We start from the raw sequence: 72,089 nt of genomic DNA, 5'->3' as shown, positions 1-72,089 counted from the left end.
GCACCGGCTTGTATCCCAACTTGCTTTCACACTTATCTAAGGCAGGCTCCTTGCTCCTCCACAGGGACAGCACTTCAGAGAAAGTTGCCAGCTCCCGTTCAGCTTCCTAGAACCCAGGTCGGCCACTATCTGGGCCTGCACAGAGGAGGGAACCGTCAGGCATCCCAGGAAGCAGTCAGATTCTCATGGGAATAAAACAGAAACAGGGAACAGCAGACACTGACGGCACATTGCCAGAATGTTCATCCTGGACACGTTGTTTTCCCCTTCCAATTCTTAATCCACACACTGGGAGAGCAGGTTGCTGTAGTTACCACTTGTTTCTCTCATCTCAACCCTTTATAACAAACTGAGGCAACGAACTTGAAGACAGCAAAGCAATGTGTGCCCCTGCGAGCTGACGACAGCAATAGCAACCGATGCTTGCCAGAAACCAGGCACCACGCTGAATAAGGTGCACAGTGCAGATAAGGAAACCAAAACCAAACAGGTCCAAGATGCGTATGCAAGGACCTGAAGCAGAGAAGCTGGAAGTTAACCCGATCGGTCTGTCTCTGGGCCAAGGGCCTAACAGCTCTGCCACTTACTAGCCATGCCACCTCGCATAAGTCACTTGATTTCTGAAGGCTTCTCTTTGTTCTCTGTGTAATGGTACTGACCCCATAGGGAAGCTCAAAGCCTTACTAAATGGGCAGGAGGATGGTCCACTGTACAGTCCAAGGGATGCTATTCACCAGGAAAGATGTGCTATGCAGCAGTCCTACCTGCCAAGGTGCCTCTTGCAGTGAAAATGTTCAAGTGCTACCATCGTTATTCATTATCGTTGTATGTCAGTGTCAATAATCAGGGTCAAGAACCAAGGGGAAAGCTGCCCATCTGTGAAGGCAGGTGTCAGCTCTCCCGAGAGCTTCCCTTTGTGCCATTCGTTGCGATTCCTCCTTTCCAAAGACCTCCCTAAAGCCGTCTACCATGGAATACCTTGGCTCCTAGGGCATTTCAGGGCATTTCTTACTTTCCTACCAGATATAAGTTTCAGTCTGTACCTTAGATTCCTTCCATGTGCCATTTAGTGTCACGCACACAATAGTGGTTTTAAAATGTCCCCAAATTCTCTCACTCCTCCCTTCAAGAGGTAGAGTCTAATTCTCTTCTTGCACAAGGGCTGAACTTCATGCCTCACTTCTAACTAACAGAAAAAAGCATCAAGGATGAGGGATGAGTCCAGATTAGGTCATAGAAGGAACTGTGCTTTCCCTTTGTGCCACCTGCTCTTATTGGTGAGCTCCCTCTTCCCTGTTTCGTGGATCACTTGCTCTGGGAAAGCAAGCTGTCATGCTGCCAGGGCATTCAAGCTTCTTCGTGGAGAAGTCCACGTGCTGAGCAACAGAGTCCTCCTGCGAGTCCTCAGACTGCTGGGCCCCATCTGAGACTCCAGATGCCAGTGGAGTTGGCCAACATCTTGACTGTGACCTCATGAGAGCCGCTGGGGCAGGACCTCTGAGCAAAGCCCAAATTCATGACCCAGAGAAACTGCAATAACAAATGCTTGTTGTGCTAATTCTCCACATTTTGAGATAATTTGTTATGCAGCAATATGTAACTCAAACAGGAAACCCATGGTGCTTTACTACTCAAGATTAAACCTCTACAACAGGGAAGCCATAATTTAAGGACAGAAAGAGTCATCTGCATACTTGGGACGATAGCTCCCTGTTATTAAGTGAAAAAGGAAATCAAATGGAAGAACTGGGGATGGCCTGGCTTCGTGTATCAAAAATCACAAGGAACAAGACGTGAAAATGTAGATAGAGACCCTCAAGCTGAGTGAGCCGCGCAACACCCTACTCCCATGAGAGACACCAGAAGGGGTCCAGCTCTGTCCCCTGCTCTTCCTTTCCCAGCCAAGCACATAGCCCTCCTGAAAGCCCCTCCTGACCTCTTGCTTTTGCACTTGAAGCCTTCCTTTCCCCTTTCGTTCATTCATTTCTAATCACTGAATTAAAAAAAAAAACTTTTTAGTGTGAAATAATTTCAAACTTATAGAAAAGATGCAAGAAGTACAAGGATTTCCTGTATAGCTTTCATATACGTTCATGTTTTTCATTCTTTCTTCTTCTTCCCTATTTATATCTAATTTTATTTTTCTGAACCCAAAAGTTGAAGACATGGTAAAACTTTACTCCTAAATTCTTCATTGTGTATTTCCTAAGAATAATGACATTGAAATCAGGAAATTTAACAACCATACAACACTGCTATCCAATCTAAAGTCCAAATTTTTGCCAGTTGCTTCAGTAATTTTCTTTAATGCCTAATTTTTTCTTTCCTGGTTCAAGATCCAATCCAAGATGGTCATTCCTGTTTTCATTCATCAAATATGTCACACGCTAAGCACTGTGTAAACAGCAGGGCTCACAAAATGGGGGAAAGAAGAGACTCAACCACTGTTCTCACATAGACTCACAGTTTAACAGGAGGACAGATTAATGAAACAATCATGCTCACTGTAAGTTTGCATAATCACAAACTAAGGCATGTTCTTTAAAGAACAAAGCCTCAGGTGGGGTGAGGGCTAGGAAAAGGGGGCTCAGAAAGCTCCTCTCAGGCAGAAACACCTGCACTGAGGTCTGAAGGATGAGGCTGTGTTTCCGAGCACAGTGTGTGTGTGTGTGTGTGTGTGTGTGTACCAAAAGAACATTCCACGCAGTGAGAAGGAAGTGTCCAAAGGCTCTGTTGCAGGACAAGTAGCTTATTTGAGGACAGTGCGGCTGGAGGGCAGACCTGGGGAAGGGGAAGACAATGTGCGGTACGGAGTGGAGTTTACTCTTTATCCTAGAGCAGGAAGCCCCTTGTGGGTTCCCAGGAGAGCTGTGGAGGAATTTACATTTCCAAAAGATCTGACTGCTGTGTGGAGAAAGGTAATGAGGTCAACCATCCCTCAGCCTCAATCCAAAATCCAAAAAGCTTTTTTTAATAACTCCTTTTTAATAACTCATTTAGTGACAGAGCCTGACCTGAATAGAGATGAGGCTATATAGTCTTTATTTATCTACATAGTGTGAATACATTTTTGCCACAGGGAAAAAAATGTGTTTGACTGCTATCGTTACCCCAGCAGGTTACTACACAACAGAGCACATGCACAGGACTAACACCCTGAATCAGACTCTGTGCCAGGGTGGAGGACTGAGTTTTGTCCTACCACCACTAAATTCATGGTGAAATCCCTCCCACCAACGCAATGGCACTTAGAGTCTTGGGCTTTGGGAAGTACTTAGGACACCAGGGTAGAGCTCTCTGAGTGGGAATAGTGCCCTCAGAAGAGATCCTTGTGTGTGTTCTCTCTGCAAGGTGAGGATACAGCAAGGAAAGTAATTATTTGTCAACCAGGAAGAGGGAGGACCCTACTGAGAACCTGACCACCTGATCTCAGCCTTCATAACTGTGAGAAACAATGTTTAAACCACCCAGTCTCTGGGGTATTGTTCTATCTGCCCAAACTGACTGAGACAGTCAGTTAACAATTTATTACCTCTCAGCTAAAAACCCACCTTCATTGCCTGCCACACAAAAAATGGTTCTGGACCTTAAACCTGTTTTCCTTGCCAGCTAATCTGGTATTTGCAGTGGTCAGGGGAAGACGTGGGCAGACACTGCAGGAGGAAGGCTTTCAACCTGCTCCTGGTGTTTGGTGGATAGGAGGTGAGGGTGGCTCCATGGGCACTAGGTTCTCCATGCCCAGCTCCTCCCATCCCTCCTCTTGCACTGCCAGGCTCTGGCAGCATGTGGCAGCCAACAGCACCCAGTGCCAGCAGCTCCCACAGCGCCCACTCTTTGGATGGTTTCATAGCAAATAAATGCCTTCCATGAGGCATCTCACCATGAACCCTATCGCCCAGCTTCACTGGTGTGCAATGCAGCAGCTACTCTGCCCTCAGTAAGCACAGCTGTGCCCTCTCACAGGTCAAGACCTCAGCCCAAGGGGCTTCTTCCTTGGGCACACTCTCTCTCAGCCCTGTGGGGAGGGATTTCCCCAGGGTTGACCTCAACACAGGGGTGTGGGTGCTCCTTAGGCACTCACCTCAGCCCTATGGGTAGTGGCCACTCCTGTATCTGGTATTCCTATAAACTTTAGAGCTCCTTTTACTTCTAATTAGCCAATTTTATTACTCTAATCTCCTGTTATAGTTAGTAATTCCTTAAACTTCCTGTATTCAAATTTCTGTGTACTTTCTCTCCTGATTGAATCCTTACTAACATAGTTTTGAATCCTAAATGTGCCCAACACAGAGAGATAAGCCTAAGAGATCCCAGACCTTTGATATTAATGGCATCTATGTAGCACTTATTAAGTGCCAGGCACTAGTCCAAGTGCTTTGCATTGTGACCTTACACGATCCAAGTAACTATTCTATGAAGTAGGGACCATTAAGTGGAGGAAATGAGCAAAGAGATTACGGAATGTTCCCAAAGTCACACAGCTGGTAAAGGGCCAAGTTGAGATTCAAACCCAGGCAAACCTGTGGCCTTAAAAGCCCAGGGGTGAAGACAGGGAGCGGCAAGGAGAGAAGTGGCAGGAAGGAAGCCTGTTTGAAGGCTACAGTGTCCTATACTGTGCCCTCAGGCCACATTCACTCTGACTGCACATGAACCCTACCCTGGAACTATGTGCCTAGTGGTCCAGCTGGTCCTCAAGGGCAAAGACCATATCCTTCTGCTTAGCAGAGAGCCAGCATGGGGCACTTTCAGTATTCTGTCAAATACTGATGGATAAATGATAAGCTGAATGAAGAAGAAGTCTAGGCCCAGTGAGCCTTCCAGATCAGGTCCTAGGCTTAAGAGTATGGGGTTCTGGAGGCTTGTCTTGGGAGTCTCTCTGCCTCACCTGACCTGGATGCAAACACCTTACCGTGGCTGACAAAATGACCTCCCAGAGTCTCAACTATTGAACCCCAAGACCCTTGAGAAAGCAAATCTGATCACATGGCTTCACCATGGAACACCTCTCATGCTCCCAAGTGCTGGAGGTGGAATCCAGATCATGGGCCTGGCCCCACCTGCATTCCAGATTCTTCTAGTCCTACTCTGGCTATACTTTTTAGGGACCAGCAAACTAAACCTAGAAGCCCTAAATACCCCTTGCCATTTTCCCCACTAAGGATTTTTGACACTTCTGTCCCCTCTATCTGAAATCCCTTTGCTCCCCACTCCACCGCTACCTTCAGTGCCCGGCTACATCTTTCTCACCTGAAAAGACTGGGCCAGGATGCCCCTCAGGAAGCCCTCCCTGCCCAGCCATCTGGTTCCCTGGCTCTCTATGGGCTCACATACAGCTGGCACCTACAGCTATCAGGGAGACCTCAGAGTATTCTGGCTTGACTTGTTTGGTATATGGAGCCAACAGTTTGGGTTCAGGGCTCTGCAGGCTAGTCATAGTTCCTTTAGGAACCAGTTGTGTGACCTGGGTGAAACATTTCATCTCCTAGGGCTTTAGCACCTCATCTATTCAATGGGGATAACTATGGCCTGCATGTTACTGGGTTGCTATGAGGCCTGAGAATGATAATGTATACAGGGGCTTCAGACTGTGCCTGGCAAGAACAGCCAGCAGCAGCTGTCACTATTATAAACATCTTGAGTTCAGAGGCAGCAGATTACACATCTTGGTGGCCTTGCTACCTATTCTGGTGTCAGGACCAGCACAGGGCACAGTGATGAATAAATGAATTTATTCTCTCTCCATCTCAGTAACCTCCAAACTGGTCTCCCTATATCCAGTGACCCCTGCATCACCTCGGTTACCTTTCTAAGTCATACGCTGATCATGTCATCCTCTGTTCAAAACCCTCCATCCCTTCCCTGCCTCCTGAAATGCAGCCTCCCCAGCCCAGCAATCAACCCGCACTCACCATTCCAGCTCCTCTCCGGCAGTCTTTGGGAGTTTCAGTGGCTCTGGCTAACCTACTATTATGGGAACAAGTTCCCCTACTTTCGCTACCTTAGAGACCCAAATCCTATCATGCACACAATGCTGAAGTCTTAACTGTCCTCAGGACCACCTTAAAAGTCACCACTTGCAGAGGTCCTTTATGACCTCCACCACGCGATCTGTGACCTCCTCTTGGTACCCGACACACCTGCTGGTCCCTCTCGCAGTGCCCAGCCTATGTGATACACCACCGTGGCCCCTTTCAAACTCAAAGTTCCGAGGGCACTGACTACACAGCAGTCCCCCAAATCAATTTAACTGGAACCCAGAACAAAAACAGTTTGTTGAAATCAGTGTAGCTGGAACTCAGAACAGAATGAGAAAAAGTAAACGTAAATGTAAAAGGTATGCAGTAAAGTAAAAGGTGATGTGTTTATTCCACTGGTCTTCAAGGCTAATGGATGAGTTAAAAAAGAGAAAAAGGAGGTTGACCCATTAATCAGAAGTGTGGCTTTGAAGAATACATACGTGCAATGCAATGTGCTGATCCTCCATTGGAAGAAAGGGTCTTTTCCATGATATAGAAAGGAATGAAACTAGCCAGAAGAGAGTAAGACAATTATCACTGCCTCTGGTCCCCCAGGCATTGAAGTTTAGGGCAGCATACCTCCAATTTCCACCTCTGTCTTCACAGGGCCATCTTCCCCCTTTGGGCCTCTTTCTTATAAGGACCCTGATGAATCACACAGGATTAAGGACCCACACACTCCAGCATGACTTCATCTAAAATAATTACAACTATAATCACCCTATTTTCAAATGAGGTCACATTCTGAGGGACCTGGGCCTAGGACTTTAACATATATTCTCTTGGGACATGATTCAACCCATAAAAATCCATTTATCCACTGATGGGTGCTGTGGTGCTGTGGGACAACTGGGCCCTAGTCATCACCTTTCTCCTTAGGAGACCTGGGCTGGGAGATAGCTCAGGGGGAGAGCACTTGCCCAGCATGTGTGAGGCTCTTGGGTTAAGACCTCTTTGGACTGAAGGGCTACTCAGCTTACTTCCATCAAGTACCTGCTCCAAAAGAAGCAAGCAGGGATCCATATTTCCAGAACCAAGGGAAAAATATACAACCCCACAAAGTTATTTGCTTCATATTCTAAAGACTGTCCAAAGGGAGAGAACTCAATGGATCCTCATTCAGAGATAGCACCAATGAAGCCTTGCAGGCCATGGACAAGGGCTACAGCTCTGGCTAACAGTCCTTTGGCCAGAGGCCCTCTGATCTCAACGGAGGAGAAATTTCTCCCCATGCTGTGAGAACAGGGCCCCCTGAGGGTGAGAGGGTGCAACTTCTTCCAGCACCAAGAAGAAAACACAGGACCAGGATGGAAGAAGTACTACATGGGTGGGTCCTCAGGCACACAGGCATCATTCATTCATTCATTCAACATACACAGACAACTACTATGTGCCAGCACCGTGGATACCATAGTACTAAGACAGAGGAAGTCCTCCTGAGATTTAGTATCTACTGAAGCAGAGAATAAATGAGTAAATAAAATGCAGTGTAATTCCAGACACTGCAAGCTGCTGTGTATATAATTCACCGTTAGATATGTTGCAGAATGGTTAGGGAAGACATATTTAGAAGGCAGGTTCAAGGAAGGCATCATTGAGGAGGTGAGACTGGAGTTGAGGCCTTGAGGTGATGGGGAAGCAGTCATGCAACAATCTTTGAGAAGAACACTCTAGGCTGGACCATGTGCAAAAGTCCTGAGAGAAGAACACACATGACATGCATGAAGGCCGACATGGCTGGAGTGTGAAGAAAGAGCCGGAGAAGGGAAGAGAACGGGTCTGGAAAGGAGGCGGGGCCAGACAAGGCAAGACTTTGAATAGTATGTACTGTCATCAAAGCAGTGGCAAGCCACTGAAGAGTTTCAGAAAAGGGACAGGAACTTCTGATTTATACTTGCAAATGTGCTCTCTGGATGTGTATAAAGAATGGACTGTAATTTCAGGGAGGAAGTGGGGAGAAGAGCCAGAGGCTGTGGCAGGAATCCAGGTGAGACACCACGGGCCAGTGGGACCATTTCAGAGACGGAGTCGGATACAGCGGTTCTGCCAGATCCAGTGGAAAACTCAGGAATGCACCAAGTGTCAAGAACTGGCAGAACCATTGCAACTCACCTTCCAACCAGCACAAGGGGCACATGAGAAAACTGAGGCACTGTGGGTCAAGACACTGCCTAAGGTCACACAAGAACTTCAGGCAGCTCCCATCTAAGTTTCAGCCTCCTCCTTCAGGAAAAGACCAGAACAGTCATTGACAATCAACCAGTCTGCCCAATCCAGCCTGCTGTGTGCTTTTGCAAATAAAGTTTTATTGGAACATAGTATGTTCATCCACCTGTCTATGGCCACATTGCTCTACAACAGCAGAGTTAGGTATTTGCAGTAGAGACCATATTGTCCATATTCCTTGGATGAAAAGAGCACAAAAGATACAATTACCAGGTTTAGGAATGGAAGTTCTAGAGACGGGGGAAGCCTAGGCTCACATGGTAGCTCTCTGGGGTCCCCTGCCTCCACCGGAGTCTCATCCAAAGGGCTGTCCTGCTGAGAGAGCTCCTTCAAGCACTTGCCTCTGCCTGGGGAGATGGCAAAGAATAGCACTGTGGCACCCATGCCATTACAATTGTACAAATTAAGTTCTATAAATATTTTCAAGAGACAGAGATTAATTCTGACTGGAAAGATCAGGGAGGACTTTCTGGGAAAGGAAAGATTTGACAGGAGCCTGAAAAACTGAGCAGAAGGCACTTTAGAAATCCTTTAAGTTACCCTGAGCCATGGTAGATTACCTAGGACCCAGCTGAGCTAAAGGGAGTGAGCTCCCCATCACTGTGGGTGTTCGAGCCAAAGATGGCTGCCCATTTGGCAGGGATAAGATTGAGGGAGACTGGACAAGATGAAAGGTATAATCCCTTGAAGTTGTGGGGGTGGCAGGCCTATGGCTTCTGTGGTCACATCTTTCATCTTCTTTGCTGAGATAGACCCAAACAGCATAGACAAGTGGGGGTGGGGACAGGAAGGAGAGGCAGAGACACACAGAGGGAGAGGAGAGGGACCAGAACAGGCGAGGTGTCGAGGCCAACTCCCACCCGAAGGCAGGGAGAAGCCACACAAGCCATGGAGGGAGGAAATCCACACCCGGGCTTTGTGCCCCTCAACTACTGTAGAGAAAAAAGAGCAACCTGACAATTAGGGTTGAAACCAATCAAATGCCCCTTTAACATCTCTGGCTCGGCACGTGGCAGCCTTCTTAATGTGCCCCGTTGTTCCCTGGCAGGACTTTGGCAGTGCAGCCCTCAGTTGCCTCTTCAGCTGCCAGGGCCGAGTGGAGAGCAGCAGGATCCAGGCTGGGGAACAAGGGATGGGGAAGCACTCCCCAAGCCCATGGGGTGACTCTACTGGGGCACTTTGTCCCAACAAGCAGAAGGGCCCACCCCAGTGGGAAGACCACTCACCTGGTGCCACAGTGTCTGACACTGCTTCATGGAAGGGGTGGCAGAAGAGTTATGGGTCAGCAAAATGCTCACAGGCCAGGAGGGTATAATCCCACCTTATAGGTTGGGAAACAGAGGCCAAAAGAGGTTAAAGAACTTGGCCACAGGAGTCATCCAACATGGTGGCTAAGAGCGCATGTCTGAGAGTCAGAGATCTGAGTGGGAGTCCTATCGCTTGCTTGTTTCTTGCATAGGCCCAGGAAGTTACTTGAGTTTCCTGAGCCTTAGTTTTGCACCTGTAAAAGGACAATAATCAGTGCGCTCACCTCCTGGAGTCACAGGGCTGATGAAATGAGAGGGGCACCGTACAGGGCAGGCAGTCTGAGCTCACAAAATAAGTGATCATTGCAGTTGCTGCTGAGGAGCCAACCCAAAGTCTAGGACTCCCATACCCAGCTATGCCTCACATCCATGCCCACTGCAGGACAGGGAGACTCCTGGGACCTCTCAGGGAAGGTTCCTGGATATTGGCTAGAGTTGTAGCTCCCACACCCTGGCTGAAGGCCCTGTACTCAGAGACACAAGTGACTGTGTGCATCGGAACTGCTCTCACACAGGCACTGTTTTCCAGAAATGTCCTGGATGTCAAGGGAACACATAGCATGAGCCATTTCAACTGGGAAAGCAGCTTCACCCTTACTTTGAAGGATCCTAACACTCTTCCAGTCACAGGCATCCATATTCTGGAGTCTCCTGACATGCCAGAAAGCACAAGGAAGAAAACAAAGTAGGCTCTGTATCCACATCACTCCCAGAAAATCCACAGCAGCCCCAGACACAGTTGGAATAAGTTTTATTACTGAGGGTGGACCTTAAATTCAGATGCCTAAGGCAGGCACCATGGTACACACTTATAATTCCAGCAACTGGGGAGGATAAGACAGGAGAATCACAAGTTCGAAGCCAGCCTCAGCAATTTAGCGTGACCCTGTCTCAAAATTAAATGAAAAAAAAATACTGGGATGTAGCTTAGTGGTAGAGCACTTCTGCATTCAATTCCCTGTAGCATGAGGTGAGTGGGGGGGGGGGGTGGGAATCAGGTGCCTGAGACAGAAAGAAGCAAAATAAATGGTTTCTTGGGCCATGATAGAGAAGGAACCTAAGTGAGGAAGTTCAAGAGCCCAAGGATAATATATTTTATATTTCCAAGTAATCTTTATTTTCTTTCTGAAAAGTTCATTGGTCTTAGAGAGAGGGGGCTTAGTCTCAACACACTGGTTCTGTGACTAGTTGTGTCATTTATGCTCTTTGAACCTTAGTCTCCACATCTATAGAGTAGAGACCGTAGGCTCTGCCTTGCCTCCCCTAGAAGACAAGAGAGCCAAAAGAAGCTTGCAGACTGTGAAGCAGGGCTCCACACTCAAGTCTCCCGAGGTCAGCCCAGGTTATGTGAAGGGGGGAACACCTAGGTGTGAGACCACAGGGGTGGCAGGGGTACTGGCCAACTGCAGAGCTGGGCCAATCTAGAGCGGGCAACTACTTCCCAGACCTAGCAGATTCTTATGATAGTGGAACATTGGTCCAGCTGTAGACTGTTTTATTTTGCACATCCCCCACCCCAAATAAGATTTTTTTCCCTAAAAATATGAAATATCTCAATATTTGGGTAGTGGCAAAAGTAAAGACATCAGCCATCTATGGACCAACACTGGCTGAACCATTCAAGATGTGTCTCTGGGATACATACAAACCAGTATAAGGTGTTTTTTTTAATATAAAGGCCAAATAAACAAATAAAAACAAAACCAAAAACCATTAGGCTTTATTACCAATAAAATAACCAGGAATCCAAACCACAGACTCTGGTTCTCTAAAAACAGAATCGTTAAATTTTTGCTAAAGTTGGGTACCAAATTTAGAAACTGGTTATTTCACAAATAGACACAAACACACATACACATTTTAACTGTCAGCCGCTAACTCTGATCAATACTCAGGAGGAAACATGCAAAAAATAACAGTTTTCAGTTGAGAACATACAATGTGCTTCAGCAGCAGGAAGTCATTTTCTCACACACGCCCCTGACAGATGTTTCCAACCTGTTCCCTGAAGAATACTCCTTCCTCCAGAAGCTTTTGCTGTTCCTGGTGCTCAGCAGCGGCTCTCAGAAGAGGCTGACATTTGTGACTCACAGGGGAGACCCACACACACAACCCTGCCGAATTGGGCTCTTGGGAGACTGCCCGCATGTGGCTCCCAGGCGGCACGTGGGGACCAGCTGTAATCCCTGCCCTGGCATTACTGCCCAGGCATGTGGCTAAAGCAGAGCTTTTCAGAGCCATCGAGAGCCGAGACCCAGGTTTATGAGGTCCTTAGCGATGATCTCGTCCCACAGAAGGAAGCCTCTGGGCAGGGATGGAGTCTTTTCCACCACCTCCTAGCTCTGTAGCCCTGGATATGCCACTTCACCTCTTCACACCTCCTTCATTTCATCTTTAATTTAATAATCACCAGGACACTACAAAGTAGTGGAAACCATGCTCATTATAGGGGAAGGAACCTGAAGCCCCAGAGTCCTAGCATAGAGCTAGTGACTGGCAGAGCTGGGCATGGGTCTCAATGCCACACTCTCCCTTCTGCTCTCACCAGCTCCAGGGAGAAGTTCACAAGGTTCTGTAATGCCACCTCTTGCCAGGAGGCCCCTACCTCAGCCCTTCATCTGCTAACAGGTGCCTCACACTTGCCCCCACAGCAGGAAGGCAGAGCCCTATACCCCAGAAGGGTATCAGAAGAAATCTTAAGCTCTAGAGTCCCAGCTATACAGCTCACAGAAGAGGGATTCCAAAGTGCTCTGCCCAGTCTGGATGCCAGACTCAATCTGACCTGCTGGCATCTAATACATGCCACCACTAATAGGCACCGCAGAGCTCCCCTACACGTGCTGATTGGCAACAAAGGAAGATGCAGATAAAGGCGCTTCCCACTAATAGAGGCAGCACTCCCAAAGCACTCCTAGGGACAGTGCAGAGGGCCCCTGGGGAATAAGAGGTCTGTCTCCTGGGACGTGAGCAGAAAGAAGAGCATTCTCTGTTGGACCCTCAACCGAATTTGTTAACTATGTGATCCTTGGCCCACAACAGTTAAGTGTGTGATCCAGACCAGCCCAATCATGTTGCTTGATGTGGGCTCTGGATTCTCCATCCTTAACAGGCTCCCTGGGGATTCTGAAGCACCCTGAAGTTCAAGAAGAACAAGTCCTTAAGGGAAAACTCCTTGCCCTCTGCCGGCAGTTATTTAGTACCAACCACATCACAACTTCCTCCCTCTCTCCGACTTTCAGCTAATATGTTGGCAAACAAGAGTGACCAAGGCGGAGGTCAGTTCCTGTCTTCAGGAAGCAAAGGTTAAAAATAATTACTATGCTACATGACAGGTTTATATGAAGGGCTTTGGCCACCAGAGAGAGCAGTTACCGAGGCTGCCCAGGAGGGACGCATCAGGGCTGTCAAAGGGCAGCAGGGAGGAAGGGCATTAGGGGTCTACCTGGAGGGGCCTCTGAACTAAGTAGGGAGATGAGAAAACCGAGGCTCAGAAGAACTAAGGCCAGCTAGAGCGAGGGACTTCCTGGAGGCGGCAGGCTGTGAGCTGAATCTAGAGGATGCCGAGGTTTGGGGTCCTCTCCTAGGGCAGGAAGCAGAAAGTGCCCCCAATGACTGGTTCAGGTACCAAAGAGTCAGGAGCAGGGTAGAAAGAGAAGCCTCTGCAGGCACCGTCTCCTCCCTGTCTGCGAGGCATGTACCTGGCTCCCTCTGCTTCTGAACCCAGAGCCTTGCCAAGCACTTAACCTCAGAGAGTTCACCTTCTAGACACAGTACACAGCCCTCCCCATCCCAGCCACAGGGAAGCCAAGAAGAGTCCTCCCTGTAAGCCAGACACAGCAGCCCTGCAGCCTGGCTTGCACAGCTCTTGTTCCTACCAAGTGTCACGCTCTGGGTTTCGCCCACAGTGACTCATTTATCCTCAAAAGAAACCCCAAAGAGTTAAGATGGTTCCCATTTTACAGACTGAGAACTTCAGACAGAGGTCAAGTGACATGCTCCGGAATCAGGCAGTGTAGCTCCAAAGCTGAGCCCTACACACTGCCACATCCTATCTCCAACTAACTGGGGGGGAGGGTAAGTTGCTTTGCCAGTGGGGCCTCAGGAGGCCTGGAGCAAAGTGACTCATGCCACTGAAGAGGGTCAGTCTTGGGGCAACAGCCTCTGCCCTCTGCTCAGATATCCGAGCTCCCCTAGCAGTCTTGAGGAGTGGGTGGAGGGGAGAGGGTGAGGGACATTTCCCTTGTCCTATCAGAAATGGAGGAACAGAATGATTAAGGACTTGTGCTGGGCCTGAGACTCAAGGTGCGAAGCCAGTCCCCCAGTGCTGTGCACAAACCACCTGCATCTCCGCCATCTCTGCTCCCTCATTTTTTCCTGTTTCCAACTACAGATATTAACAAGATGGGAGAGTCACAAGCTCTGCAGAGTAAGTGTTGAGTGAGTGGGAATCGCTAGTATTACTACCAACATCTTCACCTCCTTGCCATCCACGGCCAGATCATTCTTTTTTTTTTTTTTTAAAGAGGTTCTGATCTGGTTTCCTTTAAATTATTTATTTATTTATTTATTTATTAATATTTTTTAGTTTTTGGCGGACACAACATCTTTGTTTGTATGTGGTGCTGAGGATCAAACCCGGGCCGCATGCATGCCAGGCGAGCACGCTACCACTTGAGCCACATCCCCAGCCCCCAAGATCATTCTTTGTATTTACATCATTTTATGCTGGGGCTTTCCTCACCATGAAGGCCAAAGGAGAGATGGCACTGGGAGCTCAGAATGCCCTAGGAACCTAAAGGGAGAAAAGGCGGGCCTGCTTCTTCCCCTTCCCTCTCCTATCAGCACTCAGCAGAGGGCAGCAAACAAGAACCACCGCAAGATAAGAAGAGGAGCGAGACACATGGAGAGAAGGCGACACACCCACCGCAGCTGGGGAATTGTTTAGCTTCCTCGGCTTCCACAGCATGAACACTCCACCTCCTGCAGCTAAGAGGGCCAAGCAGAAAAAAGTCAAAGCTGAAGACACAGAAGTTCTTTTTTTAGCTTGAGAGAAATTTTCAATGAATTGTCTTTCTGTGTGTATGGGGAAGGCAGCTCCGCGTGGAAAAAGGCAGGCAGTGGCTGAACCCCAAAGATACCTGCTTTTAGTCGCCACCCTTCACGGTGTGTCAGCAAGCTCCAGCACCACAGGGCTCACACAGCGGGCATATCAGCCCAGGGGTGGCAGAGCAGGTTGGAGGATCAACAATGAGTCCAGGGTGGCAAACAGGTTTTCTGTTACCAAGTCTGATTCCCAGGGAGTGACTACTCCAAAGTAGACATCCACTCCCTCTTCTGGAGAGTCTTCCTCCTCCTCCCCACAGAGTCCCCAGAGTCTCCTCTAGAGGGTCTCTCTCCATGATCTGGGTGGCCTGCCCCACTCCAACTCAAGGTGTGCTGAGTCAACCAGCACAGCCCTTCCTCCAGACAGGTGGATGTGAGTGGTTCTATGCACACTAGATCCATACTGGCCCAACAAGACCTAAGAAGATCTTGCTAGAGCTTAAAGGAAAGACATTTTTTCTCTCTTCTATAGAAGCAACCAGAGGAGACAGACTCTGTCCTCTAGGATCTAAGTATAGATATGAAATCGGAAAGAGCTGCTATCACATTTTGCTACCAAAGGGGCTCAGACAAAGCTAATATACAGAGAAAGTCAAAATAAAGAGACATGAAAGAAAAGGAGTCAAGCTCTGACAATACACAATATCGCACTGTGCCTGAACTCCATGGCAGTCACAGGAACCCGTTTATCCTCTAACTTACTTGAGTCAGCCTGCTTAATTAATTCTGTTACTTGCAACTGATACTGAATCTGAGTTGGCTCTTAGGCTCAGTTAGCTCCATGTGCCATCAATAGAAGTAATAGCACCACATGCCTCGCACATATTTAATTCCTCTACTACCCTGCTGGATCCCTGGGCTGCCTTAAAGTTTAATCCATTTTACTTACTTTAAAGTATAAAACATTTGGGAAGTAACTTTACAAAAAATGGATCTGCAAAGAAGCCAGGTAAGTTCCAGCAGATAATTGGTCTCATTAAGTACTGGCCTTCAAAATTTGGCATGATAATCTTGGCTCATGAGGGAAATAAGGATAGAAAAGGTTCAGATATTGGAATAGGGAGGAAGAAAATCTTCATGGTGAGCTCCAATGAGAACTCAGAGCGCTGTGTTCTGGGGGCATTGTTTACATGGTTTCTGTTCTGGGAACTTGTTTACATGGTTTCTCTTCTTCAGGGCCTTGGTTTTCATACATATAAAATGAGGGTTGCACTAATGACCTCTGAAGCCCCCCGCCTGCTCTAACATGTTTCACTTGTCCGGCAAACACCTCCTGACTGCCCTCCGAGGGCAATACCTCATGCTATGTTCCAGAAGAGTTCATTTCCAGGGCACAAGGCCAAGCCAGGATGTATCTCTTGTCCACAGGAGCTCAGACATGTGTGGGCTACATCCTTTCCCCACTCCAGGGGCATGAGAATAGTGGGCTCAGGAGAAGCAAGACTCCTATGCAAGTCCTTCCTTTACTTGCTCTGACACACTCATGAGCGGCTGAGGGTCAGATATATGCAAAATACAGAAGCCACTGCACACACCATCGGGAGCATTGAGCTGCTGCGGGACATGCTTCTAACTGCCAAGTTTGCCTGGAGGTGTTTTATACCGAGATGAGACCCTGATGCCATCTCTGTAAAGAGCTGACTGCAGACAAGGTACAATTAGGAAGCTGGATGGTTATCTTTTAAATGGGCCTTTGCTTTTTCTGTATTTATTCCTTTATCTGTTATCATGTCACTGGAGCCCACAGATTAAAGACTGAACATCTTTGGATGACAACCCGAGAGAAACCTTCAGAATATGAACAAATCCTTAAGTTGAAGCCTCATCACTTCCAAACCCACAGAACCCCAGGTTGTTAGAATTACAAAATCCTTAACAAAGTATCTGTTCCTTACATCACAAGTGAATTTCAATGTCATTAACTCCACTTAAGTGGCAGTGTTTAACAGTCCGAGACCAAGTCTGGGTTTCCTGGGAAAAAAAGATTGATTAGCAATGTCTGCCCTGGCCATGGAAGGAGAAGCACCATTATGATACATATGCATCTGCCTTTCCCCCTTCAGAGTCTAAACTCACTTCACAAATAAGGAATCCAAGGCCCAGAGAGGTTAAACCATTTTTCTGAGGTTACACAGTGAGTTTAGGGCAGAAGAGGGAATCAGAATTCCCAGGCCTTCCTCAGCTCCCAGGAGAGGAAGAATGTGGGAGGTAGATTAGCTCTGGTAAATCAACAGCCCTTCCCTAGTGGCATCAAATTTCACCTGGGCAAGCAGACAGAGAAGTGATTAGCAACCTAGAGGACACCAGCCCCTCTGTGGAAAGTTAAAGAAATCATTCCAAGCTACATTTCCTTGGTCCTTAACTTTCTGATGGGCAAGGTTTTGCTACCAGAAAGAGTGAACAAAACAGGGAAAGAAAGTATTGATTTCTGGATGGTCTAAGAATAAAGTTCAGCTCTGACACAGTAAGAAAAACTCCTGATGCTTGAAAATTAAAGTTATTGGTATTCCATGATCCCACCAATTTCTATTCCACAGATGCTGTTATCCAATGCAGTCATTTCCCACCAGGGATTAGGGCTCAGAAGAGGGGAGGGACTGCATCAAATTTTTCCTAACACGGTTTTTAAATAACCAGTTCCCCAGCCTGGAATCTAAAACAGACTCTAGAATTAAACCAAGATGTTAGGCAGACTGGGGCCAGGAAGAAGAAGAACCCCCAAACTAAAAGAAAGAAGGCATCAAGACTGGGTTTTCTTGCTGGGTTTTGTAGCTTTCCAAGACACCCATTGTCTGACCAAAGGAGTGCTGAAATCCTAGAAGCATTATGTATCCCTATAAATCAGATGCCCTACACAGGATGAGCTAGTGTGGCAATTATGTAGACTTACATTCTAGCAGATGACAAATGCTCTTAATTTGAAACAATTCTACAATCCACTGGTGAAATCAAGAAGTTAGAGGAGAGTTTACCCTCAAAGAAACTTCCCTCAAACCCACAAGAAACCTATTTTTCATTTGGATAAAATCCCGTCAGACTTCCCTCCAGAGCCTCTGCAGCTGTTTCCACCAGAAAGATCAACGAAGTGCTCTGGGATGGTTCTCCACAATTATAAGAGTGACAGGCTGAGCTCAGAACTGGTCAGGCCTGTCGAAAAAGCTCCATGTGCTCAAGATGCCAGATTCCCCAGACAGCAGCCTAATGTGTTACCTGCATGTTCCAAGACACTGGGATGAGGGTAGGAACAGCACCGCTGGGAGAAGTCGGCTTCATCCCCCAAGGCCAGCTGACATTCTAAGGGGGGGGGGCGCTGGGGGCCAAGCCCAGAGCTCTGCATCTGCGGGAGAATGAAACAAAAAGGGCTGTGTGGAAATTTGGCAGGGTGTTCCTGAAAGGCAGCAGATGAATGCTGAATCCTGGAGCACCTAGAGAACTTATGATTGGGGAAACAGCTCCTTTCTGCTGCTCGCTGGAAGCAAAGAAATGTTCTTCAAAGCAAGGACAATCAGCTGGCAAACCCCTCCCACACATACCAAACCCCTTCACCACCTCATCCTCCTCCTCTTCAGGCTAGACCAGGGAAAAAGAAATGAACAAGTAATGGATCTGCCCAGATGAGCCTATCTGCTTTTTTTCCATTAGAGACTCCGAGCAGCATCCAGCTGTTGCTCCCCTCTTCCTCCACCCAAAAGGTTGCCTTACTCCATCAACAGCCTCTTGCACAAGTGAGTAATTTACTTTGAAAGCTCAGGCCAAACTGGCAGTTAACCTTGACCTTCTCTCTACACATCTGGGTGTGTAGGAAATGAAAATCAGCACAACTCTGGCATCTTCAGCAAATGAAATACAAGGGCTTTCTCCAGGCAGAGACAGAATGTCAAGATCTATTTTACAAGTGGCTACTGCTCTTCCAAAGGAGAGTCTGCACTTGAGCAGGACACTCCCTCTTGGGCTAGACCTCTGTCCATAGGGAGCTCCCAGAAGTAAGGAATGTTACAAGGGGCTCCTATCTTGGGAAAAGGAAAAGAAGTGACCCACCGCACTCCTCACTGATTCATTGACTGTATCACAGAATGCTGGTACTGGACCAAGGATCGAATTTTACAGATGAAGAAGATAAAGCTCAGAGAGGGAGACTGATAGCAAGTTAATGGTAGAGCTTAGGCTAGAACCTTGGCCTCCTGACCCTGATGCTGGTACAGGTAGGAACAGAGGAAGGAGATTTCATGAAAGAAAAACTCATACAGATGCAGAATTTAAGGGACAGAGGTCCAAGTTGGCTAACAGGGTTTGAATCAGGTTTTAGGAAAAGAATTAGGCCCTTAGTTTCTAAACAGTAACATCTACCAGAAAAGTCAACCAGACCCTCCAGGATGGTTTGCAACGATTACCAGAGTGGCAGGCTGAGCTTAAGTTGATGAGCCCTGTAGCACACAGCCCTCTGTGCTCAAGATGCCAGAATGCCCAGAAAGCAGCCTGATACTGGGAAGAGAAAGGAGAGCCATCAACCTCAAAAAGTCATCCTCTTCCCTGGAGGGCAGTCAACAATCAGTCAAGACTGACCCTGATGCACAGCTTACCACTTCCCATGGGATCAGAGAAATTCCATAAAAAAATCTGAGAAGTCCCACTGTATGAAAGAGTTGAAGCATGAATATGCTTGCCAGGAGCTGGTAGGGTTGGAGTGTTGTGACAGAGCTTCTCTATCAGGAAGCTGCCAGTCTCAGTGTATGAATTCATGCACACAGCACACACATACAAGCGCACATACAAGCGTGCACGCACACACACACAGGAAGGTACATGGATGAGCTCAAAAGAAGCAGAAATTAAGATTCCAGTTTGGGCTGCAAGAAACACCACATCTAATTAGTTCAGAAGAGACATGGACAGCATCTGGAGTTCTAACCTCAGGGCAATGGGCATCAATAGCCTCTGGGATATTTTGGAGGTCCTTCCACCACAGAATCCATCTTTTAGACTCCCAGAGAGTCAAAGGTGGAAAGTTCCTTAAGGACCAGGAACTCACTCCCATGTCCAGGGAGCATACCATGATCTTTGCATCCCCCAAAATGTAGATGACCTGAAAAATTAATAGGTTAAGAGGGAGACAAACAAATGAGGAGAGTCAGGAGGCCCAGGTGTCCCTGTGAGATGGCACAATAAGAAGGGATGCATCTGAGTAGAAACACCAGGATCAGCAGGTGGCGGTGGGGGATGAGGCGAGAGAGAAGAGATTTGGACATCTTATAGAAGGACCAGCATCTCCATCCTCATCTGCAGAAGGAATCATCCTGGGATACAGGGATGCAGGTAGGCTACTCTAAGAAAAAGAATGCTGGAAAAAGGTCAAGGAATAGCGGACAGCGACAAAAAGGAGGGGGAAAGTATAACAAACTGAGCCGGCACTAAGTACAAAGGGTCCTAGGCTCTAGTTCTGGCTCTGTCTCTGACAGGAGTGAGACCTTGGACAAATCTCTGTCCTGGGAGCCTCAAATTTCCCAGTCTGAGAAATGGGAAGAGTAGAGTGTTCGGCGCTGACTTTGGGGAGACAGACAGGAGAATGTGGAGGAAGGAACCGCAGGCTACAAGTGAATTTAGGGAAAAGGTGCTCCCAACCCCATGGCCACGGTGGCACTCACCTGTCCTGCGGCTGGGGCCACCGCTGCCCCAGAACCCCAGGGGGTGCCGTCCGGCTGCTGCTCCTCGCGGTACAGAGCCCAGAGCCCCACGTTGGGCAGGAGGACCAGGGCCGCCAGCACCAGCGCCACCGCCTGCAAGAGCCGCTTCTCCTTCCGCCTCATCGGGGCCGGTCAGCCCCGCCGCGACCCGCTGGCCCCGCTGCGCCGCCCCCAGCTCCCCGCGTCCGCCCGTCCGCCCAGCGGCGGCAGCAGCTAGTCAAGCAGACGCGGCCGCGGCGCCGGCCGGGCTCCAACTCCGCGGCACTTCCTCCGCTCGCCGGCTGGGGAGACGGCCGCCGCCACAGTGCTGCCGCCGCGGGGGGATCGTCACCGCCGACGCTGTCCTCGTGCCCCGCCGAGCCGCGCGCCGCGCGCTGCCCTGTCCCTGATCCGCTGCCGGGAGTCTCGCGCCGCGAGCCTCGGCCTGCTCGCCCGCGGTCCAGTCCGCCCAGGCTCGGCAGGGTCCGGCGGCGCACCGCCTCCCCCTCTCGGGCCGCGATGGTGCGTCCCGCTCCTCGGCGCTGCCCCGCCCGCGGGAGCTTTGCTAAAATCCTGGAGTTGGGGAGTTGGGCGCTAAGTGGTGTGGGCCCGGCGCTGGTGGGCGGGGTGCGGGTCCCCGATTTCGGGGGCGCCGGGGACCCCAGCGCCCGCCTTGACGACTGCTGTTGCGGAATGCAGCCGAGACTTTGCGAGCCCCCTGGGGAGGAACGTGCATATACTGATGGGGCCCCGCCAGAGTCTCGGCATCGGTCCCGAAAACAGGCAGACCTACTTTGATCCCGGAGACTCAGTGTTTTCCGCCTTGAAATGGAGCCACAGCTATGCTCCATGAGCATCCATCCATGGGCGGGCCCTGGTTTTCTTCCTCTCCGAGACCCTCCTGTTGAGTGTGAACGCCCTCTGTCCACTGTGGAATGATGTGTCTACCCACCACCTGTCTGTTGTCTCTGATAACCGGCGTGGAGGTGACCCGAGAGACTCTGCAGGACCTTTTTCTCAAGCAACTGTAACCCCCGTGGAGTTGGAATGGCTTCCAGTCCCACGTGTGTTTCTGGACGCCCGGCGCACGGTGCCCTTTCCCAAAACCTCTTGTCGGTTTCTGATCCCATTCAGCCTCTCAGCAAGCCGTCGGCGAGCGCCGCCTGTATTTCAGACACTGTGCCAGGCTCTGGGAGGAAACGAAAGCAGTTCCCTGACGACTGGGAACTGGAATGTTAAACACATAATCGCACTAGACAAGGTAATGTGTGTATCACTGGTGAGGGCTCTGAAGGGGCTGCCTGGCGCTGTCTCATCCCTGCAGCGGGAGACTTACTCTGACCCCTGCAGCCTGTGGCTCCTCCCTGGGGCGCTTGGTACTTGTCACTTAACTGCTTTCTCCCAGATGCTGAGAAACCGAGAACTCTTGGCTTCCTTCCTCTCTGCCACCTTCATGTGCGCCCTCTTGATTCTCGGCTTTTCCTGCCCAACCTCTCCACCCCTGGATCAGCATGCTGTGAGGACTCTTGCCTCCCAGTTTTTCCAGCACAGGCTGAGTAATGAGGGTTCAGTTTTCTGACATTACAGCTCTGGTCTTGACATCTGTTGCAAAATCGTCAAGACTTGGGTCGCCTGGGCTCTGGAGTCCACACTGCTCTGGTGACCCGCTATGGCTGATCAAACCTCTCCCGCTCTCTTCCTGGTTGCTGGCTTTGTTTTTGTTCATGTGCTGTTGATCACTCAGATCCCTCCACCCAGAAAGCCCTCTCCTTCTGTTAGTGGAAATCTTGTTCATCCTTCCCGTCTAAGTTGAAGTGCCACAAAATTCCCTAAAACTCCTCCTCAGGGACTATGGACTTTCTTTGGATTTCTAGCAAAGTAATGATTATCTTTAAGTGAATTCCTAGCCCCAGGCAATGTATTAAATGCTTGATGTGCACTCTTTTAAAGCTCTGAGTTACTCTTACCATCTGTGGTGGTTGCTTTTCTTATACCCATTTGCAAATGAGGCTTTGATTAAAGAATGCAGCAGCCAGATTGATCCTGTTTGGACAAAGGTTAGATTTTTTATCATTCCTCAGTTTAAATTCCTCCAGGGGCTTCCAGCTTGCCCCTGGGTTCCCTACTTAGAACTATAAGACCCTACAAGCCTGCATATGATTAACCCTTATCCCTCACTCTCTGCATTGTGTTTCAGTCCTTATCTTCCTTACTGTTTCTAAGAGCTCTGCAAATGCATTGTGCCTCGACTCAGGACCCTTGCACTTGTTACCTCTAGAATGCCCACTCTTCTGTTTTCTAAATTCTAGCCTCATGTGCTTTTAAAATATATTTTTATTGTGCCAAAATACACACAATGGAAATTTTACCATTTTCACCATTTTAAGTATGCAGTTGAGCAGCATAAGTACATTCACATTGTTGCACAATCATTGCCACTGTCCATCTCCACAACTTTTCCCTCACTCCGGACTTAAATTCTGTGCCCATTAAACACTTAACTCCTCATTCCTCCCTCCCAAACCTCCAGCAACTGCCATTATCCTTTGCTCTATGAATTTGACTATTCTACTTATACTTTGTATAAGTGAAATCATATAATCCTCGTCATTGTGTGTCTGGCTTATTTCATTGATATTTTTACGGTTCCTTTTTGTTGTAGCATGTATGAGAATGTCATTCTTTTTTAAGTTTGAATAATATTCCATTGCATTTAGATACCACATTTTGTTTAGCCATTCATCCATTGATGAACATTTGGGTTGTTTCCGCCTTTTGGCTATTATGAATAATGTTGCAATGAATAGTCTTCTATCTTTTATACTTCAGTAGATACACAGTATTTATAAAATCAGGTAATGTTGCAAAATTCTTTTATAAGCCTCTAGAGCAGAGAGCTCAGTGCTGTCTAGAGTGATCTTTCATAAACACAAGCTCCCTCCTGCTTGGGCTCACCTATGGCTTCCCTTAACTTTAGACTTGTCTATGAGAATCCTTACTACAGTCTGCAAGATCTAAGTGATCTGACCCAACCTCAAGCTTTTGCCTTTTCTCTTTTCTTTCTATTTAGGGTAGTCTTGCCATATTCCTCAAACACACCCAGCTGCTGATCACTTTAGGGCCTTTGTCAACTTGCTCTGCCCTTCTCTGGAAATAACTCCCTTCAGACCTTTGCATGGTTCTCTCCATGCTCTCAGGAACCCAATCAGAGGTTCTGCCTCAGAGAGAACTTCCTGACCACTGGATCTAAAATATCGCCTAATGCCCTAATTGTCTCCATTTTCTTGAGTTTTCTTCAGAGCACGTCTCATTTGGGGTCTCCTGTCCTACAATGTGAGCTTCAAGAAAGCAGGAACTTAGTGCTTTTCTTGTCTTTTATGGCACTCCTATCTCTGTCAGAACAGACTTCTCTTTATTGTGAATCAGAAAATGGGTGCCCGTACTCTTTCTGAACAGAGGAATTTGCCGAAAGGTTCACCCTCTTCCTGAGCCAACGCAGCCAAGGCACAAAGATTTCAGCTCATGCCCCTGTTGTCTATACAATGCTGAAGTGTGGACCCTCCCAGGCATGGCACACAGTAGGTGCTGAATAATTACTGGTTGAGTGAAATACAGCAATTAAGATCATGATGGGAGATAAAATATTCTGTGTGGCTCTCCTTCTCACCCCATCTTGTAGCTCCATAGAGGCTTCTGCAGGAAATTGGATTTGAGCTTTTTCTCATGTCTTATAGAGTCACTTGCGGATCAAAGCTGCACACCAGCCCCGTCTGCCCCCAATGGGGACTTGAGCTTGAGAACCCAGCTTTAATCCTAGGACTCTTTGATCACTTTCTACAATGTGGGATGCACCAGGCAGGGATAGGGCTCCTGGGGCTTTATCCTACTCACAGAGACAATACCATTTCCTGGGAAAACTGATCTGCACTGACTGAAAGTAAACAAGAAATGTTACTTTCAGACTAAGCCCTCATACTAGGCCTGTTGTGGCATTAAATGATATAATGTGCATAAAGGGCTTACAGCAGATCCTGGTCAAATGTAAGCATGATTAGCTGTGGGTGCAATAAAAGCTCAGCAGCAATAGGAGCTCTGAAAAAGGATAGACATGATTTCAGCTGAGGGCAAAACCCTCTGCTATGGCCTGCATTTTTCTGATCTCATCTCCTATCCTTTCTTTCTCACTCCAAACCAGCCACAAACACTTCCTGCCCTTGAAGGCACCGTGCTCATTCCAGCCCAAGACCTTTGGTTAGCTGTTATGTCTGCCAGCTGTTTTTTTCCAAGATTCCCCCCACTCCATCCCCAATAATTGCTAGCTGTCTCTAATCCTTCAGATCCCAGTCAAATGACACCTATTCACAGAGACCTTTTTAAACACACTCTTCCATACTTTATATCTTGGTCTATTTTCTTCACAGTGCATATCCCTCTTTGCCACAGTTTCATTTATTTGCTTATTCACTTGCTTGTTACTGAGCATCTCCAAATAGAATATCAGCCACATGTGACATTTTCCTTGTGGGATTATACCCTGCCATTTCCCTGCATTGTGGAATATTAGTCCCTGAAACATGGAAAGAGATTGATACATTTTTGATGAATGATGAATCTCTCCTCGCTTTCCCCATCTTCCCATCTTTACTTCCTGTTTTATAAAAATGAGCCATATATTCTATGACTCACTCTTTGGTGTTCCATCTTGTCATCAGTAACAGGAAGGTTCAGTCGGAGGAGAAGTGACAGGTGCAGGCCCCCAATCTTCCTAATGAGTATATAAGAACTCTTCCTGCTGAATATCTTCACCTGGACTTTCTTAGGGACCCATGTTGTGACCCTATTTGTCAAGAACTGTACCCTCAGGCTGGACTGGCCAAGCTCTGAGCTGAGAGGGTATAAAAGTAGACTGGATCAGAAAGTCAGGCGAGTTGGCCTTTGTGATAGTCTGCTTCTAATACCCTTTTCTCCTTGACCAAATCCTTTAGCTGTTCTCAGCTGCAAAATGAGGATGCCTTTAATGAATGATTTCCAGGCTGGTGAGAGACACCAAAAACAAAACCCAAAAAATCATGGGTATTGGACTTCTGTATTTCCTACAAGCCCAAAGCCTTCCAGCTCCTCCTCTCTTTGGGGATCACCAAGCTCAACTGACGTGTTCTCAGAGAAGCCTGATCTCCCCAAACAGACTCCATCTTTCAGCTGTCTGACCTCCCAGTCCTGCCTTTTATTATGGTCAGAATGTTTATGGCTGTGGAGAATTACTTGATATCCATCTCTCCCTCTGGGCTGTAAGCCTCATGAAGACAGAGACCAGGGTAGTTTTCAGCATTTTTGTATTCATTTGTAATAGATTTTACTTTTTAGAGTAATTTTAGGTTCACAGCCAAACTGAGCAGAAGGTACTGAGATTTCCCATACACTCCTGCCCCCAAACATGTACAGCCTCACCTGCTATCAACAGCTCTCAACAGAATAACCTTCTTGTTAAAATTGATGATCTTACATTGATACATCATGATCACCCTAGTATGTAGTCTACATTGGAGTTCACTTTTGGTGTTAGATATTCTATGGATTTGGACCAATGTATAATGAGGTATCCACCACTACAGAATTATAAGGAGTGGTTTCCCAACCCCCAGATCCTCTGTGCTCTCCCATCTCTCCCTGCTCCCAACCCCTGGCAACCAGGGATCTTTTACTGTTTCCATAGGTTTGCCTTTTACCAAAAAAGTGTGTAGTCTTTGCAGACTGGCTTCTTTCACTTAGCAATATGCATTTAGAGTTCTTCAATATCTTTTTCAGGCTGGGTAGTTCATTTCCTTTTACGGATGAATAAAATTCTGTTGTCTAGATGTCTTGTAGCTTATCCACTCACTGACTGAAGGCCATACTAATTGCTTCCAAGCTTTGACAATTATGAATTAAGATGCTATAAACATCCATATGCAGGTTTGTGTTTAGACATAAGTTTTTGCCTCCTTTGGGTAAATACCAAGAAGCTCAATTATTGAGTGTGTTTAGTTTTTTGAGAAACAACCAAACTGTCTTCCAAAGTGGAAAATACAAAGTGCCATTTTGCATTTCCATCAGCAAAGAATGAGAATTCCTATTGCCCTACTCCTTGCTGGTACTTGGTGTCTGGGTTCTAGATTTTGACCATTTTAGCAAGTGCAGAGTGACATCTCATTGTTTTGATTTACACTGATGACATATGATATGGAACATCTTTTCAGATGTTTATTTCCCTGGGTTTTGGCTCCACAGTATCCCCTCAATGCCTAGCATAGTACCTAGACACAAGGAGGTGCTCAACAAACATTTGGAAAATAAATCAACCAATTAATCAATCAAACACTAAAGCATTCACCTCTCTAAAACCTATATTGAGTAATTTTAGAGTAATTTTAGGTTCACAGCCAAACTGAGCAGAAGGTACTAAGATGTCCCATATACTCCTGCCCCCAAACATGTACAGCCTCGCCTGCTATCAACAGCCCTCTTCCTATATTGAGGAAATTCACTAAGGCTATTGTCAGTAATGCAAATTGCTATCTCTACAACTTGGTCCTTTAACAAGGCTCAAGCTTCTAATGTACAGAAAGTGAAGAATTCTGGATCTGAAAATTCCCTACCTGTGTCTGGTCAGCCTGAATCAGTCTAGACTTTGCCCCAACTACTAATTTTACTACTACTCCACTAGTACTTATTATTACTTACCAGAGATTACACCCAAGGGTGCTTAACCACTGAGCCACATTCTGAACCCTTTTTATGTTTTAGAGACAAGAGTCTCACTAAGTTGCTAAGACTGGCTTCAAACTTGGGCTCCTCCTGCCTCCGCCTCCTGAGTTGCTAGGATTACAGGCATGTGCCATCACATCCAGTGAGCCTAAATTCTTGTGTAAACTCAAAAGTTATGCAAATTCTCTGAGCATCAGGTTTTTCTTGTATGAGTCCACAAAGGTATACATGTAATATCAGGAATTAGAAATATCTAACTAAACATAGAATATGGTCATATTAAGTAAATCAGTTAAACCAGATGCTCTCTGAGGTCTTCTTTAAAACTCTGGGACTTGGTCTTACATCATAGGGTGGAAAAAGAGGGACCAGTTATGAAGCACCACTCTGGATGTTCTCCAGTGTCTATATTTAGTGGCTTTTTATCTCCTGGATTGAGTAAGAATAAAGGGGTTGCGGGATGTCTATTTGAAATGACCTCTAGACAGGCCATTGCCTCTCTTTTCCTCTTGGAGTCTACTTTGTTGTTTCCACCATGAGATGCCAATAAAACCAACCAATCCTGCCAACGGTAAAGGAACGCTTTTGAGTCAAGACAGTGAATGTGGGAGATGCCTCAAGCAGGAGAAGTTTTGAAAGGGCAAACAGAAGGCTACAAATCTCAAACAGAGTAAATGTACAAAGTCACTGGGTGGATACATCTCAAACAGACCATCAATCACTAGGGTCAGATGCAAATATTAGGTGTAGAGGGAGCCATCCTCCTGGCACTGCTGTGGAAATATCAGGGCTTGGAAGTGCAAGTGCTTCCTGTTTAATTACTTCTGTTTTTGTACAAAGGAAAAAAGATCAGTACAAAACACTAATTCATAGGTGGTAGGATTCAGAGCAAAGGGTTCTTTCTAGGGTACTGAGGCTCTTGAAAGAGTGACTCTCTTTTGTGAGCACCTGTATAAAATAAGGGAGTTGGGTACTCTATAACCCAGGGATCTCAGTCTTGGTTGCATATTGGAATCACCTACGGGATATTTTAAGACTCTAGATGCTCACCACACATCCAAAACCTATTAGACTCAGTCATCCCAAGTGATTTCTTACAGTAGCCAAATTTAGGAGCATCACCCTTCAGAGGCTTTCTGGGCTCCAAAACCGGGCTAAGGTTTCTAAGTCATAGATCATATGATGTTCCAGTAGGTGGCACCTTCCAGCAGTTTCAAGAATGAACTCATAAAGCAGGGCTTGGTGGTCTTTGCTAGAATCCGTAATCCTGATGAGAAGACTGAACTTGTTGTTTAAAAATTCCTAGTAAGTGGTGGAGTTACAGAATATTAAGATTTGCCCTGTTGGGGAACAGGCCAGGAAAGGGGGCAGCTCCATTCCTTACTACTGGGCTCACCCATCCATGCATGCACTCTGGTCCTTCCTCCCCTATCCATCCAGCAGGAACAGCAAGCTCCCCTCAGAAGCCCTCCAGGAGCCCCATTATTGGAGTGGTGACATCTGCTCTTTATATCTGGCTAGTGAAAAACACCTTGCTGTTCCTTGAGGATTTTTACTCCATGAGAGGTTGACTCCACCCTAAACTGTTGGCTTGGCCATTCAGAGCACTATATCCCCTTCCGCTTCTGTGATTAGTCCAGGGGTGAGCACCTGATTTCCAGAAGACAAACCTAAACCAATGGGGTTCGCCCTGAGGATTTTATGAAGGAAATAGTGGCCTCTTCTAGGTCAGCTTTCTAACAGGACGTGAAGAGTTGGCTGGACATCTTGCCTTTGCTCTCCTGAAGCTTCTGTTCCTTGCTGCTGCTGCTTCTATATTTTTATTAGTTGTTCACAAATCTTTCTTTCTTCCTTCCTTCCTTTCTTTTCTTTCTTTTTCCTTTCTTCTTTTGCTGAGACTCGAACCCAGTGCCCCACATATGCTAGGCAAAGCGCTCTACCTCGGAGCCGCAACCCCAGCCCATCCACAGACTTCTTGACCCTCCTTTTTTTTGATGAGCTTAGCCCTTGACAGGACCTAGGAACAGGGAGAAGACCCAGGTCAGGGTTTCTCCTCAGCTCCCTCACTGGGACTATGCCACCGGCTGACTATGTCTGCCACTAAGGGCCACAGCGCCTGTGACACAGTCTCCCTGGGTTCTGATAACTGCCCCTCCACTTAACCTGTAGTCCTAGGACTGGACTGCACATGCTGTTCCTAGCAGCAGGGCATTTCACTGTCCTTGGTGGTCGCCCCTCCCCTCCCACAGTGTTCTAATCAATTCTTCTCAAATTTTCCAGCATGAGAGTGCCATTCATTTCCTGCCTGAGACACTAACTCAACCAGGGTGAAGCCCCCAGAGAACAGCCCAACACATAGGAAAGGGGAGCTGACAGATCATTGGGTCACTAGAGCTAACCCCTGATGTCATCCGGGCTTCTAATCCAACTCACCTTCCACATTCAAACTATTACCTAATAATGCTGATTTTATTGCCTTATAAATTTTAAATGTATCCCTTCACCTCTAGGCCTGCTCTGTAGCACATATTTCAGATGCCTGTAAGAATCCCTGATCAGAACACTACATCAAATGACTAAATTCCCTACCTTGCCGAGTACCTCATCCTCATCTATGGGCTGGTCCTTGACCATGACTTGTCTGACTTGGATCAAAAGGATGAATTGGACTACTCAGACTCTCTCAGAAATTGGAAACAAATGACAGAGGAAAGAAGATAGCACTTTAATCTTCCCCCAAACCCTATGAGACAGGTTCTACTATTATTTCCATTTTCCAAAAGAGGAAACTGAACCATGCCTAGACACTGTGTGCTAAGTTCTTTATGTACATCACCTCACTGACTCATTTAGTTATTCATTCAACTGATATTTATTAATGCACCTATCATGTGCCAGAAACTATGGGAGATGATAGACATTCAGTGGTGGGAAAATGATAAATAAGAGTCACAGGGCTTACCATGTGGTAGTGGAAAAGACATTGTAAAAATGAATACAGGAAGGGGCTGGGGATGTGGCTCAAGTGGTAACGTGCTCGCCTGGATTGCATGGGGCGCTGGGTTCGATCCTCAGCACCACATAAAAATAAAAAATAAAGATGTTGTATCCACCGAAAACTAAAAAATAAATATTAAAAAATTCTCTCTCTCTGTCTCTCTCTCTTTTTAAAAAAATGAATACAGGAAAAACAGTTGTCCTAGGTAGGATGAAGGAGAAAGAGCCTCTTGGCTGTTAGACAAAACATTGGGTTAGAACCCAATGCTGTTGGAATCCTAGTCCAACAATCAGCCAAGTTCCACTATTGTGACTCCCCTAGGTTGTTCTCCTCCTAGGAAGACACTGGATTTGCCAATTATTGTCTGAGTAGTGCTATTTGTACCTGAAGCAGGGCCCTGCCACTTACTGACATGCATGCAAGTACACACATGCATACACACAGAGTAAGAGCTTTGCTGTCACATCTCCTCAGCTACAGAGCTCATGCAGGGGACTGCACCTTGCTTTTATGTAGTAAAACGATTACTCTGTAACAACACAGAGAGATTGCCCCCATTCTTTTCTCCAGAGATGAAGCTGAATGAACAATAACAACAAAAATCCAATTTTTTTTTTTCAAAATCTGAGCAACACTGGTCCTATTTTCCTTATGGCCATTCAAGTTGGAGCTGAATGGTAACTGGTCAGGGGGACTGAATGGTTATCATAGGCCTGTAGATTTTAGAAGTCTCTACTGATATAGTCCTTTCTCTCATGACGAAGAGACTCCACAAATTAACAGAGGAAGCTGAAAAGGGACTAAAACCCAGTTCTCCTGACTCCCCATCCGTGGTAGCATGCAGCCTCCAGAGTAAGTACAAAAAGGACAGGTAGCAAGAGAGGGTTCAGTGTCAAAAGTGGAATTGTTTTCAGCATCACTCAGCTCAACGCCTACATCACACACCCCGTAGTGGATTGCACTGTGACTAATCCACATACAGCAGAGTGACAAATTGGTTCCTGTTTCTTTGGAGTAACAAAAACAACAACAAAAAGTGGGATACTGCCACAGCAGAAGGATTCTGGTTATTACTCTTTCATTCCCTGGTTCGTCAAGCACAAAGTCTGCTGGCTCCTCATTCTAGGCACCCTGGGTTCAAGCCCAAGCATCATTTAAACAGAAGTATCAGAGCAGACAAAACTTGACACGATGCACTGAGTATTTTATTGCAGTGTTTTCCAGGGGCCATGAGAGCCCAGAGGAAGGGACTTTCTGATACTGCTAAGAGTGGCATGGAAGAGGTCACAGGAGGTGATGTTTGGGTTCAATCCTGGAGGATGAATAGGAGTTTCCTAAGCAAAAGAAGGAGTGTGGGAAAGAATTCCTTCAAGATAAACAATATTCAAGAACAAATTCTTCCTCAGAAACTGACACATAAACCAGCGCAAAAGAGCTATGGGTAATAATTTTTTTTTTTCAATGAAAGCAATTTACTGCCTTAGTTAATTGAAAAATCTAAGGAAAGGATGCCTTCAGAGACTGCAAGCTCCAGGTGTCCAAAGGGTGTCATTAAAGCCACAGAAACTCCCAATTCTGCTTCTTCCTTATGTTCTTGCCCTCGGGCAGGCTGTTCCCTGCTGATGACAGGGCTGCTCCAGATTTAGATTATCCTTAGGGCTAGCAGTGCCAGGGAAGACTGATTTCTCTTTCCCAGCAGTCTCACTAAAAATGCCAAACCAAGTCTCATTCAATGGGCCTGCGTCACTTGCTTGCCCCTTAGCTCCATCTGATTTCTTAAGACCTGAGAGTGGGGAAGAGGGAGCCCTATAGAAAAACTGGAGTCCTAGTTCTAGAGGAAGGATGGATGGATGGATGGATGGATGGATGGATGGATGGATGCTGGATAGTCAAAACTATCAAATGCCAAAGAGGTGGTGGATTAAGAGCACATCTGGGCCAGAGGTATGTGTGTGTGTGTGTGTGTGTGAGGTGGGGGAGTCTCTATATGAGTTGTATATGCATTGTTATTTCTTAGACCAGAAGACAAGTATTCAACTTTCCTAGACTGGCAAAGATTGAGGAAGAAGTAACAGGAACTGTTATGGTTTGCATGTGAGGTGTCCCCAAAAGCTCTCGTGTGAGACAACGCAAGAAGGTTCAGAGGAGAGATGATTGGGTTGTAAGAATCTTAACCCAATCATTGATTTAGTGCCTTGATAGGGATTAACTGAGTGGTAATTGAAGTGGAAGGGTGTGGCTGGAGGAGGTGGGAATTGGGCATGGCTTTGGGTACCTATTTATATCTGGCCAGTGGAGTCTCTGCTTTCTCATCATCATGTGAACTGTTTCCCTCTGCCACACTCTTCTGTCATGATGTCCTGCCTCACCTGGAGCCCCAAGGAATGGAGCCTGCTGTCCATGGACTGAGACCTCTGAAACCATGAGCCCCTAAATAAATTTTTCCTCCCCTAAAATCGTTCTGGTCAGGTCTTTCAATCGCAGCAGCGAAAAAGCTGACTAAAACAGGAACTTTTAGAACAAACAACTTATTTTATTGAAGAAGAAATTAAGGCTCATAAGAGGGAGGGAAGTGACATATTAGAAGCATATAACCTGGTAGCTCAGAGACCAGGAGGAGCCTTGGTGACCTGAACCCTAGGACTCTCAGGTAGTGAGCAGCCATTCATCTGAGGAAATGAGCAGCCCCAGGAGGAATATGGGCATTTCCAGGTACCCCCTGTGATCACTGTCCCCATGGCAGATGCCTCATCCTCAAGGCGCAGTTGCCATACTCTCTACCCCAGACATGTGCCTGGCATTTGGCTTAGGTGCCATGAAGCATGGTATCAGGCCCCAGGGCCCTAGGAGCTAAATGACTTATAGATACCAGGACCTACTGAGAACAGTTAAGAGTAGGTGACCAAACAGAGCAAGGCAGCAGAGTGGAGGTGGGAAACCAAGGACAGAGATGGGGCGGAAAAGAGGGCAGGGCTCTGGAGGGAGCAGGAAGGAGGCTCAACCCGAGAGCATATTCAATGTCTAGTTTTCCAATCCCTCGATTTGTACATATGTTTTAAATTTTTTATTTTTAGAATTGCAATACATGCATATGGTTATGAAATTAAATAATTCAGTTTATAATAAAAATACGACTCCCTCTCCCCATGTCCTGGTCCTGAGACTATTAATTTTTAACTGTTTTGTTTTGACCTCAGCTAATGTTTATTGAGTGCACATGTTGTGTGTCAAGCCCTGTACTAAGCAATGTGCATTGCTTCCTTGAGGATCCATGAGCTAGGTACCGCTGCCATGTTCGGCTGGGGAAATTTCAGTGATCCGTCCAAGGTCACACCGCTGACGAGTAACAGAAATGAAATTTCAGCACAACCCCCGAGTGCTCTTAATCATTACACTCTGGTGGTTTCTGTCAAAGATTTATTACTTCTGCTCCTTGATTTATAAACTCTCGACATTATCTATTGACTTCTTAGTATGACTGATGAGGATTTATCTCACTTAATCCCTCGCTTTCTGCCCACCAATTTTAGAGACACATGGCAAAGTAGCCTTCTGTTGTGGGTATCTTTGGGGCTTTAAATAATTCATTCAAACCTCAATTCTTTGTTTCTACTCTACAGACACTTATTGATTGGTTGTGTGGGGTCCCCCATAAGTTGGATAGTGGAAAGGACATCACAAGTTTCCTGGTTATCCTTTCCCATCCACCATAGCACCCAGCTTCGTGCCAGTCACACAGTAGGTGCTTGATAAATATCTGTTTGATAGAGCAAATGCGGAGCAACTTGGCACCCAAGGGGTGAGATGACCAAAAATCTCAGGCAGGCGGAAGGCATGGCAATTGCAGTCTGCAATGTCAGCCTGACTTCAGAGACACAGCCTCCTGCTAAGGAGGGAACAAGAAGGTATAAAATGGAAATTGAAGGAGAATCACTTCAGAGCAGCTGTCAGGAAGCACTTCCCCCAGTGGAAAGAGAGAGCTGGATGTGCAGAATGACCTCAAGGCAAGGTCATTTCTGCTCACACACCTGGGCCTGTCCCTCCAGCTTGCTCGGGGGTCACCAGGGAGCTCACATCATGCACATCTATGGCCATCTCCCCCTTTGTGAGACACTTGGGGTATTGTGCTAGCACAGGTTCCAAAGTGGGCTTTTGAAAGGGGTGCCACTTGGATAGGCTTCTCCCTGGGCCCATGTAACTTCTCCCTGGGCCACCTACTGTAAGGTCCCTGTGCACGCTGTTCCGCTGCCTGTACCATCCTTCATCATTTTAGTTCCTGCTCTTCTAGGTAATTCTTACTCATCCTTTGCATCTCAGGTCAGGTGACACTCCTAGGGAAGAATTTCAGAATCTGCGCCCCCACCAAGGTAAGTCATATCCCTTTCTAAATGCTAAATATTTACCCTTTATTGCACAGAGCACAGTTGTAGTTTTACATTTATTAGAGTCATTATTTGCATAAAGCTGACCTCGCCCATTATACTAATCCCCAGGAGGACAGGGACCATCCCTGATTTTGATCACTACTTTGTCCCTAGCACCTAATACTGTATCCAGCACATGGTAAACATCTGGAATAAAGAAAGAAGTGAATGAATGGGTCTTGGTGAAACCTTTTAATCAAATGATTCATTTATGTGAGGTTTAGTCTCCTCGAATCCCAGAATCTCCCTTGAACCTAAGGGGAAAAAAAAATCTGTGAAGCTTTCCATCCCTGACCTCCAAGTTCAGTCTCCTGAGTCACCTGAAAATGCACTGGTGGGATTCCTGATGACTCACCTGGACTCTAGGGGACACTCCCTGCCCCCAATACACACTCTCCTTCCTCTCCCCTGCTCTTGCTCTGTCAAGGTCACCAAGCCCTGTTGTTCATCTTCTACCTGGGTGATTATCAGCTCTGGCTGCAGCTCTCTGGCCAGGGAAGCTGTTCAGACACACAGATGTGTGTGTTCCTCATCCAGGGGTTCTGACGGGGGCCTGGGAAAGAGTATGTTTAAAAAGATCCTCAGGTGATCCTGATGTGTGGCCCCTCTCTGAATGGATCCTTCCTTTCCAGTTCCTCCTCCACCTCTTGCTGTGGGGAGAGCCATCTCCTCCCTGATCTCTCAGGCTTCAGGCTTGGACCCCTCAATCTACTCACCCCCAGGCAGCCTTCCAGCAAGATCTTTCTAGAATAAAAATACTAATTGTCATTCTTCCCCTTAAAACTTCCCACCACACCCCACTGCCTTCAGGAGAAACCCCAAACTCTCAGACAGCCTCACAAAACCCCCGTTGGCTTCCCCAGGCCCACCTCCCTGATTGATTCCTGGCCATCTCATTAAAACCTCTGAGTCATTCATCCTCAATGGGCCTGGTCATATTCTTTTCTCCCTCTGAGTCTCAGCACATCTTCTCCCCTGGCCAGTGTTAAAGAAAAAAAAATTATTCTGACACTCGTTAAAGCAGTAAAAAAAGACTCTTCTCAGAGCTATTGCCACAGGGCTGTGGTAATAGGGAAGAAAGATCAGACTCAACTCCCAGTACAACAAAGACAGCTGGGGATTTATAACCAAGGAGCAGAGTGAGAAGTGAATGGATGGAAAATTACTAAGAGAAGATATCAGTATAAGGAAACTCTTGCTAATGGCAGGTCAAGGGCTTAGACATCAAGGATAAGGGAGGAGGGATATGATCAGACAACAAGGGTGACCAGATCTCAAAGGGTGAGGGTGACTTAGCTGGAGCCGTTGCTAAGAGTTGACTGGGCAGACCAAAGGCAAATGAGGGCCAAGGTGGAGGCCTAGTGGAAAGGAGGGCTCAGAGAGCGTGACTAAAGAAGTTTGGTCAAGGAGAGAGTCTTTGCTATCAGCAGCTCCTTCTGCAGCTGACACAGGGTCCCTGAGACACTCTTCCACCTGGGGCCCTCCACCTGTGGATATTAGCATTTGTCACATCTTACAGCTGTGATCTATTTACTTGCCTGCACCCCTGCTTGGCTGTGAGCAACTTGAGGGCAGAAGGTGTGTTTTGAAACCCCAGTGCCTAAAGCAGCCTTTGGCTCTCAGCTGATTTGTGACAAATGAACATACATTGATGAACATGGCTACTCCTGGAATGGCTACTCTGTCCTAAAGCAATCAATGATGATGCAGCCTCCATCAGTGGTTCTCAGAGTTTAGTGTGATCAGAATCACCAGGAGGGCCTGTTAAACACAGATGGCTGTACTCTGCCTCCGGTTTCTGATTCCGTAGGGTGGGCTGGAGCCCAAGAATTTGCCTAACAACAGGTGATGCTTTTGCTGTGGTCTCAGATTTCATGGTGATGATCACTGTCCTGAAGGATTACATCTGATATCATCTCCAAGTGATATGCATCTTAATACTTCTCAAATCCAAAGATGATGAGATTTAAAAGGCAACTTCCAGGTGTGATAGTGAAGCAGATATGATCTCATGTGGTAGGTGACCTCCTTCCTCCTAATATGCCACATTCTGTCTATCTCTCATTTGTGACAACAACTCAAGACTTCTGTCCTTTCTCTGCTCCATTTGCTGTAGGAGGGGCTGCCTCCCAGGCCCCTCTGCCAGGCCTGATGCCAGACTGTGAGCGGGGATCAGGCAGCTGAGTGGCATACTAATGCAGGTGACCTGAGGACATGTAGCATCCCATCTCAGACCTAAGGGAGATGGATTTCAGGGCAGAGACAGCCAGACAGAAGTCATGGCTCGAGCAGGCAGGGCAAGACAGAGCTCCCCAAAATTATTCCGCCCAGGCCAGAGGAAGCCAAGGTATAGTCATTTGCAGGGCATGTGGATAGAGCTGGGATGTGCAGGCTGTGGTGGCCACACACAATCACGGAGACCTTTCGGATATGGCACAGAGTTGGAGGATGGAAAGAGAAGAGGGGCATACTAGGAGCCAGGGCAGGGACCAGCTCTCTCTGCACTGCCAAGTCCAAGGAGGAGCTCCTTCAGACTCTGAATTTAAACTTGAGCCTCCTAGGCCATGAAGAAAGAATATTTGTTGAGATAGGAAGATAGAACATGTGTTATTTACAATGTGTTAATTTATAACTTCTGATGGTGAGACAGGTCTTGATGTATACTCTTGCTCCCATTTGGCATGAAGGGCGAGGCCTGGACCTTGGGAGGTTTAAACCTGAGGTTCCCAGCTAGTTGTCAGACGGTGGTGGTGGTGGTTGTGGGCAGGGGTGGGATGGGGGTTAGAGGCAGATAAACCTCAATGCTGCCCCCTCCCTATGTATTTCTTTGGGGCTAGTTACATCAGCTCTTGAAACTGCCGTTTCCTTGTTGGTTAAGTGGAGATGAATGTAGTACCTACACAAAAAGGGTTAGGCCAAAACCTCTGTGCTCTGACGGCATGGTTGTGTATTTACCAAGGGTTATTTATTTGTGATTTCCTGGTTAATTTATTCCTATCTAACATGACTTTCTCTTCCATCAACCCCACCCTTGGCAGGGCTTGCTAAGTTGAAGAAGTTGATCCCCCAAGTCCCTGGTCTTCTCTTTGGTCATTCCTGCCCTATTTGGTCATTCTTCCCATCTGTGGTCTCATCTGTGGTCTCTCATCTTACAGATCAGGTATCCTGCATTGAAAGGCAGATTCCTGGGTCCCTGGCTCAGAGGTTCTGATTGTCTAGGTTGGCACTGAGCCCAGAAATCTGCATTTTAATGATCTCACCAGACAATTTTCAGGTAAGAGACAACGCTTGGAGAAACCCCCTGGCTGAGAAAGCAGCTTGGCTGGCAAAACCAAGAGCAGTTGCTAAGATTTAGATTCCTGTTCAATCTAAAGCTTTTTCCTAAGAATCACAGCTGCCCAAGAATGTAATAGCTTCCCTGGGAAGTAGAGACTTCTGCCCATGAAGGTATTTAAACAAATGTTCGGTCAACACCTGACAGTGACAAGAGAGGGCTCAAACATGAGCTAGGAGTGGGACTTCATGACATTGAAGACTGTTGGGATTCCATCTTCTTTTTCCTTGACCCTTCACCTCTCAGAAGATGCTGGCAGTTGTTCATACTGTCCCCATTGTTCCTTCCCCAGGTATATTCTTGATTCAAGTCTCACATGTGACAATGCAATGAATGCTTTTGTGTGCTAGTGGCTGGTGACAAAGAAGGGCGATTCGGGCTATGCCACTCAATTGTATCAACAGAAGGGACCCCCTTGACCATTTGGGAAGAGACTCTTGTCTCCCATCCTCTGTGAGCCCCTCTCTCTTCTGTACATAATTGATAAAAGAACTTGGAAGCAAACGAGGCTGGTTTCAGACTGTGCTCAGGAGAGGATTTGGGGCTGCCACATCTTACAGCAACGCCGTAATGTAATCACTAACGCCTAACGCCGCATGTAATCACTGCCATGTGTCTATGTCAAGACTGGAGTACGCTTCAGTGAGGTCCCTGGAAACTCCCCTGTCAGGACCCTCTGGCTGGAGACAAGTAGACAAGTTAGCACAGTGACAAATCCTGATGCCCGTCTGTTGTTGGATGCCCCATGCAGCCAACCAGCCCTACAGTGGACAAGACGGGAAGGCCCACCCAGCAGCAAAGTTCTTCAGGACTGGAGTGTGGGGTTGCTTCCTAGGAGAGTCTCTCAAGGTGAGGAGCCTCGCCAGTAATTTGTTTTGAGTAGATGTCGTTACTAAGGATCTGAGAAAGTCATTGAAGGGGGAAGAGAAGGTTTTGTTTTTTAATTTGCTTGCTTCTATACCAGTCAACAAAGAGGGCTTCAAACGAAGGCCTTTGCTGGCCTAAGGTTGCCCCTCTAGGGCTCTGAACCTTCCCGGGCATCATCTCACCTGTGTTCTAATTGCCAGTGGAAAGCATCCTGCCCCACAGTTGCCCTTGGTGACCCAACTGCTCTGAGCCAAAAGTGAACATTTCCTTTTTGGACCAACCCCTACCTCCACTCAAGGGCAATGGGTCTGTCTTTTCAGGCACCTGTTGTCTTTGCACCTCGAATAATTTTTAAGATTGGTGGCCACCTATTGAGCATCTACCACATGCCTGAGAGGGCTTAGAAAGCCATATGCCTAACTTCAAATTTTCAGAAGCATAAGATGATTCATTGTATTTGGCAGGTTACAAAAGTGAGGCATAGAGTGATTAGGTCACTTGCCCAGGGCTGTGTGACCTTAATATTGGTTTGGGCTAGAGGGGGTATAACACAAGGGGTATAGACTCTGGCTCAGAGCCCCTGGGAATGAAGCAAGGCCTTGGCTCTTATCGGATATGGGGAGGCCTACTGTGACTTCTCCAAGCCTTAGTTTTTCCTCTCTTTAAAATGGAGAGGATAATGTTACCTACTTCTACATATTTATAAATAATAGTCCTGCAAATATGACCCCCATCCTAATCTCCAGAACCCATGAATATGTCCCCTTATATGGCTTATGAAGACATGATCAGGTTAAGGATCTCCAGCTGGAGATTATCCTGCCTTATCTGGGTGGACTTAACCTCACCAGGAGGGTTCCTGTACAGGGAGGCAGGAGTACTGGAAGAGAGTTGAAGATACTACACCACTGGCCCTGGATCAAGCCAAGGGACCACAAGACAAGGGAAAGAGCCATCTCAGAAGCTGGAAAATGCAAGAACGCACTTTCCTCTGGAGTCTCCAGCAGGAAGGCAGCCCTGCTGTCACCTTGATCTTAGCCCAGAAGGACTCATTTTGGACTTCTGGCCTCTAGAGTTATAAACTAATAAATGTGTGATGGTTAATCCACTAAATCTGTGGTAGTCTGTTACAACAGCAATAGGAAACTACTAAAATATTATTGTGGGGTTTTTTTCCCCCTTAAAACCAGTAAAATGCCAGGCACGTTGGGTTGCTTACATAAAAGTTCACTATAAATGTCGGTTCCTGGTTTTACTGGGAGCTTCTTAATATCTTACCTATCTTTGTATTCCGAACATAGTCTGTTATAGCGCTTGGCCCAGAGCAGACACTGTCATTATCTGATGGATGAATGATGGCTCCATTCATGAAAAGAAAAAGGGGTTGTTCCCAGGAAATGGTGGGAAGGACTAGAGTTCATGCATATGGAATGAAAGTAAAAACTCTGACAGTGATTGAGGTAGTCCCATCTTTCACTCTGGTTAAGGCATTGATGGCTCTAGTGAAGACCCTCATGGTTCTCTGCATGGAGGGACACATTAAATAATGAAGAGTCTTTAGCCAGGATTTTGTTAAGTATACCCTGGTGCAGAGAAAAGAGCAGCTCAAGGTTTACATTCTCTAAGAAATCTTTCCTTCTCCCTCCTTTTTTGCACTTCAATATGTGCTCATAGGAACTCTTGGTTGCAGGTTATCAACATCCAACCCAAATGCACTTGAGCCAAAAAGAAAGAAAGAGAAAGGAGGAATAATGAAACAAATGCAAACAATAACCCCAAATTTAAAAACCAAACACAACTATAATTCACTGACTAGCCTAACTAAAATAAAATGTGGCTTTAATTTATCTTCGGGGACTGTGGGATGCAGGCATTGGACTGATGTCACCAGGATCTGTTCTTGCTGCCTTTCAGCTTTGTTTTCCCCTCAGTGTTTGTTTGGCTTTCAGGCAGACTCTGCCCATGTTGTAGACCTCGGAAATCACAGGCTCAAATGTGACCAGCTGAACTACCTAAAGGGAAAGAGCATCTCTTTCTCAGCAATTTTACCAAAAGTCCCGATGGCTTCTGATTGGTTTAACTTGAATCATACACCTGCTTCTGAACCAGTCCCTGTAGCTGGGGAGCTGAAACACACCTGAGCTCGGCTTGGCTCGGGGACTGTGAATAGGGCAGTGGTGCTCCCCAAGGGACATGGAGAAGCTGTTACCAGAGGAGGAATGGCAGGAAAGGCTGGGCTGTCTAAACTACAGACTTTTCTTTCCTGAGACCACTTAGACAAGAGGTGGCAGAAACAGACTTTAGGACCCAGCCTCCTGAATCCCAAAGAAATCTGATTCTTTATTCACAGAAGCAGCTATACCTGCTCCCACAGCTGCTCCCCTGGGATTTCCTGAAAAAATGAGGAGTGTGGGTGCAATCCTGGCTGAAAAGACAATTCCTACTAACAGGAAAAACCCAGAATCAGAACTGGAAGGCTCCCAAGCCTAACTTCTCCTTCCCTTTGCAGCATCTTCTCTGGTGGCTGGCCAGCCGCATGTGGGGCCTCCAGAGACAGGAAACACACTTCTTTTTGGAGGCAGTCATTTTAAAAATGTCATTTACTATTAAAAAAAACAAACTATTTCTGTTTTAAACCCGAATCTGTCTTTCTGTAGCTTCTCCACACTTGTCCTTAGAGTCTCAGAGGACTGACTAGTCAAACTCCTTTGGAATGGCCCAGAATAGAAGAGCATAGAAACTGGGAGTCAGAGCCTGGTTCCAACGTAGGACTTCTAGAAAAAGTGGGGAGAGTGGGACATAAGCATAAGTGTGAAAGCATTCTGTGTGTCACGGATAACACTGGGGACAATAGTAATTATATGTCAGACAGTGTCCTAAAGCATTATCTCATTTTATCCTCATGATAAATACTTGAGATAACTACTATCATTCATGTTATACAGATGAGAAAACTGATGCCAGGAGTGTTGAAGTCACCCCCATCCCAAGTCACACAGCTAATTTAAATGATTCCCAGGTGTGTGTCCTTATCTACCATGTCACCTGCAAACAAACAAAAAAGATATGATAATGGGCATTGTTTTAATCCACTGTTTCAGCTGAGGGTTCCCTAGTTCAGGGTATATTTGTTTCTTCACTCTTCTTTGCAGTTGCCAAGTGGTTCTTGGATTCTGACTTCAGGGAAAGACACTGAATGTGCCAGAAGCAGCCAAGAGCAATTCTCCCAGTCTAAGGCCTGCTCCTAACCAAATTTCCTGGGGAAAAATGAACTCCCAAACATTTCTTCCTTCTTCCCTGATCCTGAGATAAAATAACCCAAGGGAGCTCTCTACACAGAGGGGAAAATGATACAGAGGACAGTTCATGTTCCTTACAAGAACATAAAAAGACCAGGCTTTGTTGACTCAGATAGGGAAATAGATTCCAGAAACGCTGTGTCTGCTCCAGGGTAATTATCCAGAAACTGGTTGGCATTTTACTCAGCTCATAAAGAGGCTTCAAAGAGACAGAGCCTCTGGGGACTGTTTTTATCAAAAGGAACTTTAGAAGAGGTAAAGTTTCTAGATCAAACTCGGCTCTTAATTGAATCAGCAAAAACTGAACCTGTCTTAAAAGACAGTTTTGTGAAACAGCAGGAAAACATTTTCGATATGTAGATTGGAAAAATTTGAAAAGGAGAGAAAGGACCCAGATACCTGGCAGAATATCTCTGTGCTGTTGGCTGGTGGTAGTGAGAGAAGGGAAGTTATTGGAATCGTAAGCCCTTAGCTTGGGAGGAAAAAATAAAATAAAATCATGGAGTTTCCATCTGTTCTATCTTTTTCACTTAATTCACTTACATTTAATTCAACTTACCCATTCATTCATTTTCCAGTAAATAACGATTAAGTGCCTGCTACACATCAGGCACTCTGTTGGGGTGCTGGAGATGCAGAAGGGAACACAGCACAGCCCTGCCTTCCAGGAGTTCAAGCTGTCCAAGCCCCCACATGCGCATCCTAACAGGAAGTGCCTCTTCCTGCCATCTCCCCACCTCCTCCCTCCACTTCGGAGTTCCATGGAATCCCACGGGCTGGTTAGTTTGAGTAGCAGAGCCAGCCTTTATACTCTAGCCTATTTGCCTTTAGAACAGAATTAATTTGGGATTCAGGAAGCTGGATTCTAGTGCTTTCTCTGCCTCTGATTCTCTATGGGATCTTGGAAAAGACACTTTTACTTAGTTATGGGAGGAAACTGAGCTCAAGGAAGCTTGCTTTCTCTTGCTTCCTTGGCCTCTTAAGTTATATTCAAATCTTGACTCCCCTACATTCACAAGCGGTGTGCCTGTGAGCAAATTGTTTACCCTCTCTTTTCCTCAGTTTCATCATATATAAAATAGATAATGAAAGTATTTTTTTTTAAAAAAGAACTATGTGAAATGCTTAGAACAGTGCCTGGAATATAATAATTACATTATTTTTATAGTTCCATGAGTCTGGTTTTCATAGTACTGATCACCATTTGTTACTATCTATTTGTGTGATAACTAGATTTATGTTTCCCCCTCTCCCCACACTAGATTATAAATTCTTTAAGGGCTGTTTACCTATTGCTATGTCCCCAGCAGCCACCCCTGATGCAGTGACTGGCATATAATAGGGGCTCAGTCAATGTTTGTTTAATGAGCTAATGAATGGATGGATTTCTCCCCCAACCCATCTCAACTCAGAGGAAAGAAGAATCTGAAGGGATGCCCGAGCATCTGCTCCTGGAGGTTTTTTCAAACAAGCTCCAACAGCTGTTTGTGCTAGAAGCCACCATAAAAAGCATTCTTAAAAGCAAGAGGGAGAGAACAGCAGTAATGGAGAGATCTATGGCTCAGCTGGGTCTGGCATGTATGGCTGCAGCAAGACTCTCAGGAGGGAAGGGGGAAAGGTGGGCAGGTAGAAGCAGGAGCAGAGAAAAGCAAGGCAGAGGCTTCCAGAGAGAGAGAGACTCAGTGAGAAAGACACCCAGAGAGGCAGAGACAGACAGCCAGGGCCGCCCCGTGGTTGACAGAGACAAAGATGGAGTGGGAGAAGGAAAGCGGGGAAGACAAGTGTTTGAACTGGGAGCTAATTTCCCAAATCCTTGAGGGATTTGGAGAGATAGAGAGTAATGCAGGCTTCAGCCTTGGCTGGTTGATTTATGACTGGTGAGAGTTTAGCCACCGTTGAGCTAAGCGCATTAGGCAGCTGTGTGGCCTGGAACTCCTTGCAGCCAGGCCTGGGGCTCCCAGGGGCAGATCCCGCTGCAGAGGCTGACTGCTGTCATGGGACACAGACATGGTGGTGGGGAGGACTTGCTCCTTTTTCATTACCTGCCTCACTTCACCTCATTTTAATTGGCAGCCACAGGAGGAGTTTTGACTCAAGACAGGCCCTGTTGACTGGTCTTTCTTCCTCCCTCCCTCCCTCCCTCCCTTCTTTCCTTCCAGAATATTAAGCATGCACAGTGTACAGACGACTAGGGATGCAGAGATTAAATAAGACACAATGCTCAACTTTTAAAGAACTCTCAGTGGCACAGCAAAAGAAGAGAAAAGCAGGCAGCAGAGTCATAGGTACAGTATGGCACCATTTATATCAACTAAATTTTACTTGTGTTTGCTAGTGATACATGCACTTAATAGAGACTGATAAGGGTAAAATGGATTAGGCAAAAATAATCTAAATTTTTGACTGAGGTTGCTGGGAGAGGACACAAGGAGGAAATGAGACCCAGGAAGGGAACCAAGAGGATTTCATCTTTATATAAGCAATGTGTGGCTTATTTTATTTAAAAAGTAGGAGAAATCTGATTTCTTTTTTGGAATGGTCATTTTCAGATGGTGGATACTGTTCTTTTAAAATTTTTCAGAATTTAAGAAAAGGTTCGAGAAATTGATCGGGATGCAGTGAGACAAATCACTTATATTCTTCCACATTTGCCCCAGAAGATAGGAGCAGCAGAGGGGGTCAGGGGGCGCCACTCATCCATTTTCTCCCTCATGCTCTGCCCACCTCCCTGCCCCCTCCTATTCTCAGGAAACAGCTCTCCAGGACTGCATCAAATAAGCTACCTTATCATAAGAAAGACCAAAGAAGGCTCTTTCCAGGAAATATTTTCACCTTTCAGAGGCTTCTGGGAGTCAGGAGCATGAGTTGTTCAGGCAGGAAGGAGGTGAGGTTTGGGAGCTGAGGTGATCACGCTTCTCTGGCATCTGTGCAAGAGGGGCCCTGGCCTAAGTTTATGGTCACTCCTAAGACACCTGAATTTGTACGCAGGTCATATAATGATATGTGGCATAATACATAATTATATGATGTCTGGCTCCAAACAGCCAGACAGACAGGGATAAGGCTTCTTTGGTGACCTTGGATAAACTGCTGTCTCTGTGGTCTGCAGTTCCCTCCTTGTCTGTAAAATGGGGACAATAATTCTTCCCAAGGTGGTTGTGAGTTTAAATGAGCTGGCAGAAATCACATGACCAAAAAGACCAGCTCAATGCCCAGCAAACAAGCACACACACACACATTCGCAGCACTGTTTAATTCCTTCTTCCTGGGAATTAGGATTTCCTTAGTGTGACATCTAGAGTGTGTCTCCATGAGTCAGAAGACTTGCCGGGCCCTCCTAGGTCCTTAAGTTTTTCTCCCATGGAGAAAGCCGTGTTCACTGGGCCTGAACAAGTTCTGGTCCTAGGAGGAAACATGAGTTCCAGGGACACAGACCAGAGCTGGCAAGGAGGTCACTGGTTCCCCAAACCTCACCCACATCTCCTGGAAAAATCATGCCGGTTCTTGAATCTAAGATCAGAATGCCTAAGATTGTGGCACAGGAGCCTCATCTTCCAAGGAGGCCCTTCCTCAAATGCAAATTAAAATAATGACATAGCATTTTTCACCCATCAGATGGCAAAGAAGAGTTTGATAATGTCAGATGTCGAGGAGGCTGTGGGAAAATGTGTGCTCCCCACTACTGCTGGTGGGTGCAGCCACTTTGGAGGGCAAGCAGGGTTGTATGAGGATCCGTACTGTGTGGATTTGTACGGAGGCCTGTCTGAGGTTGCTTGTTGCAGGACTGTGTGAGATGGAGAAAAGCTGGGAGCAAACCATGATATACCAGCATCCTGCAACACCACCCAGTTGAAAAGAACGAAGTGAGTCTCCAAATACTAATTTAGAAAGAGCTCCAAGAATTACTCCAAAATCAACAAAATAAAGCTGCAACATAATACAAACCATGTGGCTTTTATATAACAACAATAACAAACCAATAACAATATAATATGAATATGTATTCATTATGTGGGTACAGTTATGTCTGTAAATGTGCAGGAAAAGACCTGGACAATACACATGAATCTGAAAACTGGAAGGACTGAAGGATAGTGGGAAATGAATTTTAACTTTTTTTTGTTTCATTTAAAAAAATTTGTTCTAGGTAGTTACACATGACAGTAGCATGCATTTTTTTTACACATCTACATAAATGGAGTATAACCTCTTTTATTTTTTAGGGAGAGAGAGAGAGAGAGAGAGAGAGAGAGAGAGAGAGAGAGAGAGAGAGAGAGAGTTTTAATATTTATTTCTACGTCTTTGTTTGTATGTGGTGCTGAGGACCGAACCCGGGCCGCACACATGCCAGGCGAGCGCGCCACTGCTTGAGCCACATCCCCAGCGCGGAGTATAACTTCTTATTCTTCTGGCTGTACATGATGTAGAATCACACTGCTTGTGTAATCATACATGCACAAAGGGTAATAATGTCCATTTCATTCTACTATCCTTCCTGCCCCCATAATCCTCTCCCTTTACTCCTCTCTGCCTAATGCAAAGTACCTCTATTTTTCCCTAGCCACACCCCCACCCTGTGAATTAGCATTCATATATCAGAGAAAACATTTGGCCTTTGGTTTCTTGGGATTGGTTTATTTCATTTAGCATGATATTCTCCAGCTCCTTCCATTTAACCACAAATGCATTAATTTCATTCTTTTTTAAGGCTGAGAAATATTCCACTGTGTATATATACCACATCTTTATCCATTCATCTGTTGAAAGGCATCTAGTTTGGTTCTATAGCTTGGCTGTTTTGAATTGAGCTGCTATAAACATTGATGTCACTGCATTACTGTAGTATACTGATTCTAAGTCCTTTGGGTATAAAACAAGGAGTGGAATAGCTGGGTCAAATGGTGGTTCCATTCCCAGTTTTCTGAGGAATCTCCATACTGCTTCCATAGTGGTTGCACCAATTTGCAGTCCCACCAGCAATGTATGAGTGTGCCTGCTCTACTGCTGAGCCACAACCCCAGCCCATGTTGTTTGTATTCTTGATAATTGCCATTATAAATGGAGTGAGATGAAATCTTAGAGTAGTCTTGATATGCTGTTCTCAAATTACTGGAGATGTTAAACATTTTTTCATATATTTGTTGATTGATATTTTAACTGTATGTTCAGCTTTCTTGAGGCATAATTAACATATGGTATATAGCACATATTTAAAGTATACAATATAATGTTTGTTCACATCTGTGAAGCCATCACTACAATAAAAATAAGGAACATATATATCAGAAGCACCCAAAAGTTCCTCATGTGATTACATTCTGTTCAATAAGATGTAGGGGACTTCTAGGAAGTATTTCCTTGCTCTTACATAGAGACACACAGGAAGAAAAGACCTCTTCTTTTGCTGGGTACTTTTCTTTGAGTGGTACCTAGAAGAGTGCAAGCATCTTATGATCTGGGGGAAACAGTTAGCTAGGGAACAACACCAGTGCTCTTGAGGATGACAGAGGGAGAAAGCAGATGTACCTGCATCCTGAGTCATTTTGCTGTGCCTCTGAATTAACTCACCCTGGAGACACCCTTCTATGGGACGTATAAAGTAGAAAGCAATGTCCACATCTTTGAGGCTCATTTGAAATAAGTGTTCTTTTTTCTGTAACCTAGATGTCTAAAGATATGTGCTTTGCAAATTAAGGGAGAAGTACTATCTTTTCTCAGAAGGAAAAAGATAAAAAATCTGAAACAGAGGTTACGAGGGAGTAGAGATAACCAGCAGAGACAAGATGCTACTCAAGGTGGGATGTGATAGCCAGGTTCCCATAACATTACTTGGGGGGAGGTTAGAGGACTTTCTAAAGTCAAGGTAGAAGGAAGCTTGTTCTTTTGCTTTTTTGACAATGAAGGGAAGTGAGGGCCTTGATAAGAAGATGAGGTGTCTATATACACAGGTGCCCAGTTTTCCCAGCTGTGGAATGGGCAGTTCCTTCCAAGTTTTCTTCCATGGGAATTTTGAGAAGGGACTGTGACCTGACATGATGTTGGAAGGCCTGTGAAAATCGGACCCACAGCACAAATGCTCACGTCTACCATTTGTCTTCTATCTGTCAGATAGATCTATTGAACCAAGTCCTCTGGGTGTCTGTGAAGAACCAGGATGTGCAATTTACAAGGCTTGGCTACAGGAAAGCCAGAAAATGTCCAGAAAGACAGATCTCTCCTTAGACCCATGGGCTGCATGTCAATGAGCTACCGTGTTTGGGTGTGTGTATCTGCCTGCGCGGGTAGAAATGAAGGTGGAGAGTGTAGCCCAGTGGTGGAGGACTTGCTTAGCACGTGTGAGGTCCTGGGGTTGATTCCTAGCACTTTCTACCCAAAGGAAGGAAGGAAGGAAGGCAGGCGGGGGTGGTGGTATGTGTGGTAACCAGAGAGTATATGGGGAGATAACCGTGAATATACATATGTATGTTTTCTGTATGTATCTGTGTGTCCTGTTTGCATGTGTGGGGACAGCTGGGTGTGGCCACAGCACAGCCAGAGTCATCCAAACACACCTGAGTGCTAGTCTCAATTCTGTCCCAGCTCGGTGAACTTGAAGATTTTTAACATCTCTGAGACTAGAGTCTTTACCTGTAAAACAGCGCTGCAGTGATTTGCAAGGAGGCTACGAACTTGATAGCTGAACTTTAAAGTGTTCTGGCAAGCATAATATTCCTGAGCTGGGTATGAATGAAACTACATATTCTATCTGTACTGAAGTGTGTGTGTGTGTGTGTGTGTGTGTGTGTGTGTGTATGTGTATGTGTGTGTGTATGTCTGTGTGTGTGTGTGTTGGACAATGTGCATGTCGGAGGTGGACATGTGGGTGTGTATGTTTATACTGATGTGTGTTTTGTCTGATCATGGACCGATAAGTGTGTGGGAAGGAAGAAGGAAAGGGAGAGTAAGGAATTTAAAAAAAATGTTGAAAGAAGGAATTGAGAAAGGAAAGAGGGAAAGAGCAGAATGAGACAGCATGAGCCCAGAGCTTTCTGTTCTCTCTGGAAGCATCTGCTAGCGCCAGGAACGCAGGCTGGAGTGAGTTCAGAAACCTCAGGGACTCTCTGTGGAGCCAGGCATCCGCTAGCTCCTTTGTCCTAGAATCACCTCTCAACACTTAGGGATGTTTTCCCAGAGAGTGAGGCTGAAGAGGGGAGTGTTCAAGGTGCATTTCCTTGGCCCTCCGATGGGAAAGGGGCCTCTCTGTTTCTGGGTGCTTTGCCTCACCTGCATCTGACTACCCCCAAAACCAGGTCCACCTCATCTTGCTCCTGCAACTTGCGCTGCAGCTGCCTCCTGCCTCTGGCCCTTCCTGTCCCTCCTGATCACACTGTATGTGGCCACCAGTCTTGTGCTCATAGGATGTAATGGTCTGCCTCGCCCTGCTGGTCCCTCCTGTTACCCAAGCTGGGCTCAACTAGTTCACCTCAGAGAGTCTCCAGTCTTCAGTGGACAGTACCACTGTTCTCTATGCCCAGCTTTTCCATTAGAAAGTGTACTTCATTTTCAGTTGTGAAAAAGAAACAAAGTACACAAAACATGTGTGTACAGCATGGCGGGTGATTATAAAACAAATACCTGTGTTATCACCCTTATCCATGATTAAGAAATAAAATAAAACATTGCCTACACCCTAGAAAGATTGACTCTTTCCCTAAATGTCTCCTCCCAGGGTGGCCTCCCTCCTGAAGGTGACCACTGCCTCATATTTGGATAAGCCTGTCCATGCCAACTATGGAGCTATTGCATTGGGCTTGAAGCCCACCCTTCTGTTCTTGGCTTGGCGATGCTCAGGCTGGGACCTTCTTAGACTCTGCCTACAGGGGGCGCTATGGGGAGATGGCAAGCCTGGAGGAAGGAGGAAGGATATGCTTTTCCCCATTTGCTTCCTGAATCTGTTTCAGCTACCACCGATCTAAATAATTCCATTTGATGAACAGAGGTTCTAAATTTCAGTGCATATATGGTCAAATGTGTGCATTTTTTCCTTTTATGATTAGTGCTCTTTGTGTACTGTTTTAAAAATAATTCTTTCTTTTATAAGAAATTCTATCTATTATTTTAAATTTTTGAATACTGGGGATGGAACCCAGGGTCTCAAGCAGTGCTCTACTGTTGAGTTCTATCCCAGCCCTTTTTGATTTTTATTTTGAGACAGGGTCTCACTAAGGTGCCCAGTCTGGCCTTGAACTTGTGATCCTTCTGCCTCGGCCTCCCGAGTTGCTGAGGCCTGTGCCACTGCATCTGACTCTGTGTTATCTTTTTTTTTAAGAGAGAGAGAGAGAGAGAGAGAGAGAGAGAGAGAGAGAGAGAGAGAGAGAGAGAGAATTTTTTAAAATATTTATTTATTTTTTAGTTTTCGGTGGACACAACATCTTTGGTTATATGTGGTACTGAGGATCGAACCCGGGCTGAACGCATGCCAGGCAAGCGTGCTACCGCTTGAGCCACATCCCCAGCCCCAATGTTATCTTTTTTTTTTTAAAGCTCTATTGTTTGGCTTTTCATCTTTAGGTCTGTGATCCACCTGATCAACAGTACCCACCACCCCGCCATGGGTGATTATTCAACAGATTCTTACAAACTCTTTTTGTATACAGAATAGTCACACCAAATGAAAAAAATGACAATTGTATTTTATACTTCTCGTTCCTTCTATTATTTTTTTCTTGTATGATCATATTCGAGAAGATTTTCAGTATAATGTTGATTAGAAATAGGAATAGCAGCCGTCTTTACTGTATCACACATCTCAAAGAAAACTGTATTTTACCAGTAAGTGGGATGTTTGTTCTAAGTTTTTTTCTAGATGCTTTTGATAAAAGTGAAGAAATTCTCTTTTATTTCTGATTTTCCAAGAGTTTTATATTATGACTAATGCATTTTATCATATGCATTTTCTGTACCTATTATGGTTCTCAGTTGACTTTTCTTTTATTCAGTTAACACACTGAGCTGTTCTGATTTTTAAGTGTTATACTAATCTTGCATTCAGGATAAACTTAATTTATCTTCATGTCTTTATATATACCCCTTTATATTGGGGTATATATCTTAATTCTATATTGCTAGAATAATTTTGCTGATATTTTGGTTAGGGTTTTGCATTTATATTCACTAGTGAGGATTGGTTGTAATTTTCCTTTCTTGTATGATCCTTGTCAAGGTTTATTATCAAGATTATGACTTGTCTCACAAAATTAATTGAGAAATGGTTCCTTTTTTAATATTTTCTGGAAGAGTTTATATAATATGCTTGATAGAATTTTCCTGAGTAGCTGAGCCTGGAATTTTCTTTAAGAAAGTATTTTAATTATGAATGATGAATAGCCCTACTCAGACTTAGTATTTCTTTTTGCGTCTGTTTTGCTAAATCATGTTTTACTGGAAATGTTTTCATTTTTTCCTCATTTATTTCAGGTTCATTGGTGTAAGTTAACACACATTTTCATTTTATCATCTTTTAATTCTCTATAATACATAGTGCTGTTCCCCTTTTTGTTGGTTATTCATCCTAATTTTGGCCTGTATTTCTTTTCATTGCTTCGGACTTCTCTTGCCTTTTATCTGGGACATTTGTCTTCTGCCTGGGAAAACACCCATTACTAGTTTCTTTAGTGTATGTCTCCTCGTAAGAAATCATTTCAGACAAAATTCAGTTCATATGAAACATCTTTTTTTAATATTCATTTTTGAAGGATTTTTTTTTTTTTGGCCAGGGTGCTATTGTTACTTTGGCAGAGACTTTCTTTCATCATTTGAAGATATTATTCCATTGTCTTCTTCCTTCCCTTTTTTTTTTCTGAGAAGTGAGTTACTGGTCTCATTTTTGCTCCTTTGAAAGTAATGCATCATTTTTCACAGGCTGCTTTTCAGACCCCCCCCCCAAAAAAAAAAACTCTAATTAGAGCAGGGCTGGCTTACTCTGCGTTAAACTCTATTTCAGTAGCTATTTTGAGTTTTCACACAGCATTGAAGGGTCTTGGTCGTTGACTTTTGTCTACCCAGGCTGGAGAGCCTCAAGGGACAGCTTCTCAGCCTCCCAGCTGGGTTTTGATCAGCAAAGTCCCCTGGCACAAAATTTTGAATCACCTCCCTCAATGTCCCCCACTCCTGGGCCTTGTTCCAGTGCTTCTTTTCTTCCCTTCTTAGCCCTTTGATATTCTGAAACAGATTTAAAACAAAAACAAGTCCAGCTTCTCTTACTGTTTTCAGTTGGAGGGTTGGTCTGAAGTCCTTAGTTCAGCACTACCAACTCCATATCACCTCATTTTATTTTCTTCCTCACTTTTACAGATAGCTGGAAAATTCTCATTTGTTTGTTTATTTTATTTTTTGAGTTGTCCTAATGGGCTGAAAGCCCTGCAAGATTGGAGAACTTGTCTTGCCAGGAGGTCAGGCCATAGCCCTGACCCAGCACACAGTGGGCCTCTTGCTGGAATGTCTTTTCATATCCCTTTTTTCTCTGCTTCTTGCCCTCACTGCTCTTCTAGTTCTTCTACTTTCTCCATACTCACCACACGGACTTTGCAAATGCTATTTCCTCTACCTAGAAAGTCCTTCCCTTCCTATTTCAAGTGGTTAACACTTCAGCTCAAGCTTAACTCCTCAGGGAATCCATTTCTAATGGCCTTTTCTTGGTCCATTTTCATATATATGGTTCCACAGTGCCATATCCATATCATTGATTGTACATTTTTATCCTTTTTTACAGTTTACATATTACACATACTTATACGTATGTAAGTATCATAAACTCTTCATTATAAACTCCACGAAGGAAGTACGTTGTCTCTTTTTCTCATACAGGTCTTCAGCACTTGGAACTGTACCTCGTTCTCAATCAACAGATCCTGCATGAATGAATAAATGTACCAATCCTCAAACCTTGCCTGATCCTTATTTTCCACATGGGAACATGGGAGGACTGGGGAGTTTTAAATTAGGTATCAGCCATAGACAATCTGCTAGATAGACATAGAAGTGTTCTGTGTGACATGAAGCTAATGCTTAGACTTTTTAAAGGCCTAGTTTTCTTCATTCATAAAACAGGAATGAGCCCCATCTCATTGGGGAGTCTTGAGTATAGAGTTCATGTTCATAAGGGCCGAGTACATTGGATGGTATGTGGTTATAAAATGGTCACTTCTGTTATTATTGTCATTGTTGTGAGTATATTCTGTCCCCATCGAGGTACTCCAGCAGGCTCAGCTGTTGGGAGGAAAGGAGCAAAAGTCACTTGATCCAGAAACTTCAGCAGTGAGCTTTGGGAAGTTGAGAGAAATGGTTTGGCTTGTGATGTTGTGAAGAGAAGATGAAGAAATTGAGGACCCAAAAGAGAGATGGGGCAGGGTCAGAGTGAGCTGAGATAAGGGGCCCGGGCAGCTTTCTCTGCCCCTGGGCTCAGACTGCACACTGCCCAGCATCAGCTGCAAGTGTTCTCAGAGAAAGCCCCTCTGCTCTTTCCCTAGGGACTTGGTGCAGGACTTCAGCTAATTCTCAAGACCTAGTTACATTCAGTTTACTTGAATTTCATCAGAGCATGGGTCAGCAGAGTTCTAGATAAGCTGGCCTGAAGCCATGCAGAGGCCAGTGAGGTCCAGCCTCCTGTCCTGTCTCACTCTATATTGGTGACTCCCCAAGTGACCATGGAAAACCTGATAGTCTCATAGAGCAGTTCCTGAACCTGCAGAGTCCTGGCCCTGTCAAGCCGTGGTGGAGACTGGCCAGAGAAGCAGGACATGGGCCACAGCCTCAGCAGGAAGAGTGGACACATGCTCTGCCTTTTACTCTGGGAAGGTGCCATGTTTACTTCCGGAAGTCGCTGTTACCCTTCAGACCATGAGGCGGAGGTGGGCCTCAGGATCATCCGCTTTGAGTGACTGACCTCAGCACCCTGAAAGCCAGACTGAGTATGAAAGTTCCAGTGCAGCTGGTCACCGAGGCCAGTGTCATTCAAAGGCCAAGCCCAGTGGTCAGCGGTGGCCCCTGCATCTCTGGGAAGACTGCAGATCTGTGAAGCTAGGATGGCTCCCCTTGCCTGCAGTGCGCCTGTATTTATCAGGTGGAGGAAACGGTCTCTCAATAACAATAACAATTTACACCCAGAGACCATTATTTAACCGCACGTTGATCTCATTAAGCCTGGAACCCAACAATCATCAAGACAGAGTGTGCACTTCCCTGCTCTGGCCTGTCTAACAGGGAAAGGTCTCCAGGGCAGCCGTCGCCTGATGGCTGACACTGAAGCTTGAGCTCTCAGCTTCCGACCAGGAGGAAGAAAGGAAAAATGGGCAGCTGATTCCAAAGCCTTAATGCCACTACCATGGTTATTTAATGAAGTCACTCATTGGCCAATTATCTTTGAGCACCTACTATGTCCTATGTGCCATTCTCGATGCCAGGAACAGAGTAGTTATAAGAGGTAGGGTCAGTGTGTTTATTTTTCATCTATTGCCACCCAACAGAATGATCATGAATTGAGCAGCTTAAAAAGACACACGTGGCCTTGGGTTGTGACTCAGTGGTAGAGCGTTTGCGTACCAAGCTTGAGGCACTGGGTTTGATTCTCAGCACTGCATATAAATAAATGAATAAATAGTCCATCAACAACTAAAAAAAAATTTAAAATGACACACATGTGATCTCAGAGTTTCTGTGGGCCTACAGTCTGAGCATGGATCAGCAGGGTCTTCCCCAAAGCTGCCACCAAGGTGTCAGCCAGGGTGGGGTTCTTGTTGGGAGGTTTGGGGAGAGATCTGCAGTCATATGTCACTTAGGGTCAGGTGTGTATTCTGGGAAATGCATCCTTGGGTGATTTGTTGTTGTGAGAAGAGATCAGTGTGTACTTACCCAGCCTGGATGCTGCAGCCTATTACTCACCTGAGCCACAGGGTATATGTAAAGGGCACAGCCTAGGGTCATGTCAACAAAACAATGGGAGATGGAATCAAGCACTAGAGAAAATGATGCCTTCGAGAGACATGGTGAGCAGGAGATATATGAGGCTGCTGCTGGTGTGATAAGGCAGGCAGGCTATTTTACAGTAAACTTTTATTTATTTTATTTATCTTTTTAGTAAGTAGAAGGGGTACACTCTAAATAACACAAAGTAATCAGCTGTGGTGGCTCATGCCTGTAATCCCAGGAACTCTAGAGGCTGAGGTAGGAGAATAACAACTTCAAGGTCATCTTTAGCAATTTTGCAAGACCCTCAGCAACTTAATGAGACCCTGTCTCAAAATACAAAATAAAAAGGGGTCCAGGCACCAGGGACTTTTAAAAAGGACTAGTGATATAACTCAGTGGTAAAGCTTCCCTGGGTTCAATCTCTAGTACCAAATTAATAATAATAATAATAATAATAATAATAATATAATAATAATAATAATAAAATAACAAAAAGTATAGTGTGGTAAATAAATAAATCAGTAACATAGTAGTGTATTCACTTTTAATTCATTTTATGTTGCTATAATAAAATGACTGAGGCTGAGGAACTTATAAACTACAGAGGTTTATTTGACTCATAATTCTGGTGGCCAGAGGGTCCAAACAGTGCATACTGGCATCCTGACAAAGGCTCCCTGGCAGCATCACAACATGGCAGAGAAATAGAAAGAGAAATAGCCAAGTGCAGAAGAGACCCAGGACATGGGTTGGGCTCACTTTATAAGCAACCTGGTCTCTCAAGAACGGATTCACTCCTGTGAGACCCAGCCTACTCAGTGAGACCAGCAGTAAGTCATTCATGAGGGTGGAGTCCCTGTGCCTATTTACCTTGCATTAGTCCCCACCCTATTACTCTTCCCACCCATTATACTTGCAGCACTTGAATCTTTGGGGCACACACTCAAACCACAGCTAAACCATAGCATTGTTTGTATTAAGTATGATGTGTTGTACCCAATTGTCCATGGTATACTTTCACATGACAGGCAGGGCAGTGGTTTTGTTTATGCCAACATCCCCATATGAATATGTGTTCTGCATGGCACTCCAGTGGCTATGACATCACTGGGCCACAGCAACTTTCCAGCTCCCTTCTGCTCTTCCAGGCTCACTGACATATGGGCAGCCTGGATTGGACCAAATGTCATTATGCAGTGCATGACTTGACTTCCAAATCCACGTCGAGTTCAGGTCCTTGCAAGTTATGGGACAAAGAGCCTTCATTCCCAGCTAGCTGTTAGGTGGAGGCCACCCTCAGTTCCTTGTCACATGACCCTCCCCAATACGGCCACTTGCTTCCTCAAAGCCAGCAGGGGAGGGAACCTAGCCAGACAGTATTGCCACCTCATAAGACATAATCATAGAGCTAGCATCCCGTCAACTTGGCCGAATGTGTGCATTAGGAGTGAGTCACACTTCCTGGCAACACTGGAGAAGGCGAGGATTACACACGGGTGTGAGTAGCAGCCGGTGGGATGATTGGTGTCCACTTTGGAGTCCGTCCACTTTGGAGTCTGTCCACTACACTCGGGCTCTGCTGTCCCTCCGTTTACAGGGAAGACAGCAGTAAAATATAATTACTGTGAAGTGTGATCCAGGCTCTAGGAAATGCCTCCCTCACTTCACTGGAGAAGTATTGAAACTGGCCATAGGCCTGACCTGCAGGGCTTTACACAGCATTTATGTGAGGTTCCCCCAGAGGCTCTGATGAATGGGGCTCAGGTGCGCCCAGTCATTGGGGCACTTTTAAAAGCTCCCCAAGTGAGTTTGATGAGTGGTCAGTGTTGAGAACTACTGCTCAGGGCGACTCCTTCAATTTTACAGGTAAGGACTTTGGTGCTCAGCAAGGAAACATTTTCCACAGATCCATGGCTACCACTTGGCAAAACCAGAGCATAAATCAGGGGGAGATTAAGTTGGCCGGTGTAGGAGATCTGGGTTCTTCTTTCCAATTGTTCTGTGTCCCTTCTTCTCTCTAGGACTCCATATCTCCATCTATAAAATTACATGGACTGGATGATCTCAGAGTCCCTTCCTACACTCACAATTCTCCAGTCCTCTTTGGTCGAATTATTGGCTGGCTCTATGTTGGCAGCTGACCCAAGGCTGGCACCTTGCTGCTCCTGCATGGGGCTGTGTCTCTGGGTGGCGCTGCCTGATGGGCTGAGAACATTCCCTCACAAACCCTCTGGCTGGAGACATTTGTGTACTGAAGCATTGTGAAAAGTTGGCCTAGCAGGACTCTGCTCCAGCCGGCTGTAATCTGTGGAGTGCTTATAAGAAGTAGGGTTTTAATTAAAATTGACATTTCAAAGACTACCTTGGAGGGAGCCCTGCCTTCATGGAAGGCACACGATGGTGGCATAGGTAACCCTCCCTGTGACAGGCAGGCAGCTGTGGAATTAATGTGGGAGCACCTCATTGGCTCCTCTGACTGCTGGTGACAGTGGACCCTTCGCACTGAGTTATCCCTTGGCACTAGGTAGTACAGGAGCCAGAGAAGTGCTGCTCTTGCCCTCTGGGGACCAGGACTCTCCTCCCACTCCACACAAGTGTGTTAAGCCCTCTGGGACTCAGTTATCACCCATGTAAAACAGACAGCTCTACTACCTACTTTTTAAGAAAATGCTTGCCAAGCACTTTGGGTTATAACACCCAGTATTTTTCTGCAAGGAATTCACAGTTGGTAGCAGGAGGCCAGGTTGAAGCAGAGGCAAGCAAGGAAATCAATAAGGCAATCCTCTCCGTGCCTTCCATGTCAGGTGTCATGGGGACCCAGAGGAGGGGCCTGAGATGGCAAGGTGAGGGAGAAGAAGCCAGGCTTCCAAGATATTAACTGATTCTCCAAATATTTATTGAAGAAAACAAAAATTTATCGATTACTGAATAGAAGCCAAACACTGTCCCAGGTGGTGGGGACAGAGTGGTGAAGAAGGCGTTGACTGTGGCCTCATCTTTACAGAGCTTACCTTCTCATGGAAGGTAAGCTGTTACCATGTTACCATGCTGTTGGTCTACTAGTGAGAATATGTACCCCGCGCTCTGCTCCTTATTTACCTGTTCCTGTATCATTTAATTCTCACCAATGACCTTATGGTGTGGATACTATTACTTTCCCCTTTCACAGATGAAGAGCTAAAAGCTCATAGAGGAGACTTTGTCCAAGGTCACCCAGCTAGGGACAGACAGTGCTGAGATTCCCACTGGGAGCCGGGCAGCTAGGAGCCTGGATCCTAAACCCTTATAGCATTCTGGTTTAGGCTTAAAGTTCATGCATAACTGGGGGAGAGGTTACCCATTGTAAGAATGTGTGTGTGTGTGTGTGTGTGTGTGTGTGTGTGTGTGTGTGTATGTGTGTGTATGAGAGAGAGAGAGAGAGAGAGAGAGAGAGAGAGAGAGAGAGAGAGAGAGATTGGTGGTGGGGCTGTTGCTGACCAAGTCCTCTCCACGAAGCCTCAAGAGATACGCTCTTCTCCCGTCATGCTGCCCTTGATGATGTGAAGGGATCAGTTTCTCAGACAGCTAAAGGGAAAGCTGCTGCTATTTATTTTGAGGAACCACAAAAATTAATGGCAGCTTATTAAGGTGAAACCTAAAGAAAGACGACAGAAACAGGGATTCAGAGATTCCCTTCAACCGTCCTTGCTTTCAAAATGTTTATCCCTGTGGGTGCAGTGGTCTCTGACGTGAGGAAACCAAGTGCCATTCACTCAATGGATTAGTGACGAGCCTGAGAGCAGCCATGTCCTCTTCCTGAAGTCACACAGCTGAAGAGCTCTGAACCCTGGATTTAAATCCAGGTTAAGAAACAGTTCAGAGAGGCCCAATGGGTTTCAGGCCACAGGGCTCCAAAGACCATGCTCTGTCTCTGGTAGAAGCCACATGGAAAGTTCTGGAAGGTTCTATGGAGCTGCTGCAGGCCCCATGTCCTGGTGTCCTTCCTCCGACCTCAGTGACCTTCCTGGGGATGCAGCAGAAATGGGTTGAGTGTGTCCTGGAGGAGCCATGGGGCCTGCAGCAGGATGTGGGTGTCCCCAGAACCACAAAGTCAGGACTGGAACAGGAGCCTCCCCACCCCTGACTCCAGACTGAGAGTGCTTTCCTGTGACGCCAGGCTGGCACCAGCCCCAGAGGAAGGGACAACCATCCGAAATGTTGGCGAGCACTAAGCACAATGCGGGCTTAGCCAGATGATCATGGAAATTAATTTCTTGAAATTAATTAATTAATTCACCAGACATTTAGTGTTTGTCGGATCCCCTGCCAGGCACCTTTCAGACATTATTCATTCTGTTTACAAACATGTGCCAGGTGCTGGGTACACAGCAGAAAACAAGATGGGTCGCGCCCTCGCCTCACAACCATCCTAATAGGTGATTATTTTCCTTGTTGTACAGTAGAGGAAACTGAGACCCAGAGGGATTGAGGGACTTCTGAGCTCACGTCCGCCTCTCCCTTCCAGCCACTGCCTGTCCCACAGTGTCCCAGAGTCCCTTGGAGGGGGCTCAGGCTTGTCTTTTGGATCCCAAAGCCAGTTTTCCCAAGTTCTTGCTGGTGTTCCCATGACCCAGTGGTTCCTGACTACTGCTACGGATGAGGGTGAACTCTCCAGACTCTCCTTCCTCCTGTCTGAACCTCTCTCCATTTTACCCGGGAAGCTGAGGAAAGCCCCACTCAGTGGCTGCCACTCCCAGCACCGTGGCTTCTGCTGCTAAAACGCCCTTCCCAATCTCAGAACCTCCAGAGCATCCTTCAAGGCCCATTTCAGCTGCTGCTCCCTCTGGGAAGCCACCCCAAGCCCCTGGGGCAGAGGCTGTGCTGCGTGCTCCCCCAACACCCACCTCCTTTGGAGCCTTTTCCATGAGCATCTTGTTAGATTCCTGAATGTGTCTGTCTCTCCCATTTCCCTGCGAGGGCGAGGACCACCCATGTGGCCCTTCTTGCTGCTGTATCCGTAATTCCTGGCACACACACTGTGCATTCAGTAAATGTGTGTGAAATGGGTGTGCGAGGGCTGAGTGGCTTCTCTCTCCTCTAGTTTATGTCCTGGCTACAGGCCTCCCTGTGGTCCAGCTCCATCCTCTTTATCCCAGCTGCCAATTGTGGGTTTAGGCCTCGATGCTTCATTAACTAATAATAATGAGTCACTATACTAGCCTCGGGAGCATTGTAAATGATACAGTGTCTGGAGAAGGCAGTGGGATGTGGAATTTCAATGAGGCTGAAGTGGTTCTTGAAACAGAGGAGATACCTTGTGTAATCTCTTCCTCTGTGCCAGCTCGCACGCACCCACCGCCTCACCGTGGAGAGACGCTCCATTAGCCATTCCAGTTCTAATTCTAGACCCCTCGGAGGGACTGCCAATGCATGTCATGTGTCAAGTGTGGTAGGCTGAGGAGCTGTCCCCCAAAGACACCCGGGTCCCAATCTCCGGAAGCCTTGAGTGTCCCCTTACAATGCAAGAGGGACTTTGCCGATGTGATGGAGCTACAATCTTGAGAAGAGGAGGTGATCCCAACTCTCAGGGTGGGACCCATGTGTAAATCACAAGGGTCCCTAGAAGAGGCTGGGACGGATTTGACTGCAGAAGAGGATGGGATGATGGACACCCAGATGGACTGATGGGATTTGTAGTTGGAAGAAGGGGCCACTAGTTCCCAAGAGGCCACCAGAAATTCCAAAAGGCAAGGTAGGAGATTCTCAGACTTTCAGAAGTCCCCTGCCAACATCTTGACTTTAGCCTAGTGAAATTGATTTTGGACCTCTGACCTCCAGAACTGTTAAGAGACTAGGTCTGTGTTTTAAACCACAAAGCACATGGTGATTTGCTACAGCAGCCATAGGGGACTAATGGCTCTTTTATTTGTTCTATTCAGTTATATATGACAGCTTGATAGATGCTGTACTCCAGGTTGGAGTCTCAGAATTATTCATAACACCTAGCAGTCACCAACAACTGGATGGAGTTGGAAAGGGACGAGGGAACTTATTTTCCATCTCTAAACAGGGCCAAATATTTCTTTCAATGGATAGGGAGATGGGAGTTCAGAGAGTTGAGGTGACTTCCCTGGGGACACACAGCACATTCATGGCAGGGCTGTCTCCTGCAGGCCAAGAGTCTTTCCTTTATGTTAGTTCTTCAAGGGTGCAGGCTGGTAGCGGAGGCCTCCAGGGTCATATAATTCTGGTTTGGATTGAGATCCCAGCAGGAATCCTCTTTTTCCCTGAAGCCAGGACTGTTTAAAGAAATGGCTCTGCTGGGACCTTTCTCTGGCTCCACTTACTGTCCCCTCCTGGAAATTCAGGCTCTGCTGCACAAACCAGGTGAGATCCCTGGAGCCTTATGACAGGTTTGGCCAAAGACTGGCCTCTCAGGGCAGATGTGTTTATCAAAGCTTTGATGCAGGTTTCAGCCACCCACTAATGACTCACCCAGGGAGTCATTCTGCCTGACTCTAATCTCTCCCTCAGGAAACCTGAGCTTGTGGACCAAGAGTTATTAAGGAAGCTGAGAGAGAGAGATGCCAAGGCCAGGCCTCCCCTGAGGGGAGGTAAGGTTATGGCCTCACATGAATACCTGCTTCTCTACCTGGATTAACCAAGGCTCAGCATGTGACTGAGCAGGTCAGCTCCTCTCCTCCGGGGAGGTTCCCTCCCCACTCCTGCCCAAACTAAGTTTTGCTGTGACATTCCCAGCTGTTTGCAATTGGATCGTACCATTCCTCTCTAGCCTTGTCCCCTCTAATACTAATGCTACAGTAAAATGCGCCATTCTCTAAGAAACAAAGAAAAACAGCCAGGTATGGTGGCAGATGCCTGTAATCCCAGCAACCTGAGAATCGCAGGCAGGAGGATTACAAGTTCAAGGCTGGCCTTGAAAAGTAAAAAAAGAGGCAGGGCAGGTAGCTCAGTGGGGGAGCAATTGCCACACATGTACAAAGCCCTGGGCTCCATCTCCACACCACAAAAACAAAAAGCATAATTTTATTCTCCTTTATCACTGAGTAATACTCCATTGTGTGTATAGACCACAATTTCTTTAGCCATTCGTCTACTGAAGGGCATCTAGGTTGGTTCCACAGTTTGGCTACTGTGCATTGTGCTCTGGGAACATTGATGTGGCTGCGTTACTGCAGTATGCTGTTAAGGATGGGATTAGAGAATATCATGCTAACAAAGTAAGCCAATCCCAAAAAACCAAAGGCCAAATGTTTGCTCTGATAAGTGCATGTTGATCCAAAATAGAGGAGGGGATGAATGGAGGAACTTTGGATTGGGCAAAGGGGAGTGGGGAAGGGAGCACAGGGGTAGGAAAGATGGTGGAATGAGACGGCATCATTACCCTAGGTAGATGTGTGATTACATGAATGTGTGACCCTACTTTGGGTTCAATCAGAAAAGTCAAGAATTGTGCTCCATTTGTGTATAGTGAATCGAAGAGTATTCTGCTGTCATATATAACTGAATAGAACAAATAAAAAAAATTAAAAAAAACTTTTAAAAGAATAACTGATTTTTAGAGAAAATAAAATTGTTGCTATGAAATATTGATTTTCATAAATAACTAAAAATAGTATAACAGGCTAACATTATTACCTATGTAGCAAATGTTTATTAAGTAATACCATTTTCCAATTTTTTGAAAAATACTTGACTGAATTTTATCTTTTAAAAAATTCAAAGTAATATTACTCACATAAAATTTATTTTTTCACACACACACACACACACACACACACACACACACACACAAAGCAAAAGAGGAGGGGAATGGCTTGCCATTAGTAGTAGGATTGGAGACAGAGTGGGGATGCTTAAATCCTACTCATATTCTTTACCGGGCTTCCCAACATGCAACCAGGCAGGAGACATATGTTGATGGTATATGAAATTCCAAACTCAAGTTGTAATCCTGAGTTTTTGGATAATGAAAAACAGTGGATAAAGAAAATATTTATACATAATATGTGTGTGTGAGTGTATGTATGTATGTATGTAAGTATGTATCTCCACTAGAATATTACTTGGCCATAAACAGAAAGACTTCTAACTTTTGTAGGTAAATGGATGGATCTGGAGACTATCATGCTAAATTAAATAATCCAATCCCCCCAAAGTTTGAATGTTGTCTCTGATATTCAGATGCTGACACATAATAAGCCAGGGGAGGGGAGAATAGAAGTTCATTGGATTAGAGGAATGAAGGGAAGGGAAAAAAGATGGGAATGCAAAAAACATGGAATGAATCAGACATAACTTTCCTATGTTCATATATGAATACACGACCAGTGAAACTCCACATCCCATTCCAAGAATGGGATCCTAATTAGAATGGATTATACTCCCTGTATGTATAATACATCAAAATACACTCTACTATCTCGTATATCTAAAAAGAACAAATAAAAAATAGGCGGGTGCAGTGGTACAAGCCTGTAATCCCAGAGGCTTAAGGGGCTGAGGCAGGAGGATCCCAAGTTCAAAGCCAGCCTCAGCAAAAGTAAGGTGCTAAGCAACTCAGTGAGACCCTGTTTCTAAATAAAATACAAAATAGGACTGGGGATGTGGCTCTGTGATCGAGTGCCTCTGAGTTCAATTCCTGGTACCACCCCCCCCAAAAAAAATACCATGTAAACAAATCTCATTATTTGGTTTTGTGTGCACCATGGGCTACATGCTGAGAGATTTTGCATGTAGAGTTGGAAAATCTGGGTTTTGTTCTTGTCTTTGTTCTAAACAAAATGGTGTGACCTTGGGTAATTCCCCTCACACCAGCCCTGAGCACTTCAGTCCTGTAGAAAGATCTTTAAATTCTGTGTGGAAGACATTTCCACCTCTCCCAGCAGCCTGAAAAATCCCATGAGTGTGAGTGAGGAAGAATTCTCCCACGTGGGTGGTGATCAGGCTGGTCTGCTGAGGAATGGCCAAATCCAGGAGCCAGGCTCTGTAGGTGAGGGGGATTCCTAGCAGGGTTGCAGGGGCACAGGCAGAACTGGACAGGGAAACAAGAACTGTGGGTCCTGCCTAGCAGGGTGTGAGGTCAGCTAACAGAGCAGGCCATTCACCCACAAAATGGTAGGGAGCCCCACTCTGTGCCACTGAGCTAGGTGTGGGGCACACAACAGTGGCCAAATGGAAAAGGTTCTTGGTCTCAGGAAATCTGAGTCTGGTACGAGAAGGTGGGCTTTCTATCAGGAGTAACAGTCCAGAGTGATGGGGTTGGAAGGGAGGTGTATAGAGCTATGTGAACCATAAAAGGGCCTCAGTCGTGGTGCAGGTGGGAGAGAAGCCCACCTGCAGGATGTTGTCTGTCACCTGAGATAGATAGACACTTACGAGTGAAGAAAACAGGAATGATGTTTCAAGTATAGGTTCCATTTAGGTAGAAAGTGCCCAGGTATTAAAGGTCAAAGGCTAGCTAGAGGGATGAGCAGAGGAGACTGAGAGTGAGGGCTGGACCTGGAATATAAGCAGCTGCTTTGTAGCCAGAGGGAGAGGCAGAGAAAGGAAAGTAGGCATCCATTCATCTAGCCATTTTACCATTTAGACCTCCTTGTCTGCATAAGTATAGGTCAGATGCTGCAGCCTGAGCAGAGGGCCTGGGTCTGAGGCCTTCAAGAGACAAGATAGGCTGCAAGAGCTGAAGAGGTAAAGATGGAATGAGGGGAACAAAGCTGACAACAGAGGAAACAGAGAAGCAATGGGGTGTGGGAGGACGGAAGGGAATAAGCCCTCATTGGAAACCTGTTGTGAAATTTAAGGGTTAGCCTCAGTTTTTCCATGTGTAAAGTGGGACAAAATAAGATAATATGCAGTATATTCAATACCTAATATGGAATCTGACACACATTCAGTGGGTAATATATTATAACTATTATAGTCTGTTTTCTGTTACTGTAACATCAGGGGCTGGATGCTTTATAAAGAAAAGAGGTTAATTTAGCTCATGGCTTTGGAGATTGAGAGTCTAGGGTTGGGTGGCTCTATCTGTTTGGCCAATGGCGAGGGTTCCCTTCTGTGCATGACAGTATGGCAAAGAAGTAGAAAGAGAAACACTGTATATAGAACAGACCAAGAACATGTCATGGCCCCACTTTTCAGCAACCCTAGAACTGACCAGTGTCCCTTAAAGAATTACATTAGTACCTTCTGAGGGTGATGTCCCCAGTGACCTCATCACTTTGCACCGGGCACCCACTACTTAAAGGTTGCACCATCTCTCACCATTGCCACACTGATGACCAAGCTTCCAGCCCATGAGCCTGAGGGGGTCAATCTCAACCATTCCCAAACCACAGCAGCTACCTCTCTTACTATCACTGCTTCATTCATCCAGCAAACATTCATTAGATGCCTGTTACCTGCCAGGAACTATTCTAGGCACTGGGATTCACCAGTGAGGAAAACAGATGACATCCTTATTCTTGTGGAACTTACATTCCAGTGTTCACTCATTCCACATGTACACTGCTGGGAGGAGGGCCTTATTGCCCTTCTTTTGTTGATGAGGACTAGACATTGAGAAGCTAAGCAACTTGCCAAGATGGTGAAGCCAGTAGGCAGAGGAGGCAGTACGTGAACCCCAGCCTGCAATGGCGTTCCCACGCCTCCTTCTGCTGCCTCAGATCATCCACTCTCTAAAAGGCAACACGGAATCAACCATGATGTATGGTATCAATTACATATTTTCAACCCAATTATTTTGTGACGGTCCTGATTTTAAGCCCGCTGTCTCAGCGTTTCTGGGCTTGGGGAAGATGCAGTGGTTTTGCCCCCAGAGCCTACAAGAACTGCAAGGAAAGAAGCAACTGTTGCAGCTGGAGTAGGGGGAAGGCTCCTGGAAGAGGCTGCCCCTTCAACAACAGGGAAGGTGAAGGGCACATGAAGGTTCAGGAGTGCATTAAATAGGGATCTAGACTGAGGGAGAGCCAATGACATTCAGGTGTGCATGATTCGGTTGATTTGGCACAGGTTTATCGAACACCTAATATGTCAGGTATTGTGCTAGGCACTGGAGAACCACAGGCAAGAAGACAGCCTGGATTCCTGTCCTCAGGGTGGCCGGTGGGTGGCCGGTGTTGAGGGGATGTAAGTTAAAGGAGGGGGATGGGAGCCCTGGGCAGATAAGGCCATTTTTGCCAGCAGAGATCCTTTCCCTGCATTCTGCTTCCCCAGCTCTGTCTGTGGATTCTGTTCCCCTGACTCATGCTTCTTCCTGCCAACTGGAGGGGAAGGCACAGAGTTCTGGAAGCTGCCGATGGGCTCAGGAAGTCCCAGATGCCAGAGTGGAAGCTGTGCTGAGAGCGAGGAGTCTTGGCTCATCCTCTCAGGCCGATGCTCCTTTTGGTGTGGGTCTTTTATCTACGAGCTCAGTGCAGACAGTCAATGCTAATCCAATCTTCTGGGACCAAATGAAACAGCCTGCATTTAAAGGGCTCAGGCTTTCTTTTCTGATTACCAAACGACCTACATAATCACTCTCACCCCAGCCCGCCTGGGAGGGCACTGCCATCGATAAAGCTCAACCAAGCACTCTCCCTTCTGGGAACTGGCTGGGATTTCTTTTGAGCTTGCCAAGCAGAAAGGAGACCCAGGCAGAGCAAGTCTGGCCAAGGATTCCAAAGACCTGGTTCTTGCTCCGGATCTGCAATTAGCTCCTTGTGTGACTCAGGGACTGTCAATTCCCAGTGCCACTAAACCGTATCCCCGGCCTCAGTTCCTCTGCTTGGAACACAAGGAGAGTTGAACCAGACTATCTCAACAGTCCCTCCTGTTCATGATTCTGGGTCATAGATGATGCTAGCTCATTCTAATTACTCCCTAATCTGAAAATGTTTCCAGGAACTACTCTGGGACCCCTATGCTGTTATGAAATTTGGCACGATGGTTAATAGTATACAGATGTACCCGTGAGTGTGTGTTTAAACCTACGCAAGATATATGAAATAGAAAATATCAAGTTGCAGGATGAGTCCCATGGTGAGGTGCCATACATGTCTGTTACATGCATACTCACACATGCATGCACATGAAGAGAGTATCCAGATGCCTCTGGGAGGATACAAAAGAGCCTTATAACCTTGGAGAAAGGGAACTGGGTGACTATGAAGGAGATTTTGATATTTCACTGTACCTTTATGTACTTGTTGACATTTTTAACCACACATATTGCTACTTTGAATAGTAATAAATGACCTTAAAAACTGTGTATTGACTTTGCCATCAGTTCATTCACTCACTTAACAAATATTTATGGAGCATCAATTATGTAGCAGGTGCTAGTATAGGAAGTGGTAAATAAGACAGTCCTTGCCCTTAGGAAGCCTATGTTCTAGAAGACAATCATCAGATGAATAAATATATCAAGTCAAGTCAGGATAAAGGGTATGAAACACACAAGATAGACTTGAGTATGAGGCCTGGTTTGGCCAGTTGTGAATTGCTTGAACTTGTGTAGATTCTTTTTTTGATCTTTGGTTTCCTCAATGATAAGATGGGGTAATAATAAGATCTACTTCATCGGATGATTGTAAGAATTAAATGAAGTGAAAATAATTTCCTGGGACAGAGCAGGTGGTGTATAGGTGTTGGTTATTTTATGTTGAACATGACTGGGACAGAGTCTGGAGGAGAATGGACATAACCAGGAACTATGTAAGGAGAACTGGAGGAGTGGGGGATGAGCAGACACCCAGGGCAGGAGGGGTCACTAGGAAGAGGTGAACAATCAGGGTTGGCTGTAGGTAAGTGCTGGCCATATGGAAGCAGAGGTGGTTGCAAGGGACCCAGCCCAGAAGAGAGAAGTGGGCTTGGCTTGGAGCCTTAAGCAGTAAGGAGCCCCAGATGACTCCCCCATCCCCCAGCATGTCTACACCAACTGGGAAATGCAGGGCCCAGCCTGGTGAGGTGGGAAGCAAAGCCACCCAGCAGGATTCTGGGTGAAGACCGTCCAGAGCGTCCAGACATTACTAGGGATGGCAGAGGATGAGAAAGCTGAGTGATGGTGAGCTGGAGGATTCTGATTAAACTCATTTAACAGGATTATTGCCAAGAAAAGACAAAGCAGAGATAAACATGGAATTCCAAAAGTTAGGGTCTCATTGAGAAATTACTTCAGGGCTATCTGAGTAGTTGGATCAAGGAGGAAATCTCTGTCACGGGTATCACCATGTTATGCCTGGGCTGCTGAGAGGGCCATTCTAATCTTCTATCTTATACTCAGTGGTGTGCAGGGTGGGTGAAAACATTTGGGTGACATGTGACAGAAGGTCTTTGTCAAGAAACTAGATGCAATTCAGGAACGAGGAGAGAGGGTTTTCCTCAGGGGTCCCAAAGCCTGGCTGGGTGTTAGATCTCCCGAGGGGCTGGTTATAGTGCAGGCTGCTAGGCCACAGTAACATAGGGTGGGGTCTCACGAATGTCTCCTTGGGCTCCACACTGTCACACCAAGAGAAGTGGCCTGTGCTTCTCAGGGAAGCAGTATTATGGGCCAGGCTATATGGGCAATGACCAAACAGATTCCATTTTACCCTGAGACTCCATAACACGTAAGAAATGCTTCTCCTGTGGGAAAGCCCCACCTCTGTACCCATTAGTATCTACCTAGCATAACACACTTGGCAACACAAAAGAGCAAGTCTTATACAGTGTAAAATTGTTCTCTTTGCTTTCCATTTTTCTTGGGCAATGTACCTTGCCACACATTGATTGTCTAGATGCGAGTAACCATTCTCTAACTTGTACAGTTTGAACTAGGGTCATTTTGACCCACTTCCCTTCTGCTGGCTTGCTGCTAGGCCAACCTGGAAAGTCCTGTGGGGAAATACCAATGGACCCATTACGTCGTTGTCTCCCTAACTGCCCAATCCAGGTTCTGTACCTGCTTGCTTACAGCTACATCAACCCAGGTGTAGTCTTTGTCTTTAAATATCCTAAAATGCTCAGGCTTGGGGCTTGCTCCTTGTAGAGACAGTTATGAGTCCTGCGGGGAGCAGTTGCTGGCTGACCTGCAAAATAAAGACTCTTCCATTTGGACAAAACTGGGACTTGGTGTGTTTTCTGAGCCACCTGCCCCACAACAGCAGGGCTGGGAGCTTTCCCTTCTCACCCCCACTGGACTTCACTATAGGCCAGAATTCGACTCCAGGATCTGTCTATGATAGAAACTTCACAGTCACTTATTCAGGGACTTAGAGCTTGTTGGGTATGTGTGCACGCATGTGCATGGGTGTGCATATGTGTTCATGTGTATGCGTGTTTGTGTGTGCCTACACACATGTGCATGATGCGGAGGAAGACAGGCACAGGCAGGAGCACAGGCCTGGTGAAAGCCAGAAAAGTGAAATGTTTGCTTCTTCTCAAGGAAAAACGAAATTAAAAGAGAAAAATCATTGCCCATAGGGGCTCTGTGACTCTCACCTGCTTTTAGTGGATCTCAGTGAATTTTGCTCAGTGATGCTTTTTATGCAAATCCATGCAAACAAATTCTGGGCCTGGCCTGGAGTCCTGGGAGGACTGATTCCATTTCAGGAGCCACACAGGGAGGAGAACCTAGCAGGAGGCCCCTCCTGAAAGCTGAAGATAGGAAGCTGGCCAGAGCCCACAGGGTTTATTTGATGGTTCCTGGTGATAGCTTCTTAGCCACAAGAAAATACATATCTATGGCTGTTTGACACAAACCCCAAATGTCAATTTTTTTTTCTGAATTATTTTAAGCAACAAAATCTACTTTTGCCCAAAAGGCAGCTTTAAATGAAACCATAACATAGAAAAGAAAAAGAAAAAACAATTGGCTTAGTTCTAAGGATGGAAGGAGGGAGAGGGGCACCAGGCCCACTTGCTCAGGGGATGCCCACCTGGTAACAGGTCTCAGTTCAGATTAAAAAAACTCAAGCCTTTTCACCTTCCCCACTGTGAAGGTGGAGAATCCCCCCAGGCACCTACCACAGACCCTACATTTTTTTGTAATCATCTGGGGCCCGTGGGCAACTGAGTTCAGGGCTTTCCTGGACTGGAGAACAAGTTCTTCCAAAAAAGGAAACTTCCAGAGGCCCCAGAAGCTAAGATCTGACATGCTAATTACTGGCTCTATGACTTTGACCCATATCAAGGACATAGATGATAAAATCTGAAGCTGAATCTTTGCTATGCCATTTAAAATTGTGGCAAATCACCTAACCTTTCTGAGTCTCTGCTACCTTTTCCATAAAATAGACGCAGTCCCCACATCATAGGTTTGTATAAGGAGTAAAGAGTTGTTATGCAAAGGATAGCAAAGACTACCCTTTCTCATATGCCTGTGTGACCCAGGAATATAATCAAGATGATTGGCAGGCTATGGAGTGCTTTCCTAATGTGGAAGCTCCCCTCAGCCCCAGTTGAGCATTCCTGGGAGGGAAGGGAGGCCTAGGGAATGCTGTTTTCCCAATTTTCCAAGAAAAGACTGAAAAATCAGACTTTTACATAAAAACTTCCAAGTTTTCAACATTGACAACTCATTCACAGTTTTCAAGCACCCTGTGGATCAAACAGAATACATCTGGGGGGGCCCTGGGGCTGGTCACCACAGATGCCAAGTGACAATCAGAGGCTTAGGAGTTGCTTCCTAGGCTCCAGAAACACCCTCCACCTTCTCTTTCCCTTCTGTCCTGTCCATCCCATTGCTTGATGAGCTCTGAAGAGTTTTTCTTGAGAGGACGAAAAGATCTCTACAAATGCATCTTTTCAAGTGTCTTATCATTTCTACCAACGCCTAGCAGCTTTTGTAAAAAGAAAAGAAAGAAAGAGGAGAAGTAGGAGGAGAGAAAGGAAAGAAGAAAGGAAGGAAAAAAATGAAGAACGCAATGTGCACCAACACTGCCACCCAACATCCATTTATCAACATGCACACACATGTACACACACATCAGCACATGGAATCTAGATGTCCTTACCATGCTCTGGTTTGTTTTCTCCTGGACCCTTCCACCTTCCACTGGGGGTTCTGGAGCAACTCACCACAGGTGGGTTGAAGATGGTTTAGCAGCTTTGGAGCTGTATGGGAGGGGGCGTGCACAGTTTCAAAAGCATGGTCTCCATTTCCTGAGTCTTAAATTCACTCAAAGGCGAAGGATCTTTGTTTGAGCTCTGGTGTGGCAGATTAACCATCCTCTCAGAAAAGAACTCTCCAGGGGCTGGGGATGTGGCTCAAGCGGTAGCACACTCGCCTGGTGTGTGTGCGGCCCGGGTTCGATCCTCAGCACCACATACAAACGGAGATGTAGTGTCCGCCGAGAACTAAAAAATAAATATTAAAAAATTCTCTCTCTCTCTCTCTCTCTCTCTCTCTCTCTCTCTCTCTCTCTCTCTCTCTCTCCCACTCTCTCTTTAAAAAAAAGAAAAGAACTCTCCAGGGCTTTCTGGTAGTGTCCTTTGAGGATACACATCTGGAGTTGGTCCAGCTGTCTTTCACCTCCATGTGCTGGTGTGTGTGTGTGCAGGTGTGTACATGCATGTTAGGAGGAAGGTTCGGGGCACAAAGCCATTGGTTTTCACTTTTTTCCTTCCTTCCTTTATTTCTTTCTTCATCTCCTCCTCCTCCTTCTTTTTCTTTCTTTTCTTTTTATAAAAGTTGCTAGGTTTTTCTAGAAATGATAGATGCCCAGGGGGAAAAAAAAATCACTCAGAAAAGTTCCAAGAGCACTGTAGGAAAGGAAGGAAAACCAAAAACAAATCTGAAAACCTTGCTTCCCAGAAAATCTTGAGGATTCGGTGTCTTCCCAGATGTCTTTTTATAATAGATAAAAGAATACAGAAATGCATATTTAATTTTACATAGTCGGGCTCATAAAATATCTGTGCAGTTTTATAATATGCTTTTCTCATTCGTACCACATGTCGGGGGATGCCTTTCCCTGTAATGTATTCGGATTTACACTCTCACGGTGGCTGTGGAGTGATTCATGGGGGGGGGCCATAAATATTTATTAATATTCATAAATATTGTGAAGACACACACACACTACCGCCCTGACAAGGTCCCCAGGGCTTCTCTGGACCCAGTACATATTATCCCACATGTGGACACCTTATAACTGGCTTCCCTGCTTCCAGGACCAGATAATCCATCCTCCATAGGACAGCCA

The sequence above is a fragment of the Callospermophilus lateralis genome, chromosome 11 (genome assembly GCF_048772815.1).
Source record: "Callospermophilus lateralis isolate mCalLat2 chromosome 11, mCalLat2.hap1, whole genome shotgun sequence".
Taxonomy (NCBI): Eukaryota; Metazoa; Chordata; class Mammalia; order Rodentia; family Sciuridae; genus Callospermophilus; species Callospermophilus lateralis.
This window is presented reverse-complemented; position numbering follows the sequence as displayed.